At 35.6% G+C, this 72089-nt stretch overlaps 4 protein-coding genes across 4 annotated transcripts; all 4 read left to right on the top strand.

Moving 5' to 3' along the window:
* Positions 1–610: 610 nt before the first annotated feature.
* Positions 611–5052, top strand: LOC104086719 (putative disease resistance RPP13-like protein 1). Its single transcript, XM_009591042.4, has one exon. It carries the CDS (start codon positions 829–831, stop codon positions 4894–4896), a length of 4068 nt encoding a protein of 1355 aa, XP_009589337.1. The 5' UTR covers positions 611–828; the 3' UTR covers positions 4897–5052.
* Positions 5053–5901: 849 nt separating this feature from the next.
* On the top strand, positions 5902–6347 carry LOC138907125 (uncharacterized). Its single transcript, XM_070197342.1, has 2 exons — positions 5902–5974; positions 6061–6347. The coding sequence occupies exons 1-2, from the start codon at positions 5902–5904 to the stop codon at positions 6345–6347; spliced, it is 360 nt and encodes a 119-aa protein (XP_070053443.1).
* Positions 6348–19085: 12738 nt separating this feature from the next.
* Positions 19086–26124, top strand: LOC104097162 (uncharacterized). The gene is made up of 3 exons (XM_009603687.4): positions 19086–19274; positions 19362–19414; positions 25740–26124. The coding sequence occupies exons 1-3, from the start codon at positions 19187–19189 to the stop codon at positions 25860–25862; spliced, it is 264 nt and encodes an 87-aa protein (XP_009601982.1). The 5' UTR covers positions 19086–19186; the 3' UTR covers positions 25863–26124.
* Positions 26125–31623: 5499 nt separating this feature from the next.
* Positions 31624–35755, top strand: LOC104097161 (uncharacterized). The gene is made up of 5 exons (XM_009603686.4): positions 31624–31801; positions 31902–32303; positions 32740–33651; positions 34718–34951; positions 35095–35755. Exons 1-5 carry the CDS (start codon positions 31784–31786, stop codon positions 35275–35277), a joined length of 1749 nt encoding a protein of 582 aa, XP_009601981.1. The 5' UTR covers positions 31624–31783; the 3' UTR covers positions 35278–35755.
* Positions 35756–72089: the final 36334 nt, after the last annotated feature.

Here is a 72089-nt window from a genome sequence, read left to right on the forward strand (position 1 = left end):
AGCTATCGGTGGGGCGACAGAGGCACATGCGCGCTTGTCACTTGGAGCTGCCGAGACCACGGGGCCGACCGTGGCGATGGGCGTTGGGAAGCTTGCCAGGACGCCACGGGGCGCGTCCAAAGGGTCATGGGGCATGGCTGGAAAGCCGCCCATGACATAATGCATGTTATTTTGAATTTCACTTTTCTAGAAACAATGAGTTGTGCAATATATATTACATAAAAATTCATATAAAAAGTTTATCGAAGGAAATTGTGAAAAAAGTCAAATGGATAATGTAACAAAATCCTTTTGCACATTTGTTAGCCAACTAATTAAAAGATAGTTTGGTGTTTCGGCTACATATTTGAACAGCTGCATACGCTACTCCAAATCATTTGTTAGAACAAGTCTTCAACAGATCAACTTTTAGAGAGGAAATATATTAACGTGAAAATATATTAATTTTTCGAGGTGAATTTTACGTTATATATAATTAATTATTCCTAAATTACAGAAAAGAAGACGGTAAATGCACGATTTACACGTGCAAAGTATCGTACACTAAAACTAAAACTAGTTAAATTAAAAAGGAGAAAACATGATTAGTCGACAACCGGCTTGGCACCCACTGTGGTGGTGGCTTTCAGCAAAATGTTGACTCATTGTAGTTGACCCTAGACTTAGCAAAAGTAAACATACATTCCTTTTTGAATCCTCATTCAATTTGATACATGAGCTTCAAATCCATAGCATTCACAGTTTTTCGCTGATCATATATCTTTTTTCCACTGAAAAGTGAAAAGATAGTAAATTGTATCCAATTGATCTCTAGTAGGGAGTTGAAATATGGCTGTAGCAGAGGTGTTTCTTTTAGCATTCATCACTGTGTTGTTTGAGAAGTTAGCTTCTGGGGAGATTTTGAACTTTGCAAGAAAAGAAGGAATCCAGTTTCAGCTCAAGAAATGGAGCAGAACATTGTCCAAGATTCTGGCAGCGCTTGCTGATGCTGAAGAGAAGCAAATCACTGATAAAGCTGTGAAATTGTGGCTAGAAGATCTCAGGGACTTGGCTTATGACTTGGATGATGTTCTTGATGAGGTTTCCACAGAGATTTTCCGGCGCAAAATGATGACAGAATTTAATTCCAAGAGAAGTAAGTTACAAAAACTGATCCCTACTTGCTGTACCAGTTTGACTCCTAGTACTTTGAAGTTTAACCATACTTTAGAGTCCAAGCTAGGGAAGATCAACTCTAGATTACTAGAGATGGCACAGCAGAAAATTGATTTAGGCTTGAGTGAAAATAATGGAGGGAGGTTTAGTTTTATTAGAATGAGAGAACGGATGCCTACAACTTCCTTAGTGGATGAATCTAGAGTTTATGGCCGTGAAAAGGATAAGCATGCCATTCTTGATTTATTGCTGAGTAATCAGGGAAATTGTGATTTTGAAGCTTGTATCATTCCAATTGTTGGAATGGGTGGTGTTGGCAAGACAACCCTTGCTCAACTTGCATACAATGATGCCAAAATTAATGATTGCTTCGATTTGAAGATTTGGGTCTGTGTTTCTGAAGTTTTTGATGTATTGGGCATAACCAACTTGATTTTTGAGTCTGTGGCACCCGAAAGTAGAGAGATTAAGGGCTTGGATATGCTTCAAGTAAGTTTAAAGGAGAAGCTTTCGAAGAACAGGTTTCTTCTTGTACTTGATGATGTATGGAATGAGAATTACGGAATGTGGGATCTCCTTCTGAGTCCCTTGCGAGTTGGACTGCCTGGAAGTAAAATTGTTGTCACGACGCGCAATGAGGGTGTTGCATCTGTTATGAGTTCTGTTACTCCTTATCGATTGAAGGAGTTAGCAAGTAGTGATTGCCTATCATTATTCTGTCAGCATGCTTTGGGTTCAATAAATTTTGATGCACAGCCGGACTTGAGGATGATTGGTGAGAGATTGGTGAAAAAATGTAAAGGCTTGCCTTTGGCTGCAAAGACTCTTGGTGGTCTCTTGCGAACAAAATCAAGGCCAAAGGAGTGGGAAGATATACTAAATAGCAAGATATGGGATTTACCTGAAGAAAAAAGTGACATTCTTCCTGTTTTACGGTTGAGCTATTATCATCTCCCTTCTGATTTGAAGCCCTTTTTTGCATACTGCTCAATATTTCCGAAGGATTATGAGTTTGACAAGGACGAGCTTATTTTGTTGTGGATGGGGGAAGGATTCTTGCAGCAATCAGAAGGAAAGAAAATACTTGAAGAATTGGGTGATGAATGCTTTAATGAGCTGTTATCGAGGTCATTTTTCCAACATTCTAGTGGTAATGAATCAAGATTCATGATGCATGATTTAATACATGATTTAGCCGAGTTTGTTGCTGGAGACATATGCTTTAGGTTGGATGAAAGATCAGAGGGTACACAAAGGACAACAAATTGTCAGAAGGCGAGACATTCATCTTATGTTCGTCGGCAGTATGAAATTTTTAAAAGGTTCAGTTCCCTCCATGCCGTTCAAGGTCTAAGGACATTTTTACCCTTAGAGGTTCAGAAGTTAGAAGGTTGGCAGAAGTCCTACATATCAAAAGGCTTATTGGATTTCCTACCTAAACTACGTTCCTTGAGAATTCTGTCATTAAGTGGATATTGCATAGCTGAGCTACCAAACTCCGTTGGTGATTTGATACATTTGCGCTTCCTTGACTTATCGGAGACATCAATTAAGCAGCTACCAGAATCAATTTGTTCTCTCTATAATCTACAGTCCCTTTTGCTGTGTGGTTGCTACAGACTCACTAAGTTGCCAGCAACATTAGGAAATCTAATCAACCTCAGACATCTTAATAATGCTGACACCGAGCAATTACAAGAGATGCCCACAGGAATCTATAAGTTGACAAGTCTGCAGACTCTCCACAAAATGGTATTAGGCAGAAGTAATAGCTTGAAACTGTGGGAGCTAAAAAGCCTGTCGAATCTCCATGGAACACTTGCCATTACGGAGTTGCAGAGTGTCACTGATACTACAGATGCAAGGGAAGCTGATTTAGCTTCTAAAAAAGGCATTGATGAGTTGGTGATGGAATTCAACAAAGATTTTGATGGTTCAAGGGATGCAAGACTTGAAAAGGATGTTCTTGAACTATTACAACCTCATGGGAACTTGGGAAGACTCAGTATACTGTTTTATGGGGGAATAGAATATCCAAGTTGGATAAGCCCGGGCTTGCTTAAAAGCTTAACTCATTTGACATTAGGTGGTTGTAGAAGCTTCACCTTGCCAACACTTGGGCAGCTGCCGCTTCTTGCAGAATTGTATGTTCATGACATGCCATGTGTGAAAAGGGTAGGTACTGAGTTTTGTGGAGGTGATGATCCCTTAAATTTGGGTTTTCCAGCACTGGAAGTTCTGAGGTTTGAAAACTTGCCGGAATGGGAGGAATGGTACATTTCGCTCAGCAATGCGTTTCCTCGACTCCATGAGCTTAGCATATGTAATTGTCCCAAATTGAGTGTTGTTTCTCTCTCTAATTTTCCAGTACTTCGTGAGCTGAATTTAGATGAATGTAACGTGCAAGTCCTTAGAAGCATTTTTGGCATCTTTTCCGTAAAGGTCCTGAAAATTCGCTGTGTTTGGGGACTCAGTCTACTATCTGAAGAGTTAACACAGTATCTGGGGTCACTTGAAGATTTGGATATAACTGAGTGTGGGGATCTGATATCACTGTGGGATGGTAAATCTTCAATAGAACATCTCAGTAATCTGAAAAATCTGGGAATTTCTAAGTGTCCCCAACTGAAGTGCTTGTCACTAGAAGAGAATGCATTGCCTCAGACACTTGAATCTTTGTCCATATGTGAGTGCTCTAATTTTGAGAATCTTCCCTGTGGATTTGACAACGCATTATCTCTCAGACAGTTGTGCATCAGATCATGCCCGAAAATTGTCTCACTTGATGTTGCTGAGCTATCTACCATGCTTAAACGAGTTGAAATTGCACATTGTGTGGCTTTGGAGACCTTGCCTCATCGGAGCCATTGTCTTGAGGAGCTCAAGATTGACGGCTGCCCATCACTCAGATCCATTTCAACTCACAGACTGCCAACTACTCTTAAGGTACTCCAAATTGATAATTGTAGGGAGCTCGCTTCAGTTTCAGATACATTGCTGCAGGGAAGCAGTAGTTTCGAACGTCTCAGGATTTCTAATTGGCCAAGTTTCACCGTGTTACTGAGATCTGTAGAAAGAATGCCAACTTTATTTTCATGTCTTGTCGAATTGCACATAAGTCGTTGTGATACTCTAGAGTCTTTCCCACATGGTTGCTTGCCTTCCCATAATCTGAGAAGCCTTTCAATCTGGAGCTGCAGCAATCTCCACAAACTGCCTGATCAGATTGGAGGCCTTACATCACTTGAGTCCCTGATGCTACATGATTGTACCAGTCTCGAGTCATTTCCTGAGCAGGAGTTGCCTCCCAACTTAACTTCACTTTGGGCCAGCAGCTGTCACACACTCAAACCTCTATCAGAATGGGGTCTGCACAAGCTCACGACTCTCCAAAAGTTGACAGTCATTGATGGATTCATGGATCTCGTTTCATTTCCCGATGATTGCGTGCTTCCATCCAGTTTAACCTCACTTTGGCTTGGTAGACTATGCAATCTTGAATCTCTTTCCAAGGGACTCGTAAATCTGTCTTCTCTAGAGCATCTGCTAATAAGGGACTGCGCCAAGCTTCGTCACTTGCCTAATCAAGAGTTGCTTGATACAATCTCATATCTGGAAATTCGAGGCTCGCCACTTCTAAAAGAAAAGTGCTTGAAGGAGAAAGGAGAATACTGGTTGAAGATAGCAAACATTCCGTGCGTACATATTGACGGTACTCTGCTTCATGAACAAAATTCATAGTTGAGTGCATCTATTTCATGTCTTTACGTGAAGTCTCTTAGCGTTGATACGTCATTCGTCTTTCATATTATCACTTTGTATATATGCAACTACTCTTTCTTAACTTCCCATTTTGGTTTAGTGTTACATTGATAATAATAAGGCACATTAAACACATCATATACCCAAATTATATATTCTGAGACTAAATTAACCAAACCATGTCTTACAGGATTTCAATTATCCAACATAGGAAAGGAAGGAACCACTATAATAACTATTAGGTGCAAGGTTGTTTTGGAGTAGTTACTTTATGCTTAATTTTTCTTTTATTGCATCAGTTCATCTTGCAAATCCAAATGCTGTAAACGTGAGATGATGAGATCTCAAGTTTTTGTATTTTGCGTCTCCCTTGTTTATGTTGGTGATGATACAAAATTTGGAGCTGATAATTGTAAAAATGAAGGTTTATCGATGGAGGTACAACATTCTATTGACAGAGATTCTGGATAGTTCTCATCTCTGATAAGCTTCGTATGTTTATGTCTGAAAGAGAGACTTTAGGTTTTAATGCCAATGGACGGATGGGATGCAATTAATCAAATGGTTACAATGGTTTGGACTTAATGGGTCATCAGACATTTGGGCTCAAGCAGCTCTTTCTCAACTGTTGGGTCTTAACAGTTTTGGGCCCAAATTGGATCAATATTCTTTGGGCTTACTAGAAGAAGTAGTAGGAAACAGAAAATACACCTTGTATATACAATTTGATTTATTCTTTGGATTATCCTTTAGTCTGTTACAAGACAACTAATAAGAATTGTACAGCTGGCTAGGTAGTTAGAGAATAGATTCCTTTTCCAGTGTATTTATGTAGTAGCTTGGACAGACGTTGATCTATCAACAAATATACAGAAAATTTTTCCTAAGTTCCTCTTCTATTTTGTTATGGTATCAGAGCAGGCTTGAAGTGCTTGCGATCCAATTTCTTTTTTTTACATCTCTTTTCTCCCTCTCTTGTGTGAAATGGCTACTGAATCTCAGAGCAGCCCTTCAGTTGTTTCTTCCACTCCCGTTGGAGCTGGATCCCTTCCAGTAGGTTCCATGGCTAGTGGTGTTGTTGATTCAACACACCCTTACTATCTTCACCCTTCAGATTACCCAAGAATGAACCTGGTTTATCAGTATTTGATGGCAGGAGCTATGGTGGTTGGAGAAGAGCCGTGGTGATAGCTTTGTCAGCAAAGAACAAGCTAGGGTTCATTGATGGATCCCTAGCTGTTCCAGCTGCAAACTCAGGTCTTCAACAGGCCTGGGCCAGATCAAATGACATGGTGTTTTCATGGCTCCTTAACTCCCTTTCAAAGGAAATAGCAGATAGTGTGTTATATTCCCAGAGTGCCAAAGATCTTTGGAGTGACCTGGAAGATAGATTTGGTCAAACAAATGGAGCTAAGCTCTTCCAACTATAGAAAGAACTAAGTGTTGTGGTGCAGGGGAGTTCAAGTGTGTCTACTTACTTCACCAAAATGAAGAGCTTATGGGATGAGCTAGATGCTCTCAACTGTGACTGTGGAGCAAAGGCAAAGAACCAGAAGGCTCATCAGGATGAAAGGCTCTTGCAATTCCTTATGGGATTGAATGAGACCTTCATAGGAGTTGGGAGCAACATACTGTTGTCCTCTCCACTCCCCGCTATTGGACAGGCATATGCATTGGTAATGCAAGATGAAAAACAAAGAGAAATTCAAGCTAGCCCTGCTTACCCAGGAGACTCAGCCTCCTTCATTGCTTTCAATCAAGCAGGGGGTAAGAAATACAATGAACAGAGAGGCAACAAAAGAGTTTTTGATGCAAAAAGAAACTCATTAATATGTGCTTATTGTAAGAAACCAGGACACAGTATTGAAAAATGTTACAGGATTCATGGTTTTCCCACAGACTTTAAGTTCACAAAACAAAGGAAATTTCAAGGAGGAGTGCAAGCAAATGTTGCATTCAACTCAGCTGAAGAAGCAAATCAAGGAACACACAATGCAGGGATTCAGACACTTACACAGGAGAATGTAACACAGCTTCTGTAACTTCTCCATCAGGCAAACATGTGACAGCAGGCAACTTCCACTTCTGATGCTTCTGCAAACCTTAGTTGTGCTGATATAGCCAATTTTTTTAAGTCACATGCCTATTTCATTCAAATTGATAACGAGTCTTGGATATTAGATAGTGGAACAACTGAGCATATGACTTTCAACAAATACTTTTTCACAGAATATAAGGCTTTGCCTAAACCCCTCATGGTTAAACTTCCAAATTCATATAGAGTTAGAGTTACACACGCAGGTTCAGTGTCAATTTTACGTAATGTGGTACTACATAATGTCTTGTATGTGCCCTCTTTCAGGTTCAATTTGTTATCTATACACAAGTTGTGTAGACAACTTCATAAGTATGTTCTTTTCACCCCTCTTTCTTGTTTTCTGCTGCAGGGCCCTTCACTGAAGAGCCCTCTGGAGATTGGTAAAGAAAAGGGAGGTCTCTACATCCTCAAGTCAAGAGTTTCAGCTGCAGTTTCTAAGAGTTTACCTAAGTCTAGAAATACTTTTGTATCTAGATAGAAATCTAGTTCTGTTCCTTTTTTAAATTCCTGTTTTAATCTTTCTGATTCCAATGTAAAGGAAAAGCTGTGGCATTATAGGTTAGGCCACATGCCTTTAAGCAATATGAGAAATGTTTATTCAGTTTCAATATCTTCCTGTTCCAAATTTTCTACTCCATGTGTTATTTGTCCTATGGCAAGGTAATCTAAACTCCCTTTTCCTTCAAGTTCTATTTCAACAAAATCAATATTTGAGTTGATTCATGTGGACACCTGGGGACCCTATAGTAGTCCTACATATGATGGTTATAAGTATTTCCTCACTATTGTTGATGACTTTAGCAGAGGTACCTAGACTTATTTATTAAGTACTAAGTCTAATGCCTTCACAGTTTTGAAATCCTTCTTAAACATGGTAGAGAGATAGTTTCACACCAAAGTCAAAGTTATAAGGTCCGACAATGCTTTTGAATTAGGTAGTGGGCACCTTCAGTCAGATTATTTTCACTCACAAGGGATCATACATCAAACTTCATGTGTCTATACACCACAACAAAATGGAGTTGTGGAAAGAAAACATAGACATTTACTAGAAACATCCAGAGCCTTACTATACCAATCATATCTGCATATCACATATTGGGGAGACTCTTTATTAACATCCACTTACTTAATTAACAGGTTCCCTTCTAAGATATTACACTTCAAAACCCCTTATGAAGTTCTGTTCAAAGCCAAACCCAATTATACAAACCTTTAAGTGTTTTGGTTGCTTATGTTTTGTCTCTACTATATCACACAACATACCAAAGTTTGAGCCAAGGGCACTACCTTGTGTTTTCTTAGGATATCCACATGGGAAGAAGGGATATAAGGTGCTTAATCTACAGACTCTTAAGACCTTTGTCTCTAGGGATGTCATTTTTCATGAAGAGTTCTTTCCTTTTGCTTCTATAAACACTGGTTCTTCCCCTAATCCTTCTCTACCTCTTGCTAAAGTTTATACCAGTACTCCTTTTTCTGATTCTTCACCTATCATTCCCTCCACTCATGTTGTTTCCTCTCCACCATTTACTGCTGCTTATTCTCCTAAGTTCCCCACTCCTGCCTCTCCTCCACACATTCTCTTGTCTACCACTTCTTCTCATGTTTCCACTTCTCACCCACATTCCACTTTTCTTACCTTCTCTTCCTCCACTCCTGCTTCAGTACCTATGATAGAATCCCTCATCAGGAAATCTACCAGACCTCATGTCACACCTGCTTATCTAAAAGACTATGTTTGTAATGCAATTCACCTCGCAGATGTATCTGATTCATGTTTCCTAGCTCCAGTCACTCCTACTTTTGTGTCCTTTACTGGATTAACCTCTTCTAACCAACATATGCTTAACTCTTTGTCTAATATCCAAGAGACTATCAGTTATGCACAGGCTGCTCATCACCCTGGTTGGCAGGAAGCAATGGCAAAAGAAATTGAAGTTCTGGAGCTCAATAAAACCTGGGATGTGGTAGAATTACCCCAAGGTAGGAAAGCCTTGCCATGTAAATGGGTATATAAGGTCAAGCAACACTCAGATGGCAACATAGAAAGGCTAAAAGCCAGATTGGTCATTAGAGGTGGCATACAACGAGAAGGAATAGATTTCACTGAAACGTTTTCACCAGTGGTTAAAATGACCACTATGAGGTGTATTTTGGCTACAGAAGTGAAGAGAGGCTGGGGACTTTACCAATTAGATGTAGACAATGCATTTTTACATGGCAATTTAAATGAGGAGGTTTATATGAGGTTTCTTGCTGGGGTTAGTCCTCCTACTCCTAATCACGTTTGCAAACTGAAAAAGTCACTTTATGGACTTCGCCAGGCATCAAGGCAATGGTATGCCAAGCTCAAAGCTGCCCTCAATTTCAAAGGCTTCACTCACTCTCTAAATGATTATTCCCTATTTTTCAAGAAGACAAACTCCTCTATTTCTATAGTTGCAGTCTATGTTGATGACATTTTGCTAACATGCAATGATGATGCTGAATTAACTACATTGAAAGAGTTTCTTCATCAAGAGTTCAGAATTAAAGACTTAGGTACCTTACATTTCTTCCTTGGTATGGAAGTCATCAGAGAAGCTCAGGGTCTGATCCTTTGTCAACGAAAATTCACCTTGGACCTTTTGCATGAATTTGACTCCTCGCACTTGTCTACTGATTCCTGTCCTTTAGACCCTACGGTAAAGCTTCTTGCTAAAACAGGAGATCCTATTGCTGATCCAACTCTGTATCGCCATCTCCTGGGGAAACTCAACTATCTAACACATACCAAACCAGACCTCTCCTTCACAGTTCAGCATTTAAGCCAGTACATGCAGGACCCTCGCCAACCACACCTTCAAGCCGCCTTTCATGTACTTCGCTATTTGCTGAAAGATCCAGGCCTGGGCCTTTTTATGTCATCATCTTCCTCTTTCAAATTGATGGCCTTTTGTGATTCTGATTGAGGGACTTGCCCAGATTCACGAAAATCTGTCAGCGGTTTCTACATTTCACTTGGTTCTTCTCCTATTCCCTGGAAATCGAAGAAGCAAACATCCATTTCTCTTAGCTCCGCTGAAGCGGAATATAGATCCATGAGACGAGTTGTGGCTGAACTAACCTGGTTAGTTCGTCTTTTCGCAGATCTTTCTATCCCTATCTCCCTTCCAGTACCGCTTCACTCTGATAGTAAGGCCGCGATACACATCGCCAAAAATCCGGTATTCCATGAACGAATGAAGCATGTCGAGCTCGACTGCCATTTCGTGAGGCAACAGTTTCTTGCCGGTCTGATTTCACTCTCTTATGTCTGATCTTCCTCCCAACTCGCCGATCTCTTTACTAAATCCCTCACAGGACCCATCCATCACAATCTGTTGGGCAAGTTGGGGGTTCTTTCCTCCCCCTCCAACTTGAGGGGGGTGTTGGTGATGATACAAAATTTGGAGCTGATAATTGTAAAAATGAAGGTTTATCGATGGAGGTACAACATACTATTGACAGAGATTTTGGATAGTTCTCATCTCCGATAAGCTTCGTATGTTTATGTCTGAAAGAGAGACTTTAGGCCCAAATTGGGCTCAAGCAGCTCTTTCTCAACTGTTGGGTCTTAACAGTTTTGGGCCCAAATTGGATCAATATTCTTTGGGCTTACTAGAACGAAGTAGTAGGAAACAGAAAATACACCTTGCATATACAACAACAACAACAACAACAACCCAGTATAATCCCATTAGTAGGGTCTGGGGAGGGTAGTGCGTACGCAGACCTTACCCCTACCCTGGGGTAGAGAGGCTGTTTCCAATAGACCCTCGGCATCCTTCCATCCAAGAACTCCCGACCTTGTTCTTGGGGTGACTCGAACTCACAACCTCTTGATTGGAAGTGGAGGGTGCTTACCATCAGAGTAACCCACCTTGTATATACAATTGGATTTATTCTTTGGATTATCCTTTAGTCTGTTACAAGACAGCTAATAAGAATTGTACAGCTGGCTAGGTAGTTAGAGAATAGATTCCTTTTCCAGTGTATTTATGTAGTAGCTTGGACAGACGTTGATCTATCAGCAAATATACAGAAAAAATTTCCTAAGTTCCTCTTCTATTTTGTCAGTTTACTTCACCAAACACCAGCTAATTTCAACTCATTGACAGTCACAAGTGATATATAAGCTGGTGTAGTTGCCAATTTATTTCCATTTTTAAAACTCAAATAGAAAGAAAAAGAACACCATTCTAACCAGCAAATGAGATAGGGCGAGAATAGTCTCAGGAAGCGGGCAAAGCATTTGCAATGGAGCTGTGGTTGAAAATTATCACATTTGCCAAATATTAGGATCAGGAAGTGTAATATTTAACTGCTGGGTATAAAGTTGTCACTGAAGTAAGGATAGGTTTATGGAAAGAAAACTAGTTAAATTCTTAATTTTGCCGTAAAGTGCTTTCTTGAGTTTCATTGTCCACTTAATCTGTGGTCTTGATGCTGTATACCCAGAGGAAACTTGGGAACTGCAAAAACATAACTAGAAAACAGTAGTGTTGGAGGAGGGTGTTAAATAAGTGATTAGGGTGCTAGTAAGATAACTCATTCGGGTTCATATTCTCCTTCAAACAGTTGCAAGACGTCAGACTGGTCAACTTAACTATTGTTTGATAGATTTGCGAAAGAAATTGATTCTGCTCAATTTTGAGTCGATTCTTTTGTGCACCCTTTAGGTACTTACATATAGATGCAACAAGCAGTTAAATTTAGGGTTATCAAGAGGATGTTTATGCTACACGAGGATGGAGTGTAGCAGAGAAAGAACCAGAATAGTAGGCAGCAGAATATGCAGTTCATTTAGGTTTTATCTTTGGTTTTCCTTCTGCCTTGGTGTTGGGCATATCCTCTATGTTTTTGAGACACCATTGCACAGGTTAAAGCCTTTAAACTTTCTTAAAACTACTGACTGCAGTGGCTTGATCAATGAGAGTTATTTAGTTGTACCTGCAACTTTATAATTCAGTCAAATCATTTGCTTAACTAATAAACATGTTTAAACAATAATCTATGGTGGTTTTCTGCACATGACAAGCTGACACTGATGGTAGGAAAGCAAACTTGGTTGACTGCCTTCACATTCAATAGTTTTTTCTTAGTAAACAAATTATAATGACCTGTTAAACTTAAACGTGTTTTTGTAAAATCTTGTATTGCATTAACATGTTTGACTGATTAACCTCTTAAAGGATATTTGATGTTCTAGCTTCACTGGTCTTTTAAAGTTTTAGTACCAGTTCAACTCCCTTTATTCCAATTTATATGATACTTATATGCTTTCCATTTTGGCATGTCCGTATTTTACATGAATCCACAGATAATAGTAATTATACATAGCTCACATCTTCCTAAAGATTATATTCAGCTAAACAATTCTACATGGACAATCTTGTGAAGTTTCCTCTAGTACTCTAACTTTTTCAAATACTTGTTGTTGAGGTTTTTGTTATTTAAGATGAAATAGTCTTAAAATGAGGGTAAATGTGAAATTGAGGGAAAATAAAATTTTTGAGTAAAATTTTAAGTTTCCCCCTCTTGACAATGAGACATTGTCCCATATTGGAAGAGGAAAAGATTTTTGGTGGGTATATATATAATTGCTCTTCTTATAACTCTTAAAGAGTTAAGAAGAAAGCAAGCCTCGCGCCGCCGTCGTCGTCACTCGCTCAGCTCGGCTCGGCTTCGGATTTGGTCAAATGATCGATTGATTAATTTTTTGGATCAAATTTATTTGTTAATAATAAATATTAAGCCAAGTGCTTGCTCCACAAACAAGTTAGTGCATGCTCCACCATGGAGGGTGGAGGGTCGTTCATCTTCAAAGCTGACTCCTATAAATATGTGCAGTAGCTGTTGAAAAAAAAAAAATGAAAACGCTCAACTTTGGCTACACATTGCACTCCTTCCTCTCAGCATTTCCATACGATTTTCTGAGTTTCTACTCCTTTGTTCTGCATTGTTTTAACATCAAACAAAGCAACTGTAAGTGTGATTTGCTACCAAACTTTGTGTTCGCTGAAACACTGGGGTTTGAAGTACCGCTACACCAGTGTGTGATTCGGTCTATCCTAGGAGGAAATAATCCATAACCTTGGGTACTAGGAGGGGATTAAATTCCTTAAGAAAACACTGTGAATTCAGTGAGCTCGAATTAATTACTGTTTCATTACGATAACTTATATTTTCCAGAATTATTATTTACAAATACAGTAATATTGGCGGGACTAACAATCTTAAGGAATTTAATTTATTTATTTCTGTATTTGTGTTATTCTTATTATTCTGCAAACTAAAACCTTTGTGGTTTTGTGTACTCCCGTTTTGGAGAGTAAAGCCTTCGTGGCGTTTTGTTGGAGATTAAAATCTACGTGATTTTTACTCCAGTTTGAAAACGTTTATTAAACGTTTGTTTGTGTCATTTTTTTACAGAAAAAAATGACGACTGAAAGCGAAAATCAAGCTGTTCCGACGGTGACTGCCAACGCATCGACAAGCCGAACACCGACGTTGGCACCGACAAAAAAACCCAAAAAATTTTCCGGGATTGATTTCAAGCGCTGGCAGCAGAAGATGTTCTTCTACTTAACTACGTTATGTCTACAGAAGTTCATCAAGGAAGATGTTCCTGATCTGCCAGATAAAACTCCAGAGAATGAATGCTTTATCGTGATTGAAGCGTGGAAGCATTCTGATTTTTTATGCAAGAATTATATTCTTAGCGGACTGGATGATAATCTGTATAATGTATACAGTGGCGTGGAGACGTCAAAAGAATTGTGGAATGCGCTTGAAAAAAAATATAAAACTGAAGATGCCGGGATGAAGAAATTCGTTGCCGCAAAATTTTTTGGACTACAAAATAGTAGATAGCAAGTCTGTTATTACCCAAGTCCAGGAATTGCAAGTGATTATTCATGATCTACTTGCTGAAGGTCTTGTCATCAATGAAGCATTCCAAGTAACAGCAATGATTGAAAAGTTGCCTCCGTTGTGGAAGGACTTCAAAAATTATTTGAAACACAAACGAAAGGAAATGTCCCTAGAAGATCTCATTGTTCGGTTGAGAATCGAAGAGGACAATAAAGCTGCTGAAAGGAGAAACCGTGGAAATTCAACAATAATGAGAGCAAATATTGTTGAAGATAACAAAAAGAGGAAGAAGGCTTCTGTTCCGAAATACAACCCAAGCAAGAAGCGGTTCAGTGGAAACTGCTACAACTGTGGAAAAATCGGACACAAATCTACGGAGTGTCGTGCTCCGAAGAAAGACAAGAAAAGGGGTCAAGCAAACATTGTAGTAAAGCATGATGATGTTGATAACTTGTGTGCCATGCTTTCTGAATGTAACTTGGTGGGAAATCCTAAACAGTGGTGGTTTGATTCTGGAGCCACTCGCCATGTTTGTGCAGTTAGAGAAGCTTTTGCTACTTATGCTCCTGCTGGACCCGGAGAGACAGTTTATATGGGAAATGCTTCAACAGTAAAAGTTGAAGGATATGGGAAGATATTTCTGAAAATGACTTCTGGCAAGGTCATGACTTTGGACAATGTCCTTCATGTTCCCGAAATGAGAAAGCATTTAGTCTCTACTGGACTTCTTGTTAAGCACGGTTTTAAGTGCGTTTTTGTGTCCGACAAGGTTGTCATAAGTAAGAATGAAATATTTGTAGGAAAAGGTTACCTCACCGAGGGCCTTTTCAATCTGAATGTAATGGTTGTGAAAAACAATAATAATATTTCAGCTTCTTCTTACTTACTTGAGTCAAATAATTTATGGCATGTACGTTTGGGGCATGTCAATTATAAAACCTTGCGAAAAATGATTAACTTGGAAGTACTGCCTAAGTTTGAATGCGAAAAATCAAAATGTCAAACATGTGTGGAATCTAAGTATGTTAAACATCCTTATAAGTCAGGTGAAAGGAATTCAAATCCTTTAGACTTAATTCACACAGATATTTGTGGCATGAAGTCAATACCATCTCGCGGTGGAAAGAAGTATTTCATAACTTTTATTGACGATGGTACTCGATATTGCTATGTTTACTTACTGAATAGTAAAGATGAAGCAATAGACGCATTCAGGCAATACAAAAATGAAATTGAAACACAACTTAACAAGAAAGTAAAAATGATAAGAAGTGATAGGGGTGGTGAATATGAATCTCCTTTTGAAGAAATATGTTTAGAATATGGAACTATTCATCAAACAACAGCCCCTTACACGCCCCAATCTAATAGGATTGCGGAAAGAAAGAATCGCACATTAAAGGAGATGATGAATGCGTTGTTGATAAGTTCTGGTTTGCCACAGAACTTGTGGGGGGAAGCCATTCTTACGGCTAATCGAATATTAAATCGAGTGCCCCATAGCAAAACACAATCCATTCCATATGAAAAATGGAAAGGAAGGAAGCCCAACTTGAATTATTTTAAAGTGTGGGGGTGTTTGGCAAAAGTGCAAGTTCCTAAACCCAAAAGGGTAAAGATAGGACCAAAAACCGTTGATTGTATTTTCATAGGATATGCGACAAATAGTAAAGCATATCGATTTCTGGTTCATAAATCAGAAAATCCCGACATTCATAATAATACGGTTATAGAATCAGATAATGCTGAGTTCTTTGAAAATATATATCCGTATAAAAAGGAATGTGAGTCGTTTGGTGAAGGATCTAAACGACCTCGGGAAGAAACAAAAGAAAGTACATGTAATCAGGAGGATCCAAGACATAGTAAACGTCAAAGAACGTCTACTTCATTTGGACCAGATTTTGTGACTTTTTTATTGGAGAATGAGCCTCAAACATTTAAAGAAGCTATGACTTCTTCGGAATCATTGTTTTGGAAAGAGGCAGTCAATAGTGAAATAGAATCCATATTGAACAACCATACATGGGAATTGGTTGATCTTCCTCCTGGAAATAAACCTTTGGGTTCTAAATGGATTTTTAAGAGAAAAATCAAAGATGATGGCACTATTGATAAATTCAAGGCAAGACTCGTAGTCAAAGGGTATAGACAACGTGAAGGTCTAGACTACTTTGATACATACTCTACAGTTACAAGAATTACGTCCATACGGATGTTAGTAGCATTAGCTGCAGTGTTTGGTCTTGAAATTCATCAAATGGATGTTAAGACGGCCTTCTTAAATGGAGAGTTGGAGGAAGAAATTTACATGGAACAACCTGAAGGGTTTGTGGTTCCAGGAAAAGAAAAGAAGGTATGTAGACTTGTTAAGTCTCTTTACGGACTAAAACAAGCACCCAAACAATGGCATGCGAAATTTGACCAAACAATGTTGTCAAATGGTTTTAAGATAAATGAATGTGATAAATGTGTGTACATTAAAAATGTTCCAAATCACATAGTCATTGTTTGCCTATATGTGGATGATATGCTGATAATGAGTAATGACATTGCCAACATAAATGCTACTAAGCGTATGCTCAATAGCAAGTTTGATATGAAAGACTTGGGAGTTGCTGATTTAATTCTGGGAATTAAGATCCATAAGACTCCTCAAGGTCTGGCATTATCACAATCTCATTATATTAAGACAGTACTTGAAAAATTCAAGCACTTGGGCTTTAAAGTTGCAAGGACTCCATTTTGGCTCCGGAATTTCTTGGAAGACATTCCATTTTGGCCCAAACCGTTGGCACCAATATGCATACATTGTGATAGTCAAGCGGCAATTGGAAGGGCTGGGAGCGTTATGTATAACGGTAAATCTCGTCATATACGACGAAGACATAAAACCGTTAGGCAATTACTCTCTAGAGGAATTATCACGATTGACTATGTAAAGTCAAGTGATAATGTGTCGGATCCACTTACAAAAGGCCTAACTAGAGAGGTAGTTGAGAAATCATCAAGGGGAATGGGGCTATGGCCGAGAACAAGTCATTGTGGCGGTAACTCTACCTAGAAGACTGGAGATCCCAAGATCTAGGTTCAAGGAGATCAAACAAAGTCATTAATGACGGTTCAACATTGTCAAATAAAATTTTAGTCCGTTCTCGTGATGAGACAATGTTCAGTACCAAGGATAAAGCATTAAGGCTTTTTAATGATTTCTAAATTTGATACGGGATATATCAAATAGTATATCTACAGGATGACACGTTTAGGAATCACCTATGTAAGTGTGAAGTGTTAGCCGCTTCAAGGAGAACTTTGTAAGGCCAGTACTCTACGCACTTATGAAACCAGGCGGTGTTCATGGCTGAAACGAACACAACAATGAGAACCAAAGACGGTTAAGGGTTGATTGTGTGACTTATGTTTGTCTAGGTATACACCAAAGATCGACGGTTCAAAGATATCAAATCTACCGATTGACCGAGTATATCCGACATAAGTTCACTACGGAAAGTTCAAAGGGAAACCTACTTATCCAGATGCGATTAATCCTTGCTTGCAAATCACGCAGTTTTTTCATGCATACTTCCGTGATATAGCCATTCCCCATTCATGTGGGGGATTGTTGAGGTTTTTGTTATTTAAGATGAAATAGTCTTAAAATGAGGGTGAATGAGAAATGAAGGGAAAATAAAATTTTTGAGTAAAATTTTAAGTTTTTCCCTCTTGACAATGAGACATTGTCCCATATTGGAAGAGGAAAAGATTTTTGGTGGGTATATATATAATTGCTCTTCTTGTAGCTCTTAAAGAGTTAAGAAGAAAGCAAGCCTCGCGCCGTCGTCGTCGCTCGCTCTGCTCGGCTCGGCTCGGCTTCGGCTTCGGCTTCGATTTTCTGAGTTTCTACTCCTTTGTTCTGCATTGTTTTAACTTCAAACAAAGCAACTGTAAGTGTGATTTGCTACCGAACTTTGTGTTCGCTGAAACACTGGGGTTTGAAGTACCGCTACACCAGTGTGTGATTCGTTCTATCCTGGGAGGAAATAATCCATAACCTTGGGTACTAGGAGGGGATTAAATTCCTTAAGGAAACACTGTGAATTCAGTGGGCTCGAATTAATTACTGTTTCATTACGATAACTTATATTTTCCAGAATTATTATTTACAAATACAGCAATATTGGCGGGACTAACACTTGTTGAATAATTTTGTCCGAGAATAGTAACATTCAAGTAAAATTAAAAAAACTTCGTGCTCACTCAAAACTATATCAGATAAATTAGTATAGAAGGAGTAATAAGCTTTTCTATTGTGTCGCGTTATTTTTTGCAATGTCGAGTTTCAAATAATTTGTGGCAACTCTTAAGTGGAATTCCTAGTTTTATCTTTAAAAACAAGAATTGATATAGGCATATAGCTATTGCACTTGTTATTGGTTGCATTTGTCTCAATACTTTGCATTATTCTATTCTGTGACAAATTTATTAATCACTGGTAACGAAGTAAAAGCAGCCACTTTTGCTACTAAGATGGTCAATTAAATATAATTAAACCACAGCCTGAGTCCGCCGATGCTGCAAAGAAGTTGATAACTTCACTTTGGTTCAGTAGATGTCACACACTCAAACCTCTATCGGAGGAGAAAGAGATAGAGAAAATTTTCTCCTTGCCGATTGATAACGAACTATAATGTTGGCTATTCTAATATTAGGGACAAGGTTTACAAACTGCACAAGCTCCATTACAGCATATAGTAGTAATAATAACCATTAATGCGATAAGTTTGGATAAGGTGAGGATAATTTTGTTGTCAATTTTTAAGAGTATAGTTAAGCAATAATTTAATTTGGATGAAAACTTAGGCCTTATTCTCTTTGATTTTTAAGCATTATATTTTTATCCTTTCGTGAAGTATTTGAATAAGTAAATTTTCTTCAAAAAAAATTTAAGAAGCTGATATTCAAATGAACGCAAAAAGTTAAATAGTTGGATCATTATTGTGCCAATCTCTATGGGACGAGAATAGTAAATTACCATTGCACAAAAGGGCAAAAAATATTATTAAAAGTAGAAAAACGAAAAAAAGAAGAGTAGAAATTAAAACAAGAACGAGATCCAATCAACTAGACCGGTGTACGGTTAGTCCCCTTAGAATGACCCGAACCGGTCTATGTCTTCATTTAGAACAGCAATTCCACGAATCGGGTGAATATAAACCCTAGCATCCCACAAAACCCTAGAATTCATTCAAACCAATCGAGAAAGAGAGTTGAAAAATGACACAAAAGGCAGGTCTTTTCAAAGGGCAACAGAAGAAGAAATCAGTACCTAGTCGTCATGGAAAAGCCCCTCAAATTCGCAAAGGTATATTTCTGTTTCTTTTGTGCGTTGTCCCATTGATTGTGTTATAGCGTCTATTAATTTGGGGCTTACAACTATTCTCAATTGCAGGGAAGAGAGCTGTGAAACCGTCAAAGAATACAAAGCAGATGGATGTCGATCGGGTGAGTACTCTCATCCATGCCCTGTGATTTTTAGGTTTATAATTTATGGTATTTTGAGTTATTTGTGTGTTTAATTAACATAAATTGCCAGCATGTTTTGCACCAGCTGGGATAAATTATCTCAACGGTTTACTTCATTTCACCACTTGTTGTAACCAGAATGTAAAAACTCAAAAGTAGTCTTTGAACTAAAACAATTTACCAAAGGAAGAAAGAAAAAACTTGAACACATTTTACATCATCCAAACACAAAAACCGAGTAATTGAGTGCATATAATGTAATAGTGATGGAGGTTGGGTTTGAGGAAGGGGTGTGGTTTTTGGTGATGAATAGGAGTGGGCATATGTTTGTGGAAGTAGAGTAGGAGAGAGTGGAAAATCACTCAGACCCGTAACGGACTATAGTTATTTTCCCCGTAGGTGCTGTAATTTTTTTTCTTGTGTCACTTATGTCGGGCAACATTGCCTTGAGCTTTTATCCCTTAGATGATTTTGACAACTTTTTGGTGGGGGGGGTTGACAATGTTGGTGGACATTAATTAATTTAGTTAGATGACTTTGGTGGAGGATTAAGGTGAGCGATGACCTTATCTTCAATTTTCTTTTCCTGAGTTTTGACTTCATTAGTCTTGTGGAGTAGTATTCTTTACGTCTTCATTTTAAGTCAGTCAATTCTTGATATTGAAACTTGATCTTCTGCTTGTAATGGATAGTAGTGGCCCTTACTTTTCTCTTTTGCTTTAACTAAGTTCAGGATAGTGGGGAAAAGGGTAGCAGTATGTGTTACTGCTGGATGGAAAGTTGTCTACAATTGAGGGGTAGGTTTGTGGAAAGGTAGCTAGTTAAACACCTTTTTTTGTTTTTGTTTTTTTAGAGGGCTTCCTTGAGTTTCACAACCCACTTAGTCTTGTGTCTTAATCCTATATTCCCATAGGAAACATAGAGGAAATATGGGACCGATGCAAACAAAATTAAAAAGAGTGTTTGAGGAGGTTATTTGTCACGACCCGGAATTCCCAGTCGCGAGACCGTGATGTCGCGTAACATTTCACTTGCTAGGCAAGCCAACGTTAGAATAGTTTTTAGCCATTTTCAATAAATCAAATTAATTGATACCAATTAAACTGAAATAACTGAAATAGAACTGAAATAAAGTGCGAAAAATCATGACAACCGCAATATCTAGATACAACCCCAGATTTGGTGTCACAAGTGCACGAGCGACTAGAATAATACAGATAATGGTCTGAATGAAAGTAAAACTCTCTGAAAAGAAATAAACAACTAGGATAAGGTAGAAGGGGACTTCAGGGATGCGAACGCCGAGCAGCTGTACCTCAAGTCTCCGTCCGATGGCCAATCCGAGCAATCTATTGACCGCCATTGGGACCGACTCTAAAATCTGCACAAGAAGTGCAGAGTGTAGTATGAGTACAACCGACCCCATGTACTCTGTAAGTGTCGAGCCTAACCTCGACGAAGCAGTGACGAGGCTAAGACGGGTACTTACAATAACCTATACGCAGTATATTAATAATGACAGGAAAGGAATACGGAAAATAAGGAAGTTAACTTATGAAAATGATCTCAATCCTCGAAAATCAGTAAAACCAGAAATACCAATCCTCAGAATCTCGTACGAAAACACCGAAGCCAACACAATACAACAAGGAATACAAAACACACAAACAGTTGCGGCGCGCAACCCGATCCCACTGTACAAACACGATCCTCCTTTATTTCACCATATCAATATCAATAATAACAAGTAAAATCCGTTGCGGCACGCAACCCGATCCCACCATATAATCATAATCAATATCATAATCCTCCCTTATTTCACCATATCAATCCTCCCTTATTCCACATGTTGTGGTGTGCAACTCGATCCTACCATATCAATATCAATCCTCCTTTATTCCACCTGTTACGGCGTGCAACCCGATCCATAAGCAAAAATCAATAAATATAATAAATTGCAACTCAATTCACTAGAATCTCTACGAATAAAGAATATGAAAGCAAGCCATAAAAGAACCTCGTACCCAAATCAAGGAATGCTACAATTAGTACAAAGCAACAAGACAAATCAAATGTATGACAATTAAAGTGTACACGTAAGGCAATTAAGGCAAGTGGCAATTTATTATGGAAACATGGGAGAACCGAACATTTTAATATGAGAGAAATAAGTGACAAGTAGCTAGTTAAGGCATAGAAAGCAATTAAAGCATGCAACAATTAAGACATGGAATAAAATAATTAATGAAATGAGAGAAAGCATGGAAACAAGTATTTTGACGGCGTATATACACTCGTCACCTCGCATATACGTCGCTACACATGTAATTCACATAGCACATGGCTCAAGGGTTCCTAGTTCCCACAAATCAAGGTTAGACACTACACATACCTCGCTCCGCAAGAAAATCAAAGCTTTACCGGGGCCTTTCCTCTAAGATCCGCCTCCAAACCAATCGAATCTAACCAAAATCGACTCAATAACATCAAATAATGCTAGGGAAATCAATTACAAGGCATAAAGTTAAGATCTTTACACTTTTCCCAAAAAGTCAACAAAAGTCAACACCGGGCCCGCTTGGTCAAAACCTGAGATTCGGACCAAAACCCAATTACCCATTCACCCCCGAGCCCGATTATGTAATTAGTTTCGAAATTCGACTTCAATTCGAGGTCTAAATCTCAATTTTACAAAAAACCCCCAATTCTTCCCAAATCCCTAATTTTCTACCATGAAAGAACATAGATTAAGGTTAGAAATTAATGGGTGATGATGGTAATGGAAAAAAACAAGTTAAAATACACTAACCTATGAAAAGGTGATGAAATTTCTCCTCCAAATCGCCTTTAGGCCGAGCTCTAATGAAAGGATGGTGAAAAATGGGTGAAATCCCGTGTTTGAAATATTTTAAGGTCCGAGCGTCAGGCCTTCTTCGCGTTCGCGAAGGGCCTGTCGCGTTCGCGATGCACCGCGGCCCAATTGGCCTTCGCGTTCGCGACCACTCTTCCCCCTGGCCATCGCGTTCACGACCCAATGATCGCGTTCGCGTAGAACATTAGCCCAGTACCCCCTCCAGGTCCATAGCCCTACGCGTTCGCGAGAAGCTAGTCGCGTTCGCAAAGGATAAATCCCCCATTGCTCCGCGTTCGTGACCCAGCTATCGCTATCACAGATGAAGAAAACCACCCCAGCCCCAGATTTCCCCTTCGCGATCGCGAAGCAAAAAGCATCAAGTGACATTAGACTTCCAAAAAAACAGAAAATCTAAGTTCAAAATCATCCGTATCCTATCCAAAACTCACCCGAGCCCTCGGGGTTCCAAACCAAACATGCATACAAGTCCAAAAATATCATACGAACTCGCTCGCGTGATCAAACATCAAACTACAGTCAAACTTATGAATTCTTTAAACTTTTTAATTACTAGTTTTCAACAAATTATGATAAATCAAGTTAGGGACTTCCGAATTCGATTTCGGGCACACGCCCGAGTCCCAAATCACAATACGGACCCACTGGGACCGTCAAAACACTGATCCGGTTCCGTTTACACAAAATTCAAATGAGTTTTAAGGCACAATTTCATATTTTCATCAATTTTCTCATAAAAACCTTCCAGAAAAAGGACACATACTGCGCACGCAAATCGAGAAAGGCTAAGCAGAGCTATTCGAGGTCTTGGAACACATAAATGAAGGGTAAAACTATAAATGACCTATCGGGTCATCACATTATTAAATAAGTTATTAGCGTGCTCCTGATAAATAAATAAAAAGTGTAGGGTGCTATAGTAGGGTAACACATTTGGGTTTGTTTTCTGCTTAAAAGGGCTGAAAGCCGTCAGACTGGTCAGGCTTAGTTTTTCTGTTGACTAGTTTTAGGTTACGCGCTTTGCGCGTGTACCTCGTCTCAGGTAGTAATTTTCTTTTAAAAACTTATAAATATTATTTTAGAATTTGGTTAAAAGAAAAAATGTGTAAAATCATGAAAATGATGATTAATGTCGATCTTATATAGTTAATTCAATAAAGAAAGAACTCTATCTCATAGAAGTCTTTAAAATCTTAAATATCAGTTCAACAAAAAATAAGTTATATATATTAACTATATGATTTTATTCAACATGAACTTCACTTGTGAAGGGTGAAAGTTGATCAACTTTTATGTTAGAATTTCTTTTTTTTATGATAGTGTCGATAAATTGATAGATTAGACTCGTCTATCGAAAAGTTTTTAGTGCAAACATTGTCCTTAAATCACATTCCATCGAAATTATTGTAAAATTTAATTGGTTAATTTTAAAATTTTAAATATTAACAAACTCTTACATGTTAATATTATTTTTTACCTTAGAATTATTTGTTATAGGAATAGTTTAGTTTGGTTTTTAAAGCTATAAAACTGAATTTGTCGTCTAACTTCAATTCTGTGGCAATTAACTTCATATAAGTTACTCTATAAATTATTTTGGTCGTTAGGTAACTGAAATATTCTTACTTTTGGTTAGCATCGGTTCTAGAACTTCAATAGTTATTTTATATTTTCAGATTTTTTGTTTTTCAAAATTTACTATCTAGGTAATTTTCAAAAGAGAACCTGAATTTTGGAGCATTTAGTGATTCTTCTCTAACCATCTCGGATTTTGGAGCTTAGGTGGTAGCGATTTGTCTTTTAATTAACATCTCGGTTTGCGACGTGATATAAAAATTGATAAAATTGTTATGTTACATAATATAAATAAGGAGAAATTTATTCAAGGTGTTTAATATTAGAATACAACAACAACAACAACAACAACAACAACCCAGTAAAATCCCACTTAATATTAGAATATGTATTTATTTTAAATAAAGGTGTTTAGATAAATAATTTTAAATATATTTGAAACGTTATATAAGGATTTAATGCACAAAATATAGTTGATTTCGAACTCCTAAATATTAGGAAAATAACTGAAGGACTATTCCTAATTATTAGCGAATTAAATGACGCCTCCTACATATTAGGAAAAGTAATTAAATGACTATTATGTCTAGTGTGAACTCTATTTTTTAAAGGGTAAAAAAGGCGAACAACATTTCGCTAAGGGCCTTCGTGTTTTTAATATAGTATAGATAGATTTGCAAAAGAATCAATTCTGCTCAAACATTAGGTTGTTTTTCTTTATGCAACCTTCGAGTACTTAAATGTAGATGCCACAAGCGGTTAAGTTTAGGGTTACGAAGAATGATATTATGCTGATTTCATATATTCTGGACACAAGGATGGAATGGAGCAGAGAGAATCAGAATGGTAGGCGGCACAGTATGTAGTGCACTTTCTTTGCTTTTCCCTTTTTGCTTGGTGTTGGGTACATCCAGCTATGTTTTGTTTAGATACCAATGCGCAGGTTAAAGGCTTTAAACTTATTAATTTCTTCAAGCTATTGAGTGCAGTGGCATGATTTCTATGGTTGAAGAGAGAGTTATTCAGCTGTACCTTCAACTTTAAAATTTTAGAATCAAATCATTTGCTCAACTAATATACAGGTCTAAATGGTTATGTACAGTGGTATCTCTGTACGTGACAAGCTGACTCTGTTGATAAAGGGAACTAGGGCATTGATAGCCTTTACATTTCAATTGCTGGTTGTTAGCAAATGATTAAGTCTGTGTCAGTTGTGCTTTTTTGCAGAACTCCCTATTCATTGTCATTTGTCACTTAGAAGCAGCCATTAACTAAATTATAATGATATTGTTAAAATTAGATTGTTTTGTCATATTGTGTTTGCATCAACATTTTAGCATGTTGGACTGATTGACCTCATAAAATGGTATTCAGTATTCCAGCTTCAACTCCCTCTATTAGTCTGTTCCAATTTATATGATATGCTTTCCGTTTTGGGATTTCCCGAGTGTTTTACATGAATCCCCAGATAACAGTATTTTACTGTAGCTCACATCTCCGTAAAGGTTACATTCAAGTAAACAATTCTACTTGGACAATCATGTGAAGTTTCCTCCAATACTCTTAACTATCCAAGTACTTGTTGAATAATTTTGTCGTTTGCTAACTAATATAACATACAAGTAAAATTTTAATAACTCCATGCTCATCTACATAAGATAAGTTAGTATATAAGAAGTAATAAGTTTTTCTGTTGTGTCGCGGTATTTTTTGCAATGTCGAGGTTCAAAATAATTTTGCGGCAACTCTTAAGTGGAATTGCTAGATTTATCTCAAAAGCAGGAATTGATATAGCTATTGCGCTTGTTATTGATTGCATTTGTCTTATTATTGTGCATTGTTCTTTTCTGTGACCAGGAGTTGACAAAGTTTATAAATCACTGCAATGAAGTAAAAGCAGCTACATTTGCTACCAAGGATGGTGGTCAGTTAAATATAATTAAACCACAACCTGAGTCCTCCAGTGGTGCAAAGAAGTAGTGCAAAGATGAGTGATGACTACCTAAGCGGAATCAGTTGTATAAACAAAATTTTGGTGTCTTCTGTTTGCAAAGGTCTTCTTTTTCACTTTTGTAAGACCTAGTTATGATTCTTTCTTGTTTAAGGAGCCTCATTTGAAACGAGTACAATCAGCAAAAATTTCATGTCATGTTATCATATTCTGGGCCTTGTTCCAAAGGAAAACTGCCATATATTTCCCGGCTCACTCGTTACAGAAGTTCTCCGTAGTTTGAACTTTGAAGTCTGATATTTTCTATGCTCTCTCTAAAATTGTGCTGAGCTATCTATGCTATTCTCTTCTAATACTTCTCCAATTTATTCGCATCTGAAGTATAACTGCATATGAGCATTCAGTGGAACAGGTGAACTATTTTTTGCAATCATGTCTGGTATTGTTAGGTTTGTTGAGTCAGTTGTTTGGTTCGCATACAAAGTTATGTAGGGATTGTTTTTTTTTTTGGTCAACATAGGGATTATAATGATGGAATTAATATTATCAGAAACTATCTCGGTTACTAAACGGCCCCACAAAATAAAGAATGGATTTCAGAGTTAGGATTGTTCTAATGGTTGGTATTACATTTTGCATTACTTAAATATAGGGTCCTATTTTTATTTTAAGTTTCTCTTTTCTACCTTTCGGATCTAATTAATCATGGGTTCAAAAGATTTAGAGAATAAAGAAGCAATAAAACGTATAGATTTGAAGATTTTTCGTTCAATCATTGGTCGCCTGCTCTAACATACATCAGAACTTCGCGAATCGAGTCACCATTAGAAAAGCGAGTAAAGAATCATAGCTAAGCTATTCTGCATAAATGGCCTACCACTTATAGCCATCCAAGGGTCAAAAATGTTTTTTTTCAGTAAAGGACAATGTTTTGGAATATTACTGAGAAAGAGAAAAGACCTACGGTAATACCAAGAAGAATAGATATAATCATATTCGAATTTGCAACATGATCAGATATCGAATATTGAAAGGCAATAAGCCTTACCTTCTTTTTTTCTTTAAAGAAAAGACTGATTAATTACAATATAATTAGAAAATTTCAACATGATGTGATCGTGCAACGAGATTGTTTCATTTCTTTTTTACTTATTAACTAACCGATACACAAATATGCGATAATTATAAAAGTGATAAGTGTCCCTCTATGAGCCTAACACCGCAATATCAATATTGCTTTTTGGTAGGACCAACAGAAGAAAAAATGTTATTTTCAGTTGTTAACTTTGGTCTTTTTGGTTTTTTTCCTTTATCTTTTATTCCTTTTTTTTTTCAAAAAAAGTTACCAGTTTCAATTTTCACCAAAATGTTTAAGGCTAGTAGCCACAATCTGGAACGTTCCAGCCTGTTAGATTTCTTGGTGAGATATTTGTTTTCAATTTTAGCAGTTTAAATGTTTTCTTTTCCTTGCCTCTTATATTTTTTATGTTTAATAAATAGAGCAGGAAGTCCTTTCCCTGTCAGTTGCATTAATAAAATACCACATATGCATTTGTATATTAATGTCCTTCCACCTACCATTCTTGCTTCTCCGTTTGGCTGATTAGTGATCTGGGGCAGAGTTTATTTCAGGTTTCTCAACCTGATTCTCTCCGTCGCTTACTCGGGTAACGGTCATATTTACTTGGACCCCGATTGAATAATCAGCTATTGGGGCAAGTGCACGTATAATCGTTCTCACATATGCTATTTAGAGATTAGACAATACTTATTTTGTCCTAAAATTTTAAACTAAATCTTAACTTCAGGACAATAAAGACATTTTTGAACTGAAAAATTGAAATTCAGGACACACTGGCTAATTACAGAGGCGGATGTAGTGAACAACTAACGGGTTACACTGAACACATAACTTTTGACACTGTGTAAAAATTTATATGTAAAAATTCATTAAAATTGCAAAAATAGTGGATATGAACCCATAACTTTAAAAATATAATGGGTTCAATGCTAAAACCTTAAAAGTTGAACTCATAAAATTTAAATTCTGAATCCGCCTCTGATTAATTCTTAAATAGCATCCCTTTAAAGTGGCTACTTGGTGTCATTTCTACTCAGCTATTGCATATTTGCGCTCGCACTGTATGTGTTTATTTTTCTCCAGTTCTTGTATTTATATTCTCATGCTAACATATCAATCGGTTCACCATACTTAGCTTTAGAATTGGGGTATTTGGATATATACCTATTTTTGGGATCACCGTTAAACTTATACACACTTTGTACAAAAATTTATAAATCTAACCACTTTAGGATCTACTTCAGACTTACTGGGTATGAAGTTGAAGAAAAATAAATCTAGTCTGCAGTCAATGCAGTTAAGGACAATTAAGTCTAAAGTGCAAAAATTATACTTAAGATGCAAATAGGTCTGAAGTGAAAAAATTGCACTTAAGATGCCAAATAGGTCTGAAGTGCAACAAATATTTTCATGAACTTAAAGTCAAATAGGTCTGAAGTGAAAAAATACACTTAAGAGGTCAAATAGGTCTGAAGTGCAACAAAATATTTATGAACTTAAGATCAAATAGGCCTGAAGCGCAACCTATATTTTCATGCACTTAAGGTAAAAATAGGTCTGAATTGCAAATTGTTCAGAAACATAAATTTGCTCTTCGAATTTCACCTATCCAACGCACAATTCAACACCTAAATCTACTCCAAATGACCTCAAATTTGAAACATAACCTCTAAATATCATAAAGAATATAATAAACCTCAATCATCAATTTATTAAAACAAAATCAAATCTAAGAAACTCATTTTATAATTAAGAAGAATAAGAAGAAGAAATCCTAAGCAATAACAAAAAAAAGAAGCGTCACAACAACTTACTACTATAAAATATCGTAAACTACCTTAAAACTTGCTTACAAACACCATAAAAATTTATCGCCACCTTTGTTTTTACAGCAAAGAAGAAAAAAAAGGAGGAAGAGGAAAATGCCTGAAGTTGTCTGTACTTTTGAGTATTGGTGTTGTATGTACTTTGAGTATTGGTTAATTTTTTTTTAAAAAAAAGTAGGTATAAGTTAAATGTGACTCACCAAACATGAAATATTTACGATAGAATTAAAGACTATAACTAACACAACCTTGTTCACCATCAAATATAAGGCAACCATCATAATATTTCCACATGGCCACATATTAACTCCTAGATTCAATGTTTATGCTAGTTACATATTTTTCGTAAAGTTATTACATGAAAAAGAATAAAGGCATTAATTAATCAAGTTAAAATCTCAAAAAAGACAATTGGAAAATTTCCAAAATAAAATAATGATAAGGCGGGGACAGCTCTGACCATATGATTATATATATATATATATATATAAACTCCTCCCAAATTAGAAGAATCTATAGCGTTTTCAGGCTTATCCTCCAACATTATTCGAACCCATAACTTAACGGCAGTAGTGGTTGGAGTGCTTTTAAGCTAGCCTCACTTGTCCCCGCCTTAATCTTATCATTATATTATTTTGGAAATTTTCCAGTTGTCTTTGTATACCCTTCTTCACTCCTATCTGCTTCTTGAAAAGTTTACTCAAATATTCCCTACGCAATGTTCAATCCTGCAGTTTAGCTTCGGCGTAGCATCATCCATCCACCTTGACAATCTTCTTTTTGAATCATAACCGTCAACTCCACCACCCCAATTATCTATTTCCTTTTTTTGTAAACGGGGATATTTACATTAATACTAGCATTGTACAAAAATATTACAAGTAAAAGTTTGACCGATTATATATTTCCTTGAGTTTCAATTTATGAAACAAAGTTTGACTGAGCATGGTGTTTAAAAAGAATTGCTGAAATTTATGATCTTCAATATGTTAGTATTTGAATGATTATAAGGCTTTTGAAATTTATAATTTTAAATATGTTATAACATTTACGTAGCCATAAAAACTTATCATTAAGGGTAAGATAGAGAAATTTAAGTTAGATTGCTTCCAAATTCACAAATTTGTCATTCCTTTTGATACTTAAAAGAAATATTGTCATTTGAAAGACGAAGAGGTATTTTTTTTCTCAAACCCAAATTGTTACTCTATGTTTGTGTTTAACCGTAAAACGATACTGTTCAATTTGCTATGTGGTTTACAGACAAACGAACTGATTTGATCTAAAGATAATAATATAAGACTTAGCGTTGAAATCGAAATAAACAACATATAGCGTGATTTCGAGAGCAAGGCTTCCGAAGATGACGATAAGAACAATATTAGACAAGAAATAAAGTATTATTTAGCTTTGAGAATAGTGTATAACATAAGTTATGCCCGAGATTTGTCCTTTACAATGGTTGTTGAAGTCACTATTTATAGCTATACATAGGGAACAAGGTCCTAAGATCAAACTCCTCTTAAATGACAATAATGAGGGTCATTGATGAATATGTAACGGCAGGCCATGAATGCCAAAATTCTCTGCAACAGTTGTGTATTTAATGCTGAAAAATATTGTCATCTGAAAGACGAAGAGGTATTTTTTTTCTCAAACCCAAATTGTTACTCTATGTTTGTGTTTACTCATAAAATGATACAGTTAAATTTGCTACGTGGTTTATTGACAAATGAAATGATTAGATCTAAAGACGATAAATAAATTAAATAATAATATAAGATTTAGCATTGAAATCGAAATAAGCAACATGTAGCATGATTCCAAAAGCAGGGCTTCCGAAGATAGCGATAAGAACAATATTAGACAAGAAATAAAGTATTATTTAGCTTTAGAATAGTGTATAGCATAAGTTCTGCCAGAGATTTGTCCCTTACAATGGTTGTTGAAGTCACTATTTATAGCTATACATAGGGAACAAGGTCCTAAGATCAAACCCCTCTTAAATGATAATAATGAGGGTCATTGATGAATATGTAACGACAAGCCATGAATGCCAAATTTCTCTGTAACGGTTGTGTATTTAATACTAAAAAATATTCTTCACTAAATGTCATCCGGTAATAAATATTTATTTGCTTCTGTTGACTATATTCCCTTCGAGATCTACCCGATGCCAACTGAAGCTGTTGTCCTCGGTCTTGATTTCACTCGTTTCATTTTTCGTCTGCCTGTGATTCCACGTGTCACGCTATTATTCGAGCATTTAATATAAACCTATTTTACTCTATACATTTTGACATGATAGAAGCATTCTTCTCGGGAAAATGAGTATTTTTTGTGTTTGATTGTTAGTAAATATTTTTCGAGGGAAAAATAACTTTTTCACTTAGTGATGAAAGTCACTTTTGTACAATAATCTTAACTTGTAACTTCATATGCAACTAACGCTAATGCATTAATTAATTTTTAATACTAAAAAGCTTCATAAAAATGCTTTCTGATTTGTTATATATTATTAATTTTTAATATAAATTTATTTCAGAAATTACTCTAATATTTATTTATTCCTCATACCAAACACATTAACATTGAAATTACTCCAAAAACTTTTTTAAGAAAAAAGGATATTAGCTTTCAGTCTAAAAAAAATAGTACTACTATATCTTAGCAGCCTTCACTTCATCTTTCCCTTCCTCTCTTGTTCCCCATGTGAGCACTTAACTCGAAACTGCTGCAAAATTTTCAACCAAAATTGAACACGTGCGAGAAACAGCCGCAGCCAGGGACAGTGTAATCACGCGCCGTAAGATGCACGTTTGGAATGTGTTACCTAAATTCGGTCTTTAACAAGTGTCTGAGACGCTGAGGTAAAGATATGTAAAAAGATAGCAATATTTCGATACCAACCAATAGCAACATCAGCCCCCACAATCCAACATAGCAACAAAATCTAACGTTCCTCTCACCATAACATCACCACCACAACTTTCTTCCCTCCTCCTCATCCTCCTTCACGCGCTGCCGTACTCCGCCGCCGCTCATGGGTGCAGTAGAACCTGTAAGCTCAGCTCCTATATAGTTATTCCTGCAAAATATCCATTTTCTTTGGTGGTTAAAAGTGAAACTAAATCTTTTTCTGTTTTCCTTTTTATTGTTAGGTAGTTGAAGAAGAAAATGGAGAAAAGGAGCCTAAAATACGAGATGAAGAAGAAGAGAGAGATGTGGAGAAAGGTGAAATGGGTAGTCAACAAAGGGGATTTCAGACGCAGCCCCCACCTCCACCAGCAACAGGCAGTGATAAATTTAACATGTCGAGAATGCAAAGATTGAGTGCTACAAATCCTCTTAGGCTTGTAATGAATGCAGGAACTAGAGTTGCTTCTCCTTCTCCTCCTTATCATCAAGCTCCGCCGCCTGCAGCTCATCATCAGCACCGTTCTTTTCCGATTCCTTTTCAGCACCGCCCTTCTCCGGCTCAGGCTCCGCCTCCGCTTCCGTCTCAGCACCGCCCTTCTCCGGCACCTTCTCAGACTCGCTCCACCCCTGCCACTACCCCTCAAGTATGTCGTCTCTAAGCTACACTGGAGTTACTTTTTTTTGAGAAAAGGTCCAAATTACTTTTCTGCTATACAAAAAAGTCTTAATTTTACCGTCCGTTATACTTTGAGGCCTTGATACCGTTGATGTTAGCAAATCATCTCGATTGCCCTTGACTTTGACAGAGCTCTCAAAATACTCCAGGAAAAAGGTCCAAAATTAATCCATGCGTTTGACCATGGTTAAAATTATCTTCCATTAAACGTGGATTAGGGTCCATGTTGGAGCTCCATCACGCTCAAGTATAAATACAAGACATATGTTAGTGGCATACCAAAGTATAACGTACCATAAAATAAGATATTTTATATAGCAGAGTATTTTTTTTAACCCTTTTTCCTGTTTTTCATTTCAATATAATATGCTAAAAATCTGAACATTTTTTTTTGGTCCGACCAGCAACCTTCAGTAATAACACTGAATTCAAGATCCTACACAAACAAGTTTTCACTTTTTATCTTCCTACTACACATGGTTGCGGCAATTGGACTAGTTGGTTTTCTTCTATTCAAAGGGGTACAAGGTCTACTAGAAGCAGGGGAAGCACAAAGAAAGGAAAGAAGGCTACTAAAGTATTTCTTACCACAAGTAGAAGCAGCTGCTCTACTTAGCATAACACTAGCATTTATATGGCAAAAGGCAATGAGAGTGTGGCCTACATTCATGATTCATTTCATACTCTGGGGTTCTTTTATTCTCACATTATCAGCTGGAATCCTATTGATTTGCTTCCAAAAACCTGCAACTGATGGTGTTGGAGTTGTGTTTATTATGTTTGCAATTGGCAATGGATTGTACTCATGTTGGGTGACACCAAGAATTAAGTTTTGTACAAAGATTTTAATCAAAGCCCTTGAACCTGTACCAAAATTCCGTGATTTAAACCGGCCAACTTACATAACACTTTTTGCTGGATTCTTGTGGATGTCAATGTGGATTTTAGCTGTGATTGGAGCTATAAATTTTTACTTTCCACCATTGGTTATCATCTTATTGGTTCTGAGCATGGCTTGGATTACTGAGGTAATGAGGAATGTGGTGAATTTGACAGTGAGTAGAGTGATTGCTCTGTATTATCTAAGAGGGATGCAATCTAGTACACAGTTTTGTTTTCAGAGGGCATTGTCTGTGAATCTTGGAAGTGCAAGCTTTGGTTCTTTATTTGTACCTACAATTGAAGTGCTGAGGATTGTGGCTCGTGGGTTGAATTTGCTAGAGGGTGAAGATGAGTTCATGTTTTGTTGTGCTCATTGTGGATTGAAAATCATGGATTCCATCTTTAAGCGCGGCAATGGTTGGGCCTATGTTCAGGTACTTTTCATTCTAATAATGGAATAATTTTTTTTTTTTTTAAATTGTTATTAGTATAATAAAAAATTTCTAATTTAAAATGAAAGTTTGTTTCCAAAAATTTGAGAGTAATAGGAGTTTTTTAGGACTTGATGGTGATACTATTATCTTTATATAACGTTAAGCAAAAAAAAAATGTGATTCTATTTAATGAATTTATTATGATATTATATCTAATTTATAAAGAACAATAAAGTAGATTAGTTGACTAATTTAATTGTTTGGATTTGTTAACGTTTTGACTTTTGAGTGCAATTTTCAGATTTTTATGAAATTTATCTACTCTGCTTGGTGTATAGGAATTTGTATTTGTATGTTCAGTTAGTAATGTCCTGGTTTTTTTGGGTTGACTGGTATTTAGAGAGTAGTAACAACCCTTAAAATGGAGAACTTTTTTTATGCTCTAGGGATTTCTAAATGATAATTTGCTAGGAGTCTAGGATTTACATTGGCATGACGTTTTTATCTTATGGATTAATTTACCTTAAAAAATCGATGTCCATTTGACTAAGTAACATGTGGACGTTTTCTCCATCATACTCAGAGTAATAGTAATTGGTTTTGGGGGTCATTCTCAATTTATAACTTAATACGGGCGTTTCCGACTTGTTAAATGTATATCTAATGCATAGAGTTTAAGAGTCATAATTCCCTCTCGTCTTCAATGCGGTGTGAGTTGAGATGTCAGCCGTTTACTTAAGATATTTTTTCAATTATTTAGAAAAACATAGTATAAAACTCACTCAAACTTGCACCATTTTGCAACCATATTTAGTTGGCAACTCTTTAATACATCGAATTCGTACTTAATTATTCGAAAGTTTGTCACTTTTGGGTCGTCCATCACACAATAATTCAAATAAAGAAAATAAGTTGTTTAATTAAATTTAAGTTGACTAAACACGCTGAATTATCAATTTATCGCCACCTTCTTCCTTTATTCGATTTTGGATGAGCAAGTTTACATATGCAATTGTTGTTTAATTAAATGTTTACGTTGATTGGAAATTTGAAAATATTTTCACAGATTGCTACATATGGGAAAAGTTTTGTGAAGGCATCACAAGACACATGGGAGTTGTTTGAAAAGAGAGAAATGGAGACAATAGTAGATTCGGACATGACCAGTGCCATTTGCTTCCTAACCGGAGTTTGCAGCGGTTCCATTTGTGTCATTGTCGTCGCCGCTTGGACTGCCACTGTCTACCCTAATTTCATCGCCACCTTGTCCCTCCTCTCTGCCTACATCGGTTACCTTCTGGTCAGTCCTTTTCTTTTATTAGGAAAAAAACTTTTTTCTCTTTTACACTGTGATCGATTAAAAAATGAGACAGTAAAAATTAAATCCACACTTTATTGTTTTATACTTGTGCAATTGACATGTATTTATTTGTTTGGTGCCAGACGAGGATTGCCATGGCTTTGCCTCACGCTTGTGTAAGTAGTTACTACGTTTGTTATGCTGAGAATCCGGATAACAGATGTTTTGACAAGTCGATAATTCAAGATCGACTAAACTTAATGAAGTCTGATCGTGACGTGATTGTGCCAACGCCTAGATCAGTTCCTGGTCGATTTGCACGGTAGCTCAATTATGCAGATGTACATAAATATTTTTCAAGATAACCATTGTTAGATCAATTTTTAAGTAACAAAAGGCTCAGGCTGAGCTTGATATATGGATCAAGCTAGTGTTGTCTACATCAAAGTGAGTGGTAATAACTATTCGTAAAATTAGCAAATTAGTTCGAAGACCATAGGATATGATGGGAGAAAAAATGATGATGTGAAATAACCATCAGGATTGGATTCTTATGAAAAAAGAAAGGGGAGTGCCCACTCAGATTTCCCAACAAAAAGGCCACGAGGAGGTGTCTTATTGTCCTGTCTTTTGTATTTATTTAATAATTGATAAGTATATACTATTGTGGTTGGTCTCACACTCCCACCACTATTTTATTGTCAACATCTTAGTTAGGTAAACCTTATGTTATTTAATTAGAGTTCATTCTTTACGTAATCATGTAAAGTTAGAACTAATTAATTTTCGTTTTTCAAATTTTAATCATTTTAGTTTTTGTTCTTTGGATGTGAAAAAGCTTGATTCATATGGTTATCTGTTATCACGATATAATACCTAAGTATTAAAGAAATAAAAGTTTCAAATTTACTAGGATTACCTTTTGTTGTTGAATAAAAAAAGTTTTTTTACTTTACTTTTCTAGGATCAACTCATGCGATTTAACCAAAAGTAGTTCGTAATGTTTGTTTATTTACCCGAAATAAACTTGACATGTGATGAAAAGTTGGTTGAAAAGATGCAGCACCAAACTAAATATAATATGCAGTGGTGGTATTAGTTTATCTTAGTTTGATTTGCTGGAGAACAAAAACAAGTTCGTTAATCTAGAAAATAGGGAATAACTTTAGGTGTTAATAAAATTATAAAATGAAAATTGCATTAATCAAACGGAAAAAGGGCCTACGAAATAGGACATGCTAGCCTTAAAAGTTAGTCTCTATTCTGTCCTCGTCGTCAACAAATGGGCATGTATATGCCTTCCATCACTAATGGGAGACTCATAAAGCCACGTGGAATATATGTGAGGGCAAGTTAGACCCAGTTCGAATGGTACATGGGCATATATGAGTCAGTTATAATAATCATTTCTCAAACACTTCACAACTCCATATCAGTTTACTTAGATAACTATTTGACAACACGAAACTAATTACCATAGCAAATAAACTCAGTCATAGACACAACAAATGAACGACAATGACTTCATTAAATCTTTGTACAAAAATATAATGCTTCATTACATAATAAAAGACAACAATTAAGCCACAATAACACTAACATTACATATCATTTCCCACTTATCCAAAGAATATAACAAAACATCCCAATATCACACACATGAAAATCCATATCTTCTTCCGAAATTTAGCATCAAGCACAACTGAGTACTCTAAATCGATCACTTTCTTCACTAGAACATTTCTTTCTAATTCCAAGGCTTCTATTCCTCCATGATCGACGAGCATGATAACATTCTTAAGATCAAATTTTCCTTTGGAGAGCATTTCTTTCACGGATTAGAACTTCCTTTTCCTTCTTTAAACTGCATATGAGATTTGAAACTCTAAGAAGAAGCTCTTCATCTTGTCATTCCCAATAGGAATATTTTTCATCCTAAAAACCAAAAAATAAATAAAATAAATTTACAAGCAAATCGAAATAATTAAAAGAATCCATCAAAAAATTTACTTACCTCATGCTTCGGACACTTGAAAAATTTACAAGCAAGTTCGTTAATCTAGAAAATAGGGAATAACTTTAGGTGGGAATAAAATTATAAAATAAAAATTGCATTAATCAAAAGGAAAAAGGGCCTAAAATGTCCCTTTACGAAATAGGACAGGCTAGCCCTTTGTTAAAAGTTGGTCTCTATTCTGCCCTTGTCGTCAATAAATGGGCCCGTATATGCCTTCCATCACTAACGGGAGACTCATAAAGCCACATGGAATATATGTGAGGGCAAGTTAAACCTAGTTCGAATTATACAGGGGCATATATGAGTCAATTATAATAGTTATTTCTCAAACACTTCACAACTCCATATCAGTTTACTTAGACACCTATTTTACAACACCAACTAATTATCATAGCAAATAAACTCAGTCATAGACACAACAAATGAACGACAATGACTTCATTAAATCTTTGTACAAAAACATAATGCTTCATTACATAATAAAAGACAACAATTAAGCCACAATAACACTAACATTACAAATCATTTACCACTGATCCAAAGAACATAACAAAACATCCCAATATCACACACATGAAAATCCACATCTTCTTCCGAAATTTAGCATCAAGCACAACTGAGTACTCTAAATCGGTCACTTTCTTCATTAGAACATTTCTTTCTAATTTCAAGGCTTCTATTCCTCCATGATCGACGAGCATCATAACATTCTCAAGATCAAATTTTCCTTTAGAGAGCATTTCTTTCACGGATTAGAGCTTCCTTTTCCTTCTTTAAATCGCATATGAGATTTGAAACTCTAGGAGGAAGCTCTTCATCTTGTCATTCTCAATAGGAATATTTTTCATCCTAAAAATCAAAAATAAATAAAATAAATTTACAAGCAAATCGGAATAATTAAAAGAACCCATCAAAAAATTTACTTACCTTATGCTTCGGGCACTTGAAAAACTTTCTCCCAGCATTTAAAGGAGTCCATGCCATGAAATAATTGGCAGCAAGTCCGCGATGACACCTCTTCTTTGACCCCTTTGAGCTACTAGAACATTCCGATATTGTCTTTTCTTATTTTTTGTTATGATTCAATCCCTTTGAGCTATTATGATTTAATGAAGTCATTGCCGTTCATTTGAATGTTTGTGTCTATGACTTAGTTTATTTGTTGTGATAATTAGTTTGGTGTTGTCAAATAGGTGTCTAAATAAACTGATATGCAGTTGTGAAGTGTTTGAGAAATGACTATTATAACTGACTCATATATGCCCTACAATTCGAACTAGGTCTAACTTACTCACATATATTCCACGTAGCTTTATGAGTCTCCCGTCAATGATGGAGGGCGTATACGAGCCCATTTGTTGACGGCAAGGGCAGAATAGAGACCAACTTTTAACGGAGGGCTAGCGAGTCCTATTTCATATAGTAAAGGGGTATTTTAGGCCCTTTTCCGTTAATCAAAATAGAACAACTTTCATTGCACACGTAAGCTGTCCGCTATACGTACCAGATTTCAAGACATGACACGTGAGGCATGCAATAGAATGCACATGCATAGTGATGCATTACTTTCGCCACTTTTACTTTGCAACTTTCTTTAGTTACTACCATTTTTCTCTCTCTTCGATTCTTCACTTTAGTTTTGAAGCTTGGATGCTAATCAACTTTGTAATGAAAAATTGGTGAGAAGTACGAGAAATTTTGATTGGATCCAAAATATTTGTTTTTTCTTAGGCCATAATGTGTAAAATATGTGACAATATGGATATAACAAATGACGAGATGGATGAATCTCTTTTGTTTTCTATAGATTTTGAAATGAAATCCTTTACGTTGGTTTCCAATCTTTTTATGTTTCTAGTGTTTAGGTCCTTTTCCTTTTCTTGCCCTAGATTTTGGAAGGAAAAGGGGATCTTTTCTTTTAGGTGAAAGTTTCAATTACTATCATGAATGAGTGTGATAGAAATGATATACTTTATCTTTAATTGGACGTTTTCGCTTCAAGTATGAACATGAAAGTTTCTTGGTAAGAAGTATTTTACTTCTTTAATAGCCTACTTAACGCAAATTCATACTAATCAGACTAGTAGACACGTTTTTGAATATAAAACGTGTCTAAAGGGAAAAAAAAAACTCACGAGATTCAAGTATATCTATCTACAAATAAATTATACAATGAACAAAGGTAAAGTCAATTTTAGAGATATTAATAAATATAGATACCTTATAAATTAGCTATAATAAAAAAATAAAAAAATTAAATAAAAAAATTACCCATTCAAATTGGAAAGTTGTTTCAAGTTGGATTTTTAAAATTAAAAAAAAAAATAAAAATAAAAATAAAATTAGCTATAACAAAAAAAAAAATGAAAATATAAATAATAAAAGTACAAGAAAACTACCCATTCAAATTGGGGAGTAGTTTCAAGTTGGAGTTTTAAAATTATTTTACAATAAAAACAAAATTAAAAAAAATAAAAATCTATCTTTAATTAAAAGTAGAAGAAAAAGCAACCTCATTAAACCAAGTGGCATAACCACAAAAAGCCAAGTGACAATGTTAAGACAAAATAAACTATCTTTCTAACTAAAAAATATTTTGAATTTTAAATTTTGAATTAATTGGTTCTCTATTTGAATTGATAAATATAAATATCTTATAATTATCTATAATAAAAAAAAACTACCCATTCAAATTATGGAGTACTTTCAAGTTGAAAATTTAAAATTATTTTAAAATAATAAAAAATAAAAATTCAAATTGAATGGATAGTAATATATATATATATATATATATATATATATATATATATATATATATATATATATATATATATATATATATATATATATATAGTGAGTGAGTGTGTGTGTGTGTGTGTGTGAGAGAGAGAGAGAGAGAGAGAGAGAGAGAGAGAGAGAGAGAGAGAGAGAGAATTAGAGAATTAGAGAATTATGACATATATAAAAGAACTCTCTATTTAACCTTTTAACTAATTCAACACCATCCATTTAGAAAAATAATATAATAATATTAGTATTATAGATAAACATAATAAAAAAAATCAAAATATTGTAGAATAAAAATTAATGTATAAAGAGGATAATAGATATAATGTGATTTTATCTTCACATTAAATTTAATTGATAAAATTAAGTAAATAAATAATACTCGAAAATATTATTGATAAATTTAAATATTAAAATAATAATTAGAAAGTCATACAAGATCAAGTCAAGTTAAATTTCAAGAGTAATACAAAATTATATTCATTGTATATATTAAACTAGTAATTTATTAATAATTCATATGACAATTTAAAAATATTAAGTAATTGATAATGCAATTAGATAAGCAAGGAACTAAAAGGAAATAAAATATAAATTGTGGGAAAATATAATATAACACTTATAATTAGAATTATGGTGAGAAAGTTCGTACATATACACATAACTAAAATCATAATAAAGAAGTAGTTATGAAGGAAGGATACTAAAAAAGAATATTCAATTTAAATATATATAATAATTAAATTTCTCATCTAGGAAATCTAGTTAATAAATAAAATTCATAATTTCATAACGAAAAAATATAAAAATACTATTAGGATATTATAGGAGTATAAGATAAGCATATATATATATATATGTTATATTAAAAGAGAAGTAACCTCAAAATATTAAGTTAATTGACAAGTTAGTAAAAAGTCAAATTAGTAAATGTATAGTGTTAAGTACTAACTACTTGCTAATTTGACAATAAGAATAAATGAGGAACAAACAATTTATTTGTTACTAAATGATGTGCATCCTTTGAGTTTGTATAAATTTTGTTATATTTATTCACACTATATTAAATAATAAAATATAAATAATAATTATTAAAATAATATGATATACTAGATCATAATTTTATAAGATTAATATTCTGTCAAATTATCCGCGTATCGCGCGGGTTCTAACACTAATTTCATATAAAAACAATAAAGTCGAACTTCAAAATTTTATGTTCTTGAAATCTCGACTTAAGTATATGCTATCCCTCTACCTCAAATTATCTATCATATTTTTTTTTCACGTCTCTTAAAAAATATTAATTAGAAGGTATTTTTGACTATTTACTCTTATTTATGTCTTAAGATATAATCTATCTTTATTGAATATTTATTTCATTTATGTGTTATCTCCATTTTCTGGGAGAGCTAATAAGGATAAAATAAGAAGAAGAAACAGTTGTCTCAAACTCCATTTTCTTGAATATTTATTTCATTTATATATTATCACGACATTTAATTTGAGGGGGAGGGAGTAGACTGAACTGTCGTACAACAATAAACCGTTGTCTCAAACTCAAGTGGATAGAAGTGAGAGAAAAAGACATAAATTATGGTGATGCATTTATCAAAATAGATAAACAATGATAAAAAAATTCCTCAAGGCTATTGTAGTGGTTAAAGAAGACAAAGCTTTGCTAGCCAAAAAGTTGGGTGTAGTGTTTCGTGACTCACCATGCAAACTTTTCATATTTAATTTGTTATTTCCACATAGATATTGTTATATATTAAAGTATTTTTGCCGTGTTTATAATATTGTCATATTTCATGGCTTTCGTTTGTTTGTTTTTGTTATTTGTTCGGTTTCTTACGCATGATTCACGTATGAAAAGAGAGAAATTAAAAGTAACAAGAAATGTTTGTCGTTCTGCTATTTCTTTGCCTCTGTTAACACAATTTTTTAGAATTCGAAGTTATACATTTGACACATTGCTAGCATTTTGCTAGCTTCAGAATGGTTTTTTTTTATGTTTCATTTTATGTGAATTGTTTTTTAATTTGTTTAAAAAATGATATATTTATATAACATGTTTCATATCATAAATTTTATATTTTTTAGACTCGGTCTTCGCTCATACAAATTTACATTAAATGAAATGGAGGGAGAATTAGATAGCTAAAGCTTATAAGGAAATGAGAACCAGGGAAAAGAAGAATGAGAGAATATTCTCTTCTCTTGCTTGATTTGACCAAAGGAAGAGGGAGAAAGCTAGAGGAATTTACAGATATTTTCTTTCTGTTTTCTTCTTTTTCCCTCTCTTTTCCTAGAGCTTATTTGTGAAAAATAAAAATAAAAAAGAGAAACAAGAAAAAAAAACAAAAAGAGCAAAAGTGCAATTGTATGCTTTTACCTAACTTTTTTTTAATTCCTTTTTTAGTCGTTAATTTAGAGGGAAAGGCTTAATGAAAATGCTCAAATTTTTATATTTTAAAGCATTTTTCTCATTATTAGGAGTAAGGAGATAAGATAGGCAAATATTATATTGCCTTATTCCCAAACTAGACTTGCCAAGACGGGGTTCAATCACAAGTGGGATTTCAACTGCAAAACGAGCTTTGAAACAACTGCTTTGGCAATAGGCAATCATGCTAGGGCTTGTTTTTAGTTGTTGTTGGGCTTTTTAAGTTTGGTGTAGCTTAAAGAGGATGAATGGGAAATGGAGGAAAAATGAAATATTTGAGTTTCCCTCCTTGGCAAAGGGACATTGTCCCATATTGAAGGAAGAAAAATTTTTTGATGGGTATTTATACAATTGCTCTTCTTCTAGCTCTTAAAGAGTTAAGAAGAAGATAACCTTCGCGCCGTCGCCGTCGTCATCATCGCTCGGCTTCGGCTTCGTTTAATTAATAAATTAATTAACGAAAATTCAATCCGGTCCGTTTTCTTTCTCGGATTATTTTAAATTCGTTTGTTGTTTCCCGCAATTTTCCCACCCGTTCCAACATATATGGTTGTTCCGAAAGGTTGCAAACCTTTTCAGAATCAGTGCCAAATGGTCTATAAATATGCCTTGAATCTCAGAATTTTTACTTACTAAATTTTCTGATTATCATCTTCTTCTTCTTCTGCACAATGTTTTCCAGTGTGTTTTACGACCATTGAGTGGTTCGCCGTTCACCAGAGTTTTTGGTACCAATATGCTGGTGAGTTAAATCGTTCTATCTTGGGAGAATAATATTCCAACACCTCAGGTACTTTAGGGGAATAATTTTCTTAAGGACACACTGTGCATTCAGTGGGCTCGATTTATTCCTATACTGTTTTTCATAATTTATTTCGTTAAACTAGTGTTACTAACTTTCTGTTTTTGTTTATATATTTCAGAAAGTTTAATGGTTTAATTATTTATTACAACAATATAGGTTAATAACAATCTTAAGGAAATTATTTTATTATATTCTGTATTCTGTTTGTGGAGATTAAAACCTGTGTGGTTTTCTACTCCTTCTGAATTTTACTATTCTGATTTGAAGATATAAAAACTTCATCAGAGTATTGAAATTTAGAAAATGATTTGAAGAACATAAAAACTTCATCGTTTTCTGTGAAACAGTATATAAAAACTTCGATTTTATTTATTATACGTACTGTTTATTGTTAATAACAATATTGTTTACTGTTCTGATTGATAACAGTGAGAAATGACAATTGATAACGAAAATTCTTTTGTGACTGTTACGGCAACGCCGATAGCCTCGTCAAGCCGGACTATTGTTCCAACGGCAGAGAAACCGGGAAAATTTTTTGGAGCCAACTTCAAAGGATGGCAGCAAAGGGTGTTCTTATGGCTTACCACACTTGGTATGCAGAAATTTACTAGTGAAGAACCTCTAGTGCCTGCTGCAGCCATGCCGGACAACGAGAAATTCATGATTGTTGAGGCGTGAAAACAAGCAGATTTTCTTTGCAAATGCTATATCTTAAGCGCTTTAGAGGATGACTTGTACAATGTGTACAGTGCGATGAATACTTTGAAAGAATTATGGGACGCACTTGGGAAGAAGTACAAGACTGAAGATGCATGCTTGAAGAAGTTCGTGGTTGCCAAGTTTCTATACTATAAAATGATAGACAGCAAAACTGTTGGAACCCAAGTTCAGGAGCTTCTACTTATTTTTCACGATCTTATTGCTTAAGGTATGGTCGTGAATGAAGCGTTTCAAGTGGCTGCAATGATTGAAAAATTTTCTCCTTCGTGGAGAGACTTCAAGAACTATCTTAAGCACAAGCGCAATGAAATGAAGTTGGAAGATCTTGTGATTCGTTTCAAGATTGAGGAAGACAACAAAACAGCCGAGAAGAAGTCTCGTGGAAATTCAACGATCGTGGGAGCTAATATCGTTGAGGAGACTGCTCCAAAAAGTAAGAAGAGAAAGAGGTCTTATGGACAGACTAAGGAGCAGAACAAAAAAAATTTCAAGGGCAGCTGCTACAATTATAGAAAAATCGATCACAAAGCCCCTGATTGTCGTCTCCCAAAAAAAGATACGAAGAAGGGACATGCCAACATAGTGGAGAAAAATGATGACATTGATGATCTGTGAGCAATGCTTTCGGAATGCAACCTAGTTGGAAATCCGAAGGAGTGATGGATTGACTCTGGAGCCACTTGACATATTTATGCTGTCAAAAAAGTATTTGCAACTTACTCTACTGCTAGTCCCGAAGAAGAGCTTTCCATGGGAAATACTGCAACAACCAAGATTGAAGGTTATATGAAGATATTCCTGAATATGACTTCTGGCAAGGTGTTAACGCTCAACAACGTTCTTCACGTTCCTACTTTTAGGAAGAATTTAGTTTCAACTTCTTTACTTGTTAAGAATAGATTCAAATATGTATTTGTTTCTGATAAAGTTATTGTAAGCAAGAATGAAATGTATGTTGGAAAGGACTACCTCACAGAGGGCCTTTTCAAACTAAATGTAATGGTTGTTGACAGTATGAATAAAATTTCAGCTTCTTCTTATTTATTGGAGTCAAATGATTTATGTCATATTCGTTTAGGATATGTCAATTACAAAACCTTGCAGAAGTTAATTAATTTAGAAGTATTGCCTAAATTCGAGTGTAATAAATTAATATGTCAAATATGTGTTGAATCTAAGTTTGTAAAACATCCTTATAAGTCTATTGAAAGGAATTCAAATTCTTTAGACTTAATTCATACTGACATTTGTGATATGAAGTCGACACCATCTCGAGGTGGGAAAAAGTATTTTATTACTTTTATTAACGATTGCACTTGATATTGTTATGTTTATTTGCTTAATAGTAAGGATGAAGCAATTGAAGCATTTAAGCAATACTAGAATGAAGTGGAGAATCAATTGAATAAAAAGATCAAAATGATTAGAAGTGATGGGGGTGGGGAATATAAATCTCCGTTTGTAGAAATATGTTCGGAATATAGAATTATCCATCAAACTACTGTACCTTACACACCTCAATCCAATGGAATTGCGGAAAGAAAAAATCGAACTTTAAAGGAAATGATGAATTCTTTATTAATAAGTTCCGGATTACCGCAGATTTTGTGGGGGGAAGCTATCCTTACAGCTAACCGAATACTCAACAGAGTAACCCACAGCAAAACGCAATCTATTCCATATGAAAAATGGAAAGGAAGAAAATCCAATTTAAAATATTTCAAAGTGTGGGGGTGTCTAGCAAAGGTACAAGTTCCTTTACCTAAAAGGGTTAAAATCGGACCAAAAAATATAGATTGCATTTTTATTGGATATGCTACAAACAGTAAAGCATGTCGGTTTTTGGTTCATAAATCCGATAATCCTGAAATTCATGTTAATACGGTAATGGAATTAGATAATGCTGAATTCTTTGAAAGCATCTATCCGTATAAAACTGAATGCGAGTCGTTAAGTGAAAGACCTAAACGACCTCGGGAAGAACCAAAGGAAAATACTCCAAGTATAGAAGATCCAAGGCGTAGCAAACGTCAAAGAACATCTACTTCCTTTGGACCAGATTTTGTGACATTCTTGAGTGAAAATGAGCCTCAAACTTTTAAAGCAACTATGTCATCTTCTGATTCAGCATTTTGGAAAGAGGCGGTCAATAATGAGATTCAATCAATTTTGGATAACCATACATGGGAATTGGTTGATCTTCCTCCGAAAAATAAGCCTTTAGGTTCGAAATGGATCTTTAAACGAAAAATGAAAGCTGATGGCACTATTGACAAATATAAGGCAAGACTTGTTGTCAAAGGTTATAGACAAAAGGAATACCTTGATTACTTTGACACTTACTCGCCAGTAATGAGGATAACATTTATTAGGGCGTTAGTGGCACTAGGGGTCGTGTATGGTCTTGAAATCCATCAAATGGATGTTAAAACAGCTTTCTTAAATGGATAATTGGAGGAAGATATTTACATGAAACAACCTGGGGGTTTTGTGGTTCCTGGTAAAGAAAAGAAAATGTGCAAACTTATTAAGTCGCTTTATGGACTTAAACAAGCACCCAAACAATGGCATGCCAAATTTTACCAAACAATGTTGACAAGTGGATTTAAAATCAACGAGTGTGACAAATGTGTTTACATTAAAGTCACTCCAGGTCATGAAGTCATTGTTTGTTTATATGTTGATGACATGTTGATAATGAGCAAAAGTATGGCAGATATAAATGCTACTAAATACATGTTGGCTAGAAAATTCGACATGAAAGACTTAGGAGCTGCTGACGTGATCTTAGGAATCAGAATTCAGAAGACTCCAGAAGGTCTAGCATTATCAGAGTCTCACTATATTGAAAAAGTACTTGACAAGTTCAAATATTTGGATTTCAAGATTGCCAAGACTCCAATTGACGTGAGTTATGCACTTTAAAAGAATGAAGGTGAAAGTGACTCACAACTGGACTATGCAAGAGTATTGGGAATTTTGATGTATATCATGAATTGTACGCGACCAGATATAGCATGCGCTATTAGTAAAATGAGTCGGTTTACAAGTAATCCCAATCACATATATTGGATGGCAATGAAACGAGTTTTGGGGTATCTGAAATATACCCAAAATTATGCTTTGCATTATAACAAATATCCCTCCGTGATTGAGAGATATAGTGATGCAAATTGGATCACTGGATCATCTAAAGTTAAAACTACGAGTGGATATATTTTCACAATTGGGGGTGGAGCACTGTCTTGGAAATCATCCAAACAAATGTGCATCGCCCGTTCTACAATGGAATCTGAATTCATAGCTTTAGATATGGCCGGTGAAGAAGCTGAATGGCTCCAGAATTTCTTGGAAGATATTCTATTTTGGTCCAAACCTTTGTCACCTATTTGTATACATTGTGATAGTCAAGCGACAATAGGCAGGGCAGGGAGCGTAATGTATAACGGAAAATCTCGTCATATACGAAGGAGGCACAATACCGTTAGATAACTACTCTCTAGTGGTGTTATCACGATTGACTATGTAAAGTCAAGAGATAACGTGTCGGATCCACTTACAAAAGGCCTATCTAGAGAGGCAGTTGAAAGATCATCAAAGGGAATGGGATTAAGGCCTATGACAAGTTATCATGGCAGTAACTCTACCTAGCAGACTGGAGATCCCAAGAGCTAGGTTCAAAGAGATCAAACAAAGTTATGAATGACGGTTCAACATTATCAAAAGACTCAACCCATTCTCGTGATGAAGACAATGTTCAGAAATCGAGGTAAAGCATTAAGGCTTTTTGATGAGTCAATAAAGCTTAAAACTTTTTAATGATTTGCTAAGTCTGGCAGGATATGACTAGATAGTGTGTCTATAGGATTACTTATTTAGAAACCACCTATGTGAGCGTGAAGTGTAAGCCGCTTCAAGGGGAATGAAAGTAAAGGCCCATTCTCTAAGCACTCATGAAACCAGGCGGCGTTCATGGCTGAAACGAACACAACTGTGAGAACCATAAATGGTTAAGGATTGATTGTGTGACTTATGTTATCTAGGTATACAACAAAGCTAGACGGGTCAAAGATATCAAATCTACCGATTAACCGAGTATATCCGATATAAGTTCACTACAGAAAGTTCAAAGGGAAACCTACTTATCCAGATGCAATTAATTCTTGCATGTAAAACACGCATGCGTCCGTGCATTCCTTTATTTTATAGCCATTCCCCATTCATGTGGGAGATTGTTGGGCTTTAAGCTTTCTGTAGCTTAAAGAGGGTGAATGAGAAATAGAGGAAAAATGAAATATTTGAGTTTCCCTCCTTGGCAAAGGGACATTGTCCCATATTGGAGGAAGAAAAGACTTTTGATGGGTATTTATATAATTGCTCTTCTTCTAGCTCTTAAAGAGTTAAGAAGAAGGCAAGCCTCGCGCCGTCGTCGTCGCTCGCTCGGCTTCGGATTCGGATTTGGTCAAAGATTGATTTATTGATTAATCTTTTTGGACAAATTTTTTTTTTAATTATTTATTTAATTAATTAAATTAATTAACAAAAATTCAATCCGGAATAACCCATGACCCGAGATCCGGTCCGATCTAGTCCGTTTTCTTTCCCGGATTATTTTAAATTCGTTTGTTGTTTCCCGCAATTTTTTCACCTGTTCCAACAGATATGGCTTTTCTGAAAGGTTGCAAACCTTTTCAGAATCAGTGCCAAATGGTCTATAAATATGCCTTGAATCCCAGAATTTTTACTTACTAAATTTTCTGATTATCTTTTTCCTCTTCTTCTGCACAATATTTTTCAGTGTGTTTTACGACCATTGAGTGGTTCACCGTTCACCACAGTTTTTAGTACCAATACGCTGGTGAGTTAAATCGTTCTATCCTGGGAGGATAATATTTCAACACCTTCGGTACTTGAGGGGAATAATTTCCTTAAGGACGCATTATGCATTCAGTGGGCTCGATTTATTTCTATACTTTTTTCAGAATTTATTTCATTATACGAGTGTTATTAACTTTCTGTTTTTGTTTATATATTTTAGAAAATTCAATGGTTTAATTATTTATTATAACAATACAGGTTAATAACAGTTGTGACCAGTTTTAATAACAATTGAGCAAAGTCAGAGCTTTAGTTAAATTAATTTATTTTTTTATAAATGACATGAGGGTGTTGAACACAACTACAAGAGTTGTACTGTGAGCTGCATTGATACAGTGGTACGTACATTGTTTAATATTTTGTACTTTGAAATAAACTATTCAAATCTTTATATTTTTCAATAAAGTTTTTGATAACAAAAATTAAGATAGTGCATTGCATCACATGGCTAACATTTGTAAATGGATATTACTAACACATGACACGAGTGAGTTGCTATAGTGGTGAGTACCGTCCACTTCCAACCAAGAGGTTATAAGTTCGAGTCACCCCAAGAACAAGGTGGGGAGTTCTTGGAGGGAGGGAGCCGAGGGTCTATTGAAAATAGCCTCTCTAACCCAGGGTAGGGGTAAGGTCAGCGTACACATTACCCTCCCCAAACCCCACTAGTAGAATTATACTGGATTGTTGTTGTTGTTGTTGATATTACTAACATATGTTCGCTATGAATCTAAATGTTTTATATCTTATAAGAATAATACAATTATAAAACTATAAACACCAAAACAAAAATGGGGCACTACTTTTTTCATACTTCAATTTTTATGTTATAACTTAATATGAAACTTCCCAACTAAGAAACTTAGTCGCCGAAAAAATACCCAAAGGAATAACATGAAATTCTCTATCAAATTGTAACGACTCGGTCAGTCATTCTAAGAGTTATAGCCCCGTTTTCCTTCATTTCTACTTCTTTATGTGTTGTTCAGCTGTGTTGAGTTGTATCGAGTTGGTAGGTTTGGGTTCGGAATAGTTTTGGAATAAAATGAATACTTAGTCTCTTAGTTACAAAGCTAAGTTAGAAAAGTCAATCGGAAGTTGACTTATGAGTAAACAAATTCGGATTTGGATTTTTATGATTCGATTAGCTTCGTTAGGTAATTTTAGACTTAGGAGTGTGTCCGGAATGTAATTTGGAGGTCCGTGGTAGAATTAGGCTTGAATTAGCGAAAGCTAGAAATTTGGCGATTTTGGTCGGCAGTGAAAAATTAGGTATCGGGGTCGGAATGAATTTTTCGGAAGTTGGAGTAGGTTCGTAGAGTCATTTGTAACATGTGTATAAAATTTGAGGTCATTCGGACGTGGTTTGATAGGTTTTGGCGTCGTTGGCGAATTTTAAAAGTTTAGAAGTTTTTAGACTTGAATCCGAGGTTGATTTGGTGTTATGGTATTATTTTGGGTATTTCGAAGGTTCGACTAAGTTCGGGTAGTGATATATGACTTGTTGGAATTATTGGTTGAGGTCCCGAGGGGCTCGAAATGATTTCATATGGGTATGAGGGAGTTTGGAAGTTGGAAAATGCAGTTGAAGCTGTTGGTGTAATGTTACTGGTGTGACCGCACCTGCGGATGGGAGCCGCAGGTGCGATGATCGCAGGTGCATGAGAGGCTCGCAGATGCGGAGATGGAGGCATGGGGCTTAGTCGCAGATGCGAAGAGAGGATCGCACCTGCGAGCTCGCAGGTGCGAAGCCTGGTCGGTTAAGTGGAATGCGCAGGTGCGCACCTGGGACCGCAGATGCAGAAGCACAGGTGCGATGAAGGGACCGCAGGTGCAAGATCCTTGGGCAGAAACCTATTTAAGCCACACTTCGCGAATTTTTGCCCTTTCTTCACCATTGTTGAACGATATTTTAGCTTTGGGCAGTGTTTTTCAAGGGAGAATCAAGAGATATCACTGAGGTAAGTTACTTGGGTTTATTTACGCGTGTTTTTAATGATTTCCCACTGTTTAGTCGTGAAATTGGTAGGAGTTTAGGGTGAAATTGAGGGAGTTAGGGCTTGAGTTTTGGAGAGTTTGAGGTGAGGATTTGAGGGACCAAACGGAGTCAGATTTCGATAAATTTTATATGGTTAGACTCGGGAGAGAACGGGAATTATTATTGTGCCATTTGTTGACTGGTTTCGAGACGTGGGCCCGGGTGGGCCGGGTTTTGACCAGTTTCGAATTTATGGTATATTTATATAGTTTTTATTATGGAATTCGATTCTTTAGACTATGTTGATAGTAGTATTCTGATTTTGGTTAGATTCGGAGCTTTTGGAGACCGAGTCCAGCGACGAAGGCATCCCGGAGTAGGATTTTACGTTGTTAAGGTAAGTAACAGTTTTAACTCTGGCTTTGAGGGTATAAACCCAGAGATTTGACATCACGTGATTGTTTGGAAGTGATACTCACGCTAGGTGACGGGCGTGTGGGTGTGCACCGCGATGGATTAAGACTTGGTCCGTCCCGTGAGACTGTGAGGCCTAATGGCTATTATCTGTGGTTATGTATTTATTTGTTGTTGAACTTGTTTGCCTTCATGTTAGAGATCATGCTTAGGATTTATTCATGCTCACATTATTTGCACTCAGTTATAGATATTATTGTGCATGTTTACCTCAGTCCTTATTATTTTGCTGATATGCTGTGATACTTGCGTGGGTTGTATTTCCCTTATTTGTTGATGATGGTGAGGCTAGAGAGGTACATGATTGAGTGAGGCCGAGGGCCTGTTGTGAGGTATTTGATTGAGGCAGGTGAGTTGTCCGTGCTGATCCAGGTATTGATACCATAGCGCGTGAGTTGTCCGCGTAGTTCGAGTGCCGAGAGCCGAGTGCTGAGTGATAGAGTGACATTACTGTGAGGATTCATTGCTTTTGCTGTTGCTTCATTTTACCCGTTAATTTCTTTGTAGCATTTATTGAGTTGATGGAATTTACCTGTTTATTTCTGTTTATTTTAAACTGTGATAAAGAAATAATTGGATTGTTCTACTTAACTCGTCACTATTACTCAGTTCCTTAGTTATTTCTGTTACTACTGAGTCGGTTGTAATAATACTACACCCTGCACTTTATGTGCAGATCCAGGTGAGTTAGAGCGCGGCGATCGTTAAGTTCAGGCCAGCTATCGTTGGAGACTGCAAGGTAGTTGCTAGCGCTCGCAGGACCTTGTTACTCCTTTTATCATTACTTTTTTTGGACTATATTGATAGTTAGACACTTTTATTTCTTAGTTCATAGATTTAGACGCTCATGACTCAGTAACACCCCAGTGTTTGGGGCTCGCTTCCGTATTTTCTATAATTATATTTAGAGTTGATTTAGTTTATGAAAAATTCAAATGTTGAAAATATTTTATTAAATTCTTATAATCGATTTTGTAGTAATATTTTGGGAAATAGGCTTGCCTTGTAACACGATAGGCGCCATCACGACCATGGTTAGATTTTGGATCATGACAAGTTGGTATCAGAGCCTAGGTTACATAGGTCTCACGAGTCATGAGCGGGTTTAGTAGAGTCTTGCGGATCGGTACGGAGACGTCTGTACTTATCTTCGAGAGGCTGCAGAACCTTTAGGAAAATCCACCTTCTTGAATTCTTGTCGTACGAATATGTTGATTCTAGTAACTAAACATTTGTTGTTTCATTCTCTCAAAGATGATGAGAACTCGTGCTACCGGTCATGAGGGCCAGCCACCAGTACCACCAGCTAGGGTCGCGAGAGGCCGAGGCCGCGGTAGAGGCCGAGGTAGGGAAAGAGGTGTAGCCCGTACAACAGCTGGGGCAGTACCTGCAAATCCACCAGTTGCCCCACATCAGGACCAGGTTCCAGTTGCTGATGCACCAGCACAGGCATCACCTGTGCCTATTGTGATTCCAGGCCTTCAGGAGGCCCTAGCTCAGATTCTGACAGCATATACTGACCTTGCTCAGGCGGTCTCTATCTCTACGGCCGCAGCCACTTCTCAGGCTGCGGGAGGAACTCAGACTCCCGTCGCTCGCACACCCGAGCAGGTTATTCAGAGACTATAGACACCGGGGGTACCTCCAGCCCAGCTGGTTACAACTGCTCAGGACTATGTAGCTCCTATGATGCCAGATTATGAGCAACGCAGATTGGAGAGGTTTGGGAGACTCCAGCCTTCGTCAGTTAGTAGTGCTGAGGGTGAGGATGCACAGGGTTTCTTGGACAAGTGTCAAAGGATACTTCGCACTGCTGGTATTCTGGAGACTTGTGGGGTCTCATTTACTACCTTTCAGTTTTCTGGGGCTGCACTCAGATGGTGGGAGACTTACGAGAGGCGTAGGCCTGTTGGCGCTGCACCCCTTACTTGGCAGCAGTTCTCCGTCCTCTTTCTGGAGAAGTTTGTACCTGAATCCCGCAGAGAGGAGTTGTGCAGGCAGTTTGAGTAGCTTCGCCAGGGTGAGATGTCTGTTACACAGTATGAGATATGGTTCTCCGAGTTAGCTCGTCATGCGGTCTGGTTGGTTCCCACATACCGAGAGAGGATCGGGAGGTTTATAGATGGCCTCAGTTTTCAGCTTTAATTGCTTATGACCAGGGAGAGAGTATCTGGGGCTACCTTTGATGAGGTTGTTGATATTGCTCGACAGATTGAGATGGTTCGAGGTCAGGAAAGGGCTCAGAGTGAGGCTAAGAGGCCTCGTGGTCAGGGTGGTTTCAGTGGTGCTCCTCAGGGAGGTCAGTTTCAACAGGGCCAGTTTCAGCAGAGTTAGTCATCATTCAATGCATTTCCAGCGCAAGGTTCTCATTATGCCCCGCCCACTCAGGTATCATCGGATAATTCTTTTGGGCATCAGGAGCAACAGTTTCATCAGAGGAGGGGTTGTTTCGAGTGCGGAGATTTTGGTCACATTGCGAGATATTGCCCTAGGCAGTTGGGTGGGACTCCACAGTGGAGTACTCGTCCGATGACACCATCACCATTTCATCCACCACCCGCCCAGACAGCTAGGGGTAGAGTTCAGCCAGCTAGGGGCGGAGCCCAGTCAGCTATGGGTCACCCGAGAGGGGGTGGCAGATCAGAGGGTGGTCAGGCCAGTTTCTATGCCCTCCCAGCCAGACCAGACGCTATTGCTTCAGATGCTGTGATTTCCGGTATGTTCTTTTGTTAGACTCGTTCGAGGACGAATGTTTGTTTAAGAGGGGGGAGGATGTAACGACCCGGTTAGTCGTTATGAGAGTTATAGCCCTGTTTCCCTCTATTTCTGCTTCTTTATATGTTGTTCAGCTGTGTTGAGTTGTATCGAGTTGGTAGATTTGGGTTCGGAATAATTTTGGAATGAAATGACCACTTTGTCTCTTAGTTAGAAAGCTAAGTTAGAAAAGTCAACCGAAAGTTAACTTATGAGTAAATGAATTCGGATTTAAATTTTTATGATTCGGTTTAGCTTCGTTGGGTGAGTTTAGACTTAGGAGTGTGTCCGAAATGTAATTTGGAGGTCCGTGGTAGAATTAGGCTTTAATTGGTGAAAGTTAGAAATTTGGCAATTTTGGTCGGCAGTGGAAAATTAGGTATCGGGGTCGGAATGAAATTTTCAGAAATTGGAGTAGGTTTGTAGAGTCATTTGTAACGTGTGTGAAAAATTTGAGGTCATTCGGACGTGGTTTGATAGGTTTTGGAGAATTTTGGAAGTTTAGAAGTTCTTAGACTTGAATCCGAGGTTGATTTGGTGTTATGGTGTTGTTTTGGGTGTTCCAAAGGTTTGACTAAGTTCGGATAGTGATATATGATTTGTTGGAATTATTGATTGAGGTCCCGAGGGGCTCGGGATGATTTCGGATGGGTATCGGGGAGTTTGGAAGTTGAAAAATACAGTTGAAGCTGCTGGTGTGGCCGCATCTGCGGATGGGAGCCGCGGGTGCGTGAGAGGCTCGCAGATGCAGAGATGGAGGCCTGGGGCTTGGTCGCAGATGCGAAGAGAGGATCGCACATGCGAGCCCGCAGGTGCGAGAAGGCTGCCGCAAGTGCGAAGCCTGGTCGGTTAAGTGGAATGCGCAGGTGCGCACCTGGGACCGCAGATGCGGAAGCGCAGATGCGATGAAGGCACCGCAGGTGCGAGATCCCTGGGCAGAAATCTATTTAAGCCACACTTCGCGAATGTTTGCCCTTTCTTTACCATTAACTGTTTTTGAGCTTTGGGCAGTATTTTTCAAGGAAGAATCAAGAGATATCAGTGAGGTAAGTTACTTGGGTTTATTTATGCGTGTTTTTAATGATTTTCCACTGTTTAGTCATGAAATTGGTAGGAGTTTAGGGTGAAATTGAGGGAGTTAGGGCTTGAGTTTTGGAGAGTTTGAGGTGAGTATTTGAGGGACCAAACGGAGTCGGATTTTGACGAATTTTATATGGTTAGATTCGGGAGAGAACGAGGTTTATTATTCTGCCATTTGTTGATTGGTTTCGAGACATGGGCCCGGGGGCTGGGTTTTGACCGATTTTAGATTTTTGGCATATTTATGTAGTTTTTATTGTGGAATTCGATTCTTTAGACTATGTTGATAGTAGTATTTAGATTTTGATTAGATTCGGAGCTTTTGGAGACTAAGTCGAGAGACGAGGGCATCCTAGAGTAGGATTTTACACTGTTAAGGTAAGTAACAGTTTTAACTCTGGCTTTGAGGTTATAAACCCAGGAGATTTAACATCACGTGATTGTTTGGAAGTGATACCCACGCTAGGTGACGAGCGTATGGATGTGCACCGTGAGGGACTGAGACTTGGTCCGTCCCGTGAGACTATGAGGCCTAATAGCTATTATCTGTGGTTATGTGTTTATTTGTTGTTGAACTTGTTTGCCTTCATGTTAGAGATCATGATTATGCTTTATTCATTCTCACATTATTTATACTCAGTCATAGATATTATTATGCATGTTTACCTCAGTCCCTATTATTTTGCTGATATGCTGTGATACTTGACGTGGGCTGTGTTTCCCTTATTTGTTGATGATGGTGAGGCTAGAGAGGTACATGACTGAGTGAGGCCGAGGGCCTGTTGTGAGGTATTTGATTGAGGCACGTGAGTTGTCCGTGCAGCACGTGAGTTATTTGTACGGATCCAGGTATTGATACCATAGCGCGTGAGTTGTCCGCGTAGCACGTGAGTTGATCGTGCGGATCCAGAGATTGATATTATGGCACGTGAGTTGTCCGTGCTTAGCGCTTGGGCTTTGGGAGCCCCTCCGGAGTCTGTACACACCCCCAGTGAGCGCAAGTACCTATTGAGTGCTGAGTTCGAATGCCGAGAGCCGAGTGCTGAGTGATAGAGTGACATTGCTGTGAGGATTCATTGCTTTTGCTGTTGCTTCATTTTACCCGTTAATTTCTTTGTAGCATTTATTGAGTTGATGAAATTTACCTGTTTATTTCTGTTTATTTTAAATTGTGATAAAGAAATAATTGAATTGTTCTACTTAGCTCGTCACTATTACTCAGTTCCTTAGTTATTTCTGTTTCTACTGAGTCGGTTGTACTCATACTACACCCTGCACTTTATGTGCAGATCCAGGTGAATTAGAGCGCGGCGATCGTTAAGTTCAGTCCGGCTATCGTTGGAGACTGCAAGGTAGCTGCTATTGTCCGCAGGACCTTGTTACTCCTTTTATCATTTCTTCTTTTGGACTGTATTGACAGTTAGACAGTTTTATTTCTTAGTTCATAGATTTAGACGCTCATGACTTAGTGACACTCCGATGTTTGGGGCTCGTTTCCGTATTTTCTATAATTATATTTAGAGTTGATTTAGTTTATGAAAAATTTAAATATTGAAAATATTTTATTAAATTCTTATAATCGATTTAGTAGTAATATTTTGGGAAATAGGCTTGCCTTGTAACACGATAGGCGCCATCACGATCATGGTTAGATTTTGGGTCGTGACACAAAATATAAATACCCCATATTTTCTGTCACAACTTGGTTACGGTGGATTCAGATTTTTCTCTCAAAGATTTGTGAATTGGATATGAGCCAGCGTATTATAGACATTAGAATATCTTTTTAACGAAAAAAATGAATGGCACTTACGACAGTGAGTATGCATTCAAAGTGTCTGAAGGATCAATATGTAGACATCATATTGTGACTGAAAAAAATAATTTTTCACTTGTTACCATATGCAAACGTGATTACGCTCGTGGGTGTGGGTTATGGAAATCTCGACGACAACTAAGAGGTGATCTTCCTAATTACATACTGGATCTCGATCATGCAGAGACTTGTATGTTCGACTGAAAGATTTGAACTAGGTAAATTTATAAAAGTTTTAAAAGGCGTCGCATATTCATTTACACATAACAGGAGACACATGACTATGTGATTTAAACGGTATCAACTAAATGTCGTTGGATACCAAGAAGAAGCAACGAGGGAACTAAATTAAGAAACATGGCTCTGGCTCTTTCTTCACCTTGTCTACCTTTTCCTTTCTCTTTTCCTCTTCTTCACCCTTCTATCATACGATTATGATTTACATAACTTTGTCGAAATGTGTGTGAGCAAAGAAAACATTACTAAACATGAAAATTTAAAAAGACGAATCAATTACTATAAAAAAATATTGAATTCACTTAGTATGTGTATACATATTAATTTAGATATTTTTTGTATATAACCATTTTAAAGTCCTAAATATTTGGACTTCCTACATAATTAAAATAAGAAAAAATTAATAAGCAAATTTTTTAATTAATCTTAAAATCTTAAATATTAGCAAAATATTTACACTATATTTTTATTCAATATAAAAATTATTTTTAAAGGTTAAAAAGTTCAATCAACATTTCATGTAGAGGTTTCGTGCTTCTATAATAACAATTTAGGCTTGTACGATTTAGTATAATTAAATATGGTATCAAATACTTAATCATTTTGGTTTCTTATTGAACATGGATTAATTATTTTGTATGATTAAAATAGGAATTTTAAAATACATATTTAATTATTTTGTGTTGAAATAATTTTAATTTAGATGTTATTGTATTGAAAGATTTAAATTTAATATATGATTTTATGTCCCCATATTTTAATTTCTTAATTAGAAATCAATTGAAGTCAACATCGTTCTCATCTCGATTTTATAAGTATTGCACAAAGGGTTTATTTTCAATTAGTAACGTAAAATATTTATTGATTTTGAATTCCTAAATATTAGGATTTCTTACCTAATTTAATAAAAAAAATTAATATGCAAAATTTTAATTAATCTTAAGTTACTAAATATTAGAAAACTAACTTAAATTATAATTTTTTATTATAAAATTTCTTTTTAAAGGGTAAAAATAGAGAGTGATATTTCGCTAAAGGTCCGCGTACTTTTATTATAGTATAGATTCAATCAGAGTATTTCTATAAAGCCAAACGAATCAAGTATGCAATCATGCTTTTTATGGGACTTGGGGATATAGCTAACACATTCCTCCGAGTCAGATGAACCTCCTAACTTACAAGCTTCCTTAGCATACCAGTCATTTTGGAGTCAAATGTGTTTTAAAGAGAAATTTATTTTTAATTGGTGAGTTGGCACACTAAATTCAATGTCAAGTGGCGACTCCGGAAAATCCCTTTTGAACAAAATCTTTTGTCTCTGTTATTTTTGATAACCTCTTTTGTCTTAAAAATGCTTTTATCTTTTAAATGATAAAAATTGGCGTGACAGCTCTGGCGACTCCGTTGAAAAATTGCGTGTTCGAACTAATACTTGATCTTGTTGACTTTTTAGTATATTTGGTTGATCAATAGCACAATAGAAAAACGTCTAGCTATTTTCTAGGATAATCTACGTGGTCTACCCATTAAAAACACTAGTTAACTCCATATACTTTTAAAATATTTATTTTATATTCTATACCTACTTTATAAAACTTTATTTACTTCTTAAATCTTTAATATCATTATATGTTATTAAACATATCTTACCTTTTAAGGGATTGGATTATCTCCCCCAGATTCTTTTAGGATATCTTCAATCAACATTTAATTGGGATAATATTATACCTTTCTCAAAATTGTAGTAAGCATCGTGTACCCATCTATTCCTTCTTACTGGTTCTTTCACTGATCACACAATCACTTCTTTTAAGTTTTTCCTCTCAAGCAAATAGCAAGCAAAAAATTAAGGAAAGGATGAGGAGAAAATTGGCTATCCATAGCACTGAAAAAAATACTTGGAAAGGGCGATAAAGATTCTTCTCCCATTAAAATTCAATCGGGAGAAGTGAAACTATTGGATGAAACTCCACATGCAATCTATGAATCGGCTTCCATGAAGGATTGAAATACCCCAAGAATAATTTAGGCACAAGCAAAAAATTCAACAAAGACGATATAGAAGAAATTTATTAAACTAGGGAGAGAACATGGTAGGAGATTTTTTTCATAACTCATAAACTCTTGAATCTCACTACATCATAGTTACATCTCTACAATAGAAAATATGTAGTAGTACCCCTATTTATAATACTACAAACCAAATTTGACCAGACTAACAAAACTTTTTCCAATATGAATTTGGTAAATAAAACCTAACTAAACATTAATTAAGTAACCTAGTAAATACCAAATCCTAGACAACTTAGGAATAATAATTTATCTTGGTTTAGTTTTCAACAACCTCCCTTAAACCAAGATCTTTAAATTTGATCATGCCCAACATCTCTTCAACTTGATGAATAACTTCAATTTTAGTGGCTTTGTGAAAATATCAGCAACTTGCTCTCCAGTCTTGCAATACTCAATAACTATCTCCTTGTCTTGAATCAAGTCACGAATAAAGTGAAATTTGATATCAATGGTGTTTGCTACGCCCATAACAAACTGAATTCTTTGTTAACTCAATTGCAGACTTGCTATCACAAAAAATTATTGTAGGATTGTCTTGCTTGTGTTGAAGAAATCCAAGCATTCTTCTTAACCACAATGCTTGTGTAGCACTACTTGTTGCAGCCATGTACTCTGCTTCAGCTGTTGAAAGAAGACCAAGAAAATACACCAGAACCCAAATAAAATACATAGCCAGAAATATTTTTTTTTGTATCGTATCACCAGCCCAATCACTGTCTATAAATCCCATAAGACTACTATCACTAGTCTTTGAATAAAATATACCATTAGTCTGCGTAGCTTGAATATATCTCAAAATTCTCTTTGCTACTTGCAAGTGGGATTGTCGTGGAGTCTCCATAAATCTGCTAATTAATCTAACTCCATAAATTATATCAGGCCTTGTAGAAGTCAAGTATCTTAGACTCCCTACCAATTTTCTAAAATATGTAGAATCAACAAAGTCGCGAGTATCATCTTTAGTTAACTTCAATTTCTCTTCAATAGTGGCCATATATGATTTGGCTTTAATCATGGTAAATCCCTTCAAAATATCATCAACATATTTTTTTTTTACTTTGAAACAATCTACTTCTCCAACTGCTTTGTGGGTAGTATTGTACACTCAATCAACTCCAATTGGTAATTTTATAGGTTGTAGAATAATGTCATTAACGAACAGTTCGTCATGCTCCTTGAGACATGCAATTTCGAACAATGGCACGAAATTGATTATATCTTCAATATCTATAATCATGTGTTGTAGTTCTGAATCCCAAATTATTTCTGCTTCAATCTTGGGTAGATTATCATAAATTTTCTCTTGATGAATCATCTTGCTTTTTTCGTTACTAGGTTCATCTTCAATACCATCAAATAACTTTTTTTGTAAAACACCAATCTCTTTTTGACGGGCATCTCTTGCAACCAAATCGTCCTTTTTAACAATCGCATAAATTTTTGGTAGATCAATTTGAATATTATTTGACTTCTCTTCGCATTCAATGGAATCTCTATCATAACAAAAATTACTTGTACCTTCTCTTATTTTCATCTCTATTTATGAATTTTGGCCTTCTTGATTTATTTCCACCATTATTGGTGTGCCCTCCTTTTCTTTTGGTTGATCATCCTTTTCTAGCAATGCATCATCTAATGTCTCAACTTTCTGTTGATTCAGTAATCTCTCGTATATCACCAATTTCCCTTGTAAATCATCAAGTCTGAGGGTGCTAAGATTTTTAGTAGCCTTAAGAATAACTTTTTTGTTGTTAAACTTTAAACTAAGAGACTGTAATATTTTTTCAATGATTTTAACTTCTTCCAATACTTCTCCATTGGTCCTTAGACCATTGACTATTTCTTCAATTCTTATAAAATATTCTTTCACAGACTCTGTTAGTCTCATGTAAGCCAACTCAAATTGACTCCTAAATTCTTACAGTTTTTCCTTCTTTATGTCAGCAACTTTTCGATATGACTTCACCAAGATTGTCCAAATCTCTTTTGATGACTTTGCATGCAAATATTTTTTAGATACATGCAATTCAACCTTGATGGCGAGATAGTAGCTTGCCTTATAATCTAAATATCTCTTCTCCTCCAATTGCATAGTTGCATCACCCATTAATATTGTGCCTTCTGGGGTTTCTCAAATCCTTCATCAATGGCGGACCATAATCCATTAGCCTTAAAATAATTCTTCATCTGTTGATACCAAGTTTCAAAATTATTTTTGCCATCAAACATAAAAACGAGACAATTAGGTAATAGAGTATCCATATTTTTTTTGGATCCTTTACCGGCTCTGACAGGATCTCACATAGGCTCTAATATCAATTTGAAGGATTGAAATACCCCAAGAATAATTTAGGCACAAGTAAAAATTTCAACAAAGACTATATAAAAGAAATTTATTAAACTAGGGAGAGAACGAAGTCGGAGGCTTTTTCACAACTCATAAACTCTTGAATCTCACTACATCATTGCTACCTCTCCACAATACAAAATATTTAGAAGCACCCCTATTTATAATAATACAAACCTAATTTGACCAGACTAACAAAACCTTTTCCAACATGAATTTGGTAAATAAAACCTAACTAGACATGAATTAAGTAACCTAGTAAATACCAAATTCTAGACAACTTAGGAATAATAATTTATCTTGGTATAGTTTCCAACAACCTCCCTTAAACCAAGATCTTCAAATTTGATCATGCCCAACATATCTTCATCTTGATGAATAACTTCAATTTTAGTGGATTTGTGAAAACATCAGCAACTTGCTCTCCAGTCTTGCAATACTCAATAATTATCTCCTTGTCTTGAATCAAGTCACGAATAAAGTAAAATTTGATATCAATGGTGTTTGCTACGCCCATAAAAAACTGATTCTTTGTTAACTCAATTGCAGACTTGCTATCACAAAAAATTATTGTAGGATTGTCTTGCTTGTGTTGAAGAAATCCAAGCATTCTTCTTAACCACAATGCTTGTGTAGCACTACTTGTTGCGGCCATATACTCTGCTTAAGCTATTGAAAGAAGACCAAGAAAATATACCAGAACCCAAATAAAATACATAGCCAGAAATACTTTTTCTTTATATCATATCACCAGCCCAATCACTGTTTATAAATCCCATAAGACTACTATCACTAGTCTTTGAAAAAAATATACTATTAGTCTGCGTAGCTTGAATATATCTCAAAATTCTCTTTGCTGCTTGCAAGTGGGATTGTCGTGGAGTCTCCATAAATCTACTAATTAATCTAACTCCAAAAGTAATATCAGGCCTTGTAGAAGTCAAGTATCTTAGACTCCCTTCCAATTTTCTAAAATATGTAGAAAACATAAAGTCGCGAGTATCATCTTTAGTTAATTTCAATTTCTCTTCAATAGTGGCCATATATGATTTGGCTTTAATCATGGTAAAACCCTTCAAAATATCATCAACATATTTTTTTTTTACTTTGAAATTATCTACTTCTCCAACTGCTTTGTGGGTAGTATTGTACACCCAATCAACTCCAATTGGTAATTTTATAGGTTGTAGAATAATGTTATGAACGAACAGTTCGTCATGCTTCTTGAGACATGCAATTTCGAACAAGGGCACGAAATTGATTACATCTTCAATATCTATAATCATTTGTTGTAGTTCTGAATCCCAAATTATTTCTGCTTCAATCTTGGGTAGATTATCATAAATTTTCTCTTGATGAATCATCTTGCTTTTTTCGTTACTAGGTTCATCTTCAATACCATCAAATAACTTTTCTTGTAAAACACCAATCTCTTTTTGACGGGCATCTCTTACAACCAAATCGTCCTTTTTAACAATCGCATAAATTTTTGGTAGATCAATTTGAATATTATTTGACTTCTCTTCGCATTCAATGGAATCTCTATCATAAGAAAAATTACTTGTACCTTCTCTTATTTTCATCTCTATTTATGAATTTTGGCCTTCTTGATTTATTTCCACCATTATTGGTGTGCCTTCTTTTTCTTTTGGTTGATTATCCTTTTCTAGCAATGCATCATCTAATGTCTCATCTTTCTGTTGATTCAGTGATCTCTCGTATATCACCAATTTCCCTTGTAAATCATCAAGTCTGAGGGTGCTAAGATTTTTAGTAGCCTTAAGAATAAATTTTTTGTTGTTAAACTTTAAACTGAGAGACTGTAATATTTTTTCAATGATTTTAACTTCTTCCAATACTTCTCCATTGGTCCTTAGACCATTGACTATTTCTTCAATTCTTATAAAATATTCTTTCACAGACTCTGTTGGTCTCATGTAAGCCAACTCAAATTGACTCCTAAATTCTTGCAGTTTTTCCTTTTTTATGTCAGCAACTTTTCGATATGACTTCACCAAGATTGTCCAAGCCTCTTTTGATGACTTTGCATGCAAATATTTTTTAGATACATGCAATTCAACCTTGATGGCGAGATAGTAGCTTGCCTTATAATCTAAATGTCTCTTCTCCTCCAATTGCATAGTTGCATCACCCGTCAATATTGTGCCTTCTGGGGGTTCCTCAAATCCTTCATCAATGGGGGACCATAATCCAATAGCCTTAAAAAAATTCTTCATCTGTTGATACCAAGTTTGAAAATTATTTTTGCCATCAAACACAAAAACGAGACAATTAGGTAATAGAGTATCCATTTTTTTTTGGATCTTTTACCGGCTCTGACAGGATCTCACACAGGCTCTGATACCAATTTGAAGGATTAAAATACCCCAAGAATAATTTAGGCATAAGTAAAAAATTCAACAAAGACTATATAAAAAAAATTTATTAAACTAGGGAGAGAACGTGGTAGGAGGCTTTTTCACAACTCATAAACTCTTGAATCTCACTACATCATAGCTATCTCTCCACAATAGAAAATACTTAGAAGCACCCTTATTTATAATAATACAAACCTAATTTGACGAGACTAACAAAACCTTTTCCATTATGAATTTGGTAAATAAAACCTAACTAGATATGAATTAAGTAACCTAGTAAATACTAAATCCTAGACAACTTAGGAATAATAATTTATCTTGGTTTAGTTTCCAACAACCTCCCTTAAACCAAGATCTTCAAATTTGATCATGCCCAACATCTCTTCAACTTGATGAATAACTTCAATTTTAGTGGCTTTGTGAAAACATCAGCAACTTGCTCTCCAGTCTTGTAATACTCAACAACTATCTCCTTGTCTTGAATCAAGTCACGAATAAAGTAAAATTTGATATAAATGGTGTTTGCTACGCCCATAAAAAACTGGATTCTTTGTTAACTCAATTGCAAACTTGCTATCACAAAAAATTATTGTAGGATTGTCTTGCTTGTGTTGAAGAAATCCAAGCATTCTTCTTAACCATAATGCTTGTGTAGCACTACTTGTTGCAGCCATGTACTCTGCTTCAACTGTTGAAAGAAGACCAAGAAAATACACCAGAATCCAAATAAAATACATAGCCAGAAATACTTTTTCTTTGTATCGTATCACCAGCTCAATCACTGTCTATAAATCTCATAAGACTACTATCACTAGTCTTTGAATAAAATATACTATTAGTCTGCGTAGCTTGAATATATCTCAAAATTCTCTTTGCTGCTTGCTAGTGGGATTGTCGTGGAGTCTCCATAAATCTGCTAATTAATCTAACTCCATAAGTAATATCAGGCCTTGTAGAAGTCAAGTACCTTAGACTCCCTACCAATTTTCTAAAATATGTAGAATCAACAAAGTCGCGAGTATCATCTTTAGTTAACTTCAATTTCTCTTCAATAGTGGCCATATATGATTTGGCTTTAATCATGGTAAATTCCTTTAAAATATCATCAACATATTTTTTTTTTTTTTGAAACTATCTACTTCTCCATCTGCTTTGTGGGTAGTATTGTACACCCAATCAACTCCAATTGGTAATTGTATAGGTTGTAGAATAATGTCATTAACGAACAGTTCGTCATGCTCCTTGAGACATGCAATTTCAAACAATAATGAAATTGATTACATCTTCAATATCTATAATCATGTGTTGTAGTTCTGAATCCCAAATTATTTCTGCTTCAATCTTGGGTAGATTATCATAAATTTTCTCTTGATGAATCATCTTGCTTTTTTCGTTACTAGGTTAATCTTCAATACCATCAAATAACTTTTCTTGTAAAACACCAATCTCTTTTTGACGGGCATCTCTTGCAACCAAATCGTTCTTTTTAACAATCGCATAAATTTTTGGTAGATCAATTTGAATATTATTTGACTTCTCTTCGCATTCAATGGAATCTCTATCATAACAAAAATTACTTGTACCTTCCCATTATTTTTATCTCTATTTATGAATTTTGGCCTTCTTGATTTATTTCCGCCATTATTGGTGTGCCTTCTTTTTCTTTTGGTTGATCATCCTTTTCTAGCAATGCATCATCTAATGTCTCATCTGTCTGTTGATTCAGTGATCTCTCGTATATCACCAATTTCCCTTGTAAATCATCAAGTCTGAGGGTGCTAAGATTTTTAGTAGCCTTAAGAATAACTTTTTTGTTGTTAAACTTTAAACTAAGAGACTGTAATATTTTTTCAATGATTTTAACTTCTTCCAATACTTCTCCATTGGTCCTTAGACCATTGACTATTTCTTCAATTCTTATAAAATATTCTTTCACAGACTCTGTTGGTCTCATGTAAGCCAACTCAAATTGACTCCTAAATTCTTGCAATTTTTCCTTCTTTATGTCAGCAACTTTTCGATATGTCTTCACCAAGATTGTCCAAGCCTCTTTTGACGACTTTGCATGCAAATATTTTTTAGATACATGTAATTCAACCTTGATGGCGAGATAGTAGCTTGCCTTATAATCTAAATGTCTCTTCTCCTCCAATTGCATAGTTGCATCACCCATCAATATTGTGCCTTCTGGGGTTCCTCAAATCCTTCATCAATGGGGGACCATAATCCAATAGCCTTAAGATAATTCTACATCTGTTGATACCAAGTTTCAAAATTATTTTTGCCATCAAACACAAAAACGAGACAATTAGGTAATAGAGTATCCATTTTTTTTTGGATCTTTTACCGGCTCTGACAGGATCTCACACAGGCTCTGATACCAATTTGAAGGATTAAAATACCCCAAGAATAATTTAGGCATAAGTAAAAAATTCAACAAAGACTATATAAAATTTTTTTATTAAACTAGGGAGAGAACGTGGTAGGAGGCTTTTTCACAACTCATAAACTCTTGAATCTCACTACATCATAGCTATCTCTCCACAATAGAAAATACTTAGAAGCACCCTTATTTATAATAATACAAACCTAATTTGACGAGACTAACAAAACCTTTTCCATTATGAATTTGGTAAATAAAACCTAACTAGATATGAATTAAGTAACCTAGTAAATACTAAATCCTAGACAACTTAGGAATAATAATTTATCTTGGTTTAGTTTCCAACAACCTCCCTTAAACCAAGATCTTCAAATTTGATCATGCCCAACATCTCTTCAACTTGATGAATAACTTCAATTTTAGTGGCTTTGTGAAAACATCAGCAACTTGCTCTCCAGTCTTGTAATACTCAATAACTATCTCCTTGTCTTGAATCAAGTCACGAATAAAGTAAAATTTGATATAAATGGTGTTTGCTACGCCCATAAAAAACTGGATTCTTTGTTAACTCAATTGCAGACTTGCTATCACAAAAAATTATTGTAGGATTGTCTTGCTTGTGTTGAAGAAATCCAAGCATTCTTCTTAACCATAATGCTTGTGTAGCACTACTTGTTGCAGCCATGTACTCTGCTTCAACTGTTGAAAGAAGACCAAGAAAATACACCAGAATCCAAATAAAATACATAGCCAGAAATACTTTTTCTTTGTATCGTATCACCAGCTCAATCACTGTCTATAAATCTCATAAGACTACTATCACTAGTCTTTGAATAAAATATACTATTAGTCTGCGTAGCTTGAATATATCTCAAAATTCTCTTTGCTGCTTGCTAGTGGGATTGTCGTGGAGTCTCCATAAATCTGCTAATTAATCTAACTCCATAAGTAATATCAGGCCTTGTAGAAGTCAAGTACCTTAGACTCCCTACCAATTTTCTAAAATATGTAGAATCAACAAAGTCGCGAGTATCATCTTTAGTTAACTTCAATTTCTCTTCAATAGTGGCCATATATGATTTGGCTTTAATCATGGTAAATTCCTTTAAAATATCATCAACATATTTTTTTTTTTTTTTTGAAACTATCTACTTCTCCATCTGATTTGTGGGTAGTATTGTACACCCAATCAACTCCAATTGGTAATTGTATAGGTTGTAGAATAATGTCATTAACGAACAGTTCGTCATGCTCCTTGAGACATGCAATTTCAAACAATAATGAAATTGATTACATCTTCAATATCTATAATCATGTGTTGTAGTTCTGAATCCCAAATTATTTCTGCTTCAATCTTGGGTAGATTATCATAAATTTTCTCTTGATGAATCATCTTGCTTTTTTCGTTACTAGGTTAATCTTCAATACCATCAAATAACTTTTCTTGTAAAACACCAATCTCTTTTTGACGGGCATCTCTTGCAACCAAATCGTTCTTTTTAACAATCGCATAAATTTTTGGTAGATCAATTTGAATATTATTTGACTTCTCTTCGCATTCAATGGAATCTCTATCATAACAAAAATTACTTGTACCTTCCCATTATTTTTATCTCTATTTATGAATTTTGGCCTTCTTGATTTATTTCCGCCATTATTGGTGTGCCTTCTTTTTCTTTTGGTTGATCATCCTTTTCTAGCAATGCATCATCTAATGTCTCATCTGTCTGTTGATTCAGTAATCTCTCGTATATCACCAATTTCCCTTGTAAATCATCAAGTCTGAGGGTGCTAAGATTTTTAGTAGCCTTAAGAATAACTTTTTTGTTGTTAAACTTTAAACTAAGAGACTGTAATATTTTTTCAATGATTTTAACTTCTTCCAATACTTCTCCATTGGTCCTTAGACCATTGACTATTTCTTCAATTCTTATAAAATATTCTTTCACAGACTCTGTTGGTCTCATGTAAGCCAACTCAAATTGACTCCTAAATTCTTGCAATTTTTCCTTCTTTATGTCAGCAACTTTTCGATATGTCTTCACCAAGATTGTCCAAGCCTCTTTTGACGATTTTGCATGCAAATAATTTTTAGATACATGCAATTCAACCTTGATGGCGAGATAGTTGCTTGCCTTATAATCTAAATGTCTATTCTCCTCCAATTGCATAGTTGCATCACCCATCAATATTGTGCCTTCTGGGGTTCCTCAAATCCTTCATCAATGGCGGACCATAATCCAATAGCCTTAAGATAATTCTACATCTGTTGATACCAAGTTTCAAAATTATTTTTGCCATCAAACATAAAAATGAGACAATTAGGTAATAGAGTATCCATATTTTTTTTGGATCTTTTACCGGCTCTGACAGGATCTCACACAGGCTCTGATACCAATTTGAAGGATTAAAATACCCCAAGAATAATTTAGGCATAAGTAAAAAATTCAACAAAGACTATATAAAAAAAATTTATTAAACTAGGGAGAGAACGTGGTAGGAGGCTTTTTCACAACTCATAAACTCTTGAATCTCACTACATCATAGCTATCTCTCCACAATAGAAAATACTTAGAAGCACCCCTATTTATAATAATACAAACCTAATTTGACGAGACTAACAAAACCTTTTCCAATATGAATTTGGTAAATAAAACCTAACTAGATATGAATTAAGTAACCTAGTAAATACTAAATCCTAGACAACTTAGGAATAATAATTTATCTTGGTTTAGTTTCCAACAACCTCCCTTAAACCAAGATCTTCAAATTTGATCATGCCCAACATCTCTTCAACTTGATGAATAACTTCAATTTTAGTGGCTTTGTGAAAACATCAGCAACTTGCTCTCCAGTCTTGTAATACTCAACAACTATCTCCTTGTCTTGAATCAAGTCACGAATAAAGTAAAATTTGATATAAATGGTGTTTGCTAGGCCCATAAAAAACTGGATTCTTTGTTAACTCAATTGCAAACTTGCTATCACAAAAAATTATTGTAGGATTGTCTTGCTTGTGTTGAAGAAATCCAAGCATTCTTCTTAACTATAATGCTTGTGTAGCACTACTTGTTGCAGCCATGTACTCTGCTTCAACTGTTGAAAGAAGACCAAGAAAATACACCAGAATCCAAATAAAATACATAGCCAGAAATACTTTTTCTTTGTATCGTATCACCAGCTCAATCACTGTCTATAAATCTCATAAGACTACTATCACTAGTCTTTGAATAAATTATACTATTAGTCTGCGTAGCTTGAATATATCTCAAAATTCTCTTTGCTGCTTGCTAGTGGGATTGTCGTGGAGTCTCCATAAATCTGCTAATTAATCTAACTCCATAAGTAATATCAGGCCTTGTAGAAGTCAAGTACCTTAGACTCCCTACCAATTTTCTAAAATATGTAGAATCAACAAAGTCGCGAGTATCATCTTTAGTTAACTTCAATTTCTCTTCAATAGTGGCCATATATGATTTGGCTTTAATCATGGTAAATTCCTTTAAAATATCATCAACATATTTTTTTTTTTTTTGAAACTATCTACTTCTCCATCTGCTTTGTGGGTAGTATTGTACACCCAATCAACTCCAATTGGTAATTGTATAGGTTGTAGAATAATGTCATTAACGAACAGTTCGTCATGCTCCTTGAGACATGCAATTTCAAACAATAATGAAATTGATTACATCTTCAATATCTATAATCATGTGTTGTAGTTCTGAATCCCAAATTATTTCTGCTTCAATCTTGGGTAGATTATCATAAATTTTCTCTTGATGAATCATCTTGCTTTTTTCGTTACTAGGTTAATCTTCAATACCATCAAATAACTTTTCTTGTAAAACACCAATCTCTTTTTGACGGGTATCTCTTGCAACCAAATCGTTCTTTTTAACAATCGCATAAATTTTTGGTAGATCAATTTGAATATTATTTGACTTCTCTTCGCATTCAATGGAATCTCTATCATAACAAAAATTACTTGTACCTTCCCATTATTTTTATCTCTATTTATGAATTTTGGCCTTCTTGATTTATTTCCGCCATTATTGGTGTGCCTTCTTTTTCTTTTGGTTGATCATCCTTTTCTAGCAATGCATCATCTAATGTCTCATCTGTCTGTTGATTCAGTGATCTCTCGTATATCACCAATTTCCCTTGTAAATCATCAAGTCTGAGGGTGCTAAGATTTTTAGTAGCCTTAAGAATAACTTTTTTGTTGTTAAACTTTAAACTAAGAGACTGTAATATTTTTTCAATGATTTTAACTTCTTCCAATACTTCTCCATTGGTCCTTAGACCATTGACTATTTCTTCAATTCTTATAAAATATTCTTTCACAGACTCTGTTGGTCTCATGTAAGCCAACTCAAATTGACTCCTAAATTCTTGCAATTTTTCCTTCTTTATGTCAGCAACTTTTCGATATGTCTTCACCAAGATTGTCCAAGCCTCTTTTGATGACTTTGCATGCAAATAATTTTTAGATACATGCAATTCAACCTTGATGGCGAGATAGTTGCTTGCCTTATAATCTAAATGTCTATTCTCCTCCAATTGCATAGTTGCATCACCCATCAATATTGTGCCTTCTGGGGTTCCTCAAATCCTTCATCAATGGCGGACCATAATCCAATAGCCTTAAGATAATTCTACATCTGTTGATACCAAGTTTCAAAATTATTTTTGCCATCAAACATAAAAATGAGACAATTATGTAATAGAGTATCCATATTTTTTTTGGATCTTTTACCGGCTCTGACAGGATCTCACATAGGCTCTAATACCAATTTGAAGGATTGAAATACCCCAACAATAATTTAGGCACAAGTAAAAATTTCAACAAAAACTATATAAAAGAAATTTATTAAACTAGGGAGAGAACGTAGTAGGAGGCTTTTTCACAACTCATAAACTCTTGAATCTCACTACATCATTGCTACCTCTCCACAATATAAAATATTTAGAAGCACCCCTATTTATAATAATACAAACCTAATTTGACCAGACTAACAAAACCTTTTCCAACATGAATTTGGTAAATAAAACCTAACTAGACATGAATTAAGTAACCTAGTAAATACCAAATCCTAGACAACTTAGGAATAATAATTTATCTTGGTTTAGTTTCCAACAACCTCCCTTAAACCAAGATCTTCAAATTTGATCATGCCCAACATCTCTTCAACTTGATGAATAACTTCAATTTTAGTGGATTTGTGAAAACATCAGCAACTTGCTCTCCAGTCTTGCAATACTCAATAACTATCTCCTTGTCTTGAATCAAGTCACGAATAAAGTAAAATTTGATATCAATGGTGTTTGCTACGCCCATAAAAAACTGGATTCTTTGTTAACTCAATTGCAGACTTGCTATCACAAAAAATTATTGTAGGATTGTCTTGCTTGTGTTGAAGAAATTCAAGCATTCTTCTTAACCACAATGCTTGTGTAGCACTACTTGTTGCAGCCATGTACTCTGCTTCAGCTGTTGAAAGAAGACCAAGAAAATACACCAGAACCCAAATAAAATACATAGCCAGAAATACTTTTTCTTTATATCGTATCACCAGCCCAATCAGTGTCTATAAATCCCATAAGACTACTATCACTAGTCTTTGAATAAAATATACTATTAGTCTGCGTAGCTTGAATATATCTCAAAATTCTCTTTGCTTCTTGCAAGTGGGATTGTCGTGGAGTCTCCATAAATCTGCTAATTAATCTAACTCCATAAGTAATATCAGGCCTTGTAGAAGTCAAGTACCTTAGACTCCCTACCAATTTTCTAAAATATGTAGAATCAATAAAGTCGCGAGTATCATCTTTAGTTAACTTCAATTTCTCTTCAATAGTGGCCATATATGATTTGGCTTTAATCATGGTAAATTCCTTTAAAATATCATCAACATAATATATTTTTTTTACTTGAAACTATCTACTTCTCCAACTGCTTTGT

This window comes from Nicotiana tomentosiformis, chromosome 1 (assembly GCF_000390325.3).
Source record: "Nicotiana tomentosiformis chromosome 1, ASM39032v3, whole genome shotgun sequence".
NCBI classification, from domain to species: domain Eukaryota; kingdom Viridiplantae; phylum Streptophyta; class Magnoliopsida; order Solanales; family Solanaceae; genus Nicotiana; species Nicotiana tomentosiformis.

Coding starts and splice junctions, on each gene's coding strand:
- LOC104086719 (XM_009591042.4), top strand. CDS start 829: ATGGCTGTAGCAGAGGTGTTTCTTTTAGCATTCATCACTGTGTTGTTT.
- LOC104097161 (XM_009603686.4), top strand. Junction 32,304..32,739: donor CCCCTGCCACTACCCCTCAA/GTATGTCGTCTC, acceptor TGGTCCGACCAG/CAACCTTCAGTAATAACACT. Junction 33,652..34,717: donor ATGGTTGGGCCTATGTTCAG/GTACTTTTCATT, acceptor ATATTTTCACAG/ATTGCTACATATGGGAAAAG.
- LOC104097162 (XM_009603687.4), top strand. CDS start 19,187: ATGACACAAAAGGCAGGTCTTTTCAAAGGGCAACAGAAGAAGAAATCA. Junction 19,275..19,361: donor AGCCCCTCAAATTCGCAAAG/GTATATTTCTGT, acceptor TCTCAATTGCAG/GGAAGAGAGCTGTGAAACCG. Junction 19,415..25,739: donor AGCAGATGGATGTCGATCGG/GTGAGTACTCTC, acceptor TTCTGTGACCAG/GAGTTGACAAAGTTTATAAA.
- LOC138907125 (XM_070197342.1), top strand. CDS start 5,902: ATGGCTACTGAATCTCAGAGCAGCCCTTCAGTTGTTTCTTCCACTCCC. Junction 5,975..6,060: donor AGCTGGATCCCTTCCAGTAG/GTTCCATGGCTA, acceptor CTGGTTTATCAG/TATTTGATGGCAGGAGCTAT.